This window comes from Coptis chinensis, chromosome 7, assembly GCF_015680905.1.
Source record: "Coptis chinensis isolate HL-2020 chromosome 7, ASM1568090v1, whole genome shotgun sequence".
Taxonomy (NCBI): domain Eukaryota; kingdom Viridiplantae; phylum Streptophyta; class Magnoliopsida; order Ranunculales; family Ranunculaceae; genus Coptis; species Coptis chinensis.
The window spans coordinates 28007976-28080064 of record NC_141462.1 but is presented as its reverse complement, the minus strand read 5'-3'; the positions used below and the strand labels follow the sequence as shown (position 1 = coordinate 28080064).

General features: G+C 36.6%; 4 protein-coding genes and 1 pseudogene across 12 annotated transcripts; 2 read left to right on the top strand and 3 right to left on the bottom strand.

The window, feature by feature from the left end:
* Positions 1–6967: 6967 nt before the first annotated feature.
* On the bottom strand, positions 6968–8836 carry LOC147486936 (uncharacterized). The gene is made up of 2 exons (XM_086573891.1): positions 8214–8836; positions 6968–8069 (listed from the first exon to the last, which is right to left on the bottom strand). The coding sequence occupies exons 1-2, from the start codon at positions 8834–8836 to the stop codon at positions 6968–6970; spliced, it is 1725 nt and encodes a 574-aa protein (XP_086430017.1).
* A 4257-nt stretch (positions 8837–13093) lies between these two features.
* NAT12 (nucleobase-ascorbate transporter 12) lies at positions 13094–29677 on the bottom strand. Its single transcript, XM_086570285.1, has 10 exons — positions 28634–29677; positions 28441–28538; positions 28187–28357; positions 24700–24800; positions 23796–23931; positions 23550–23600; positions 23165–23452; positions 22701–22935; positions 14359–14645; positions 13094–14027 (listed from the first exon to the last, which is right to left on the bottom strand). Exons 2-10 carry the CDS (start codon positions 28453–28455, stop codon positions 13806–13808), a joined length of 1506 nt encoding a protein of 501 aa, XP_086426411.1. The 5' UTR covers positions 28456–28538; positions 28634–29677; the 3' UTR covers positions 13094–13805.
* LOC147486935 (uncharacterized) lies at positions 15428–16567 on the top strand (annotated as a pseudogene).
* A 6902-nt stretch (positions 29678–36579) lies between the features above and the next one.
* LOC147486933 (factor of DNA methylation 4-like) lies at positions 36580–57290 on the top strand. 9 transcript variants are annotated; one of them, XR_015202513.1, is made up of 11 exons: positions 44614–44783; positions 45663–46215; positions 48376–48557; positions 49773–49994; positions 50118–50333; positions 50628–50867; positions 52814–53276; positions 53489–53650; positions 53734–53879; positions 55714–56021; positions 56220–57290. XR_015202513.1 is itself a non-coding variant. In XM_086573263.1 (7 exons), the coding sequence occupies exons 2-6, from the start codon at positions 45675–45677 to the stop codon at positions 50859–50861; spliced, it is 1395 nt and encodes a 464-aa protein (XP_086429389.1). In that variant the 5' UTR covers positions 36580–36725; positions 45663–45674; the 3' UTR covers positions 50862–50867; positions 51482–51902. The 9 variants fall into 9 exon arrangements, 7 of the variants coding, with proteins under 7 accessions (XP_086429389.1, XP_086429394.1, XP_086429392.1 ...); XR_015202514.1 differs by having other exon boundaries at positions 55858–56021; positions 56220–57286; XM_086573263.1 differs by lacking the exons at positions 44614–44783; positions 52814–53276; positions 53489–53650; ... (1 more) ...; positions 55714–56021; positions 56220–57290 and adding exons at positions 36580–36725; positions 51482–51902.
* A 9299-nt stretch (positions 57291–66589) lies between these two features.
* Positions 66590–69971, bottom strand: LOC147486932 (putative polygalacturonase). The gene is made up of 5 exons (XM_086573890.1): positions 69906–69971; positions 69214–69301; positions 68977–69113; positions 68661–68787; positions 66590–66630 (listed from the first exon to the last, which is right to left on the bottom strand). The coding sequence occupies exons 1-5, from the start codon at positions 69969–69971 to the stop codon at positions 66590–66592; spliced, it is 459 nt and encodes a 152-aa protein (XP_086430016.1).
* Positions 69972–72089: the final 2118 nt, after the last annotated feature.

Below are 72089 nucleotides of genomic sequence, written 5' to 3'. Positions count from 1 at the left end.
CTTGGCGCTTGGAAACCCGTACAAACCCTTCCCTTTCTCTCCCTCTTCAGTTTATTTCCTCATTCACACAGCCATCCTTTCAACTCCCTTCTTCCCTTGTTCTTCTTTGCGCAAGTAAAGTTTCCTCACTTCTCTCCTCCCTCACGGTGATTCTCCACTGCATTTGCACCAGGCTCGACTCTTGCTACTTCATTCGCCTGCTGCTGCCTCGTGAATAAGGTTTGTTTCCTCTTCCTTGGCTTTTTCAAATCTTTGTTATACATTGTAGCTTGGTTATCACTGGTGACTTGTGGGTTCCCCCACCTGTGCATTTTAGATCTTTTATCTTTTAACCTTTGTGATTAGTATTGTTTGTACCATGTCGGCTTCTGAGTCGACAAGTTCGTCTGCCGCCATATCCCCTATATCTAGGTCTCCCTCCTCTAAATCTAGCAGTCCCCCTTCCTGAGGGATCTGAGTCCGCGGCCACTGAGTCAGATAGTCATATCGTTGTTCCCTCCACCTCTGGCAGACCGTTCAAACTCCCTCCGCCCCCTTCTCATTACCGCCGACCTAACCTTGCCGCGGTTAAGGCGGCTTACAATATCCCTGATGATGTGGTTTTAAAGCATGTGTCCGGGGTTACTCACTTCCCTCACTTGGTCAAACCCATACTGGGAACTCTTGTAGCCACGGTAGGCTAGATAGTGGCCGGTCTGCGTTTTTCTTTGTCCTTATTAGATGTAGAAGTTTGCAACCATTTCAACATTCCGCCATGTTAGGGTATTGGCAATTTCTGGCGTGTTATGTATGTCGCTAACTTCTATAACAAAACCCACTCCCCCAAAATCCAACTCCGCGACATGATTGCCCACTACTACATAAAAAAGAGTACTAAATTCGGGAGTATAGGCTACCAATCATTCTGTAGCCGTCCGCGAAAGAAGACCTTTGTTCTCAACATCACTTCTTCTGACAAAGTATGGCACCACTATCCGATGTATGTGTCTAAGAGCTTCCTGTCTGCTGACATACCTACCGAAGTTTCTCTGAGGCATTTACATTTTCTCTCGAGCGGTAAGTGTAGTCAGACCGCATATGTTTCTTCTACACATTTTCATCGCTAACCCCATGTTACTTTCTTGGGCACAGGTTGGAGACCAAACTTGCACTCTCAGCTATATATACTCCGGTGTCATCTCTGCCATCCTCCAGCAACTCCGCGACCTTGGGAGTGATCAGTGCGATGTTCTAGGCATCGACCTGGAGAAAGGCACCCCTCTCCCTCTGGATCTGTCTCTCAAGGATTTTGGCAAGTACCAAGGCCCCTTCTACCGTCTGCCTCCTCCCAAGGAAAGGTTGCCCAAAGCTTCCCCCCCCCCCCTCCCCCAAACCCAAGAGGAGGGGTTATACCAAGAAGATTTCTCACTCCCAAGTTGCTGCTAAAAGGGTTGCGGCCGCTAAACCACCTCCCACCACCGCTGAGATTTCTCCAAGCACCACCCCTAGCGCCCCTGCCCCTTACTCTTCCCTTGCCGATTAGGAGGACGATTTTGAAGCTGCAGGTTCTCCTTCACACCCCCCAGGTATGGATGCCACCAAGTTGAAACTTTGGGACAGCGATGAGGAAGAGGGAAACACTGATGCTGCGACAAAGAGCCATCCCGCTAAGAGGTGCAAAACAATGGGAACTTCCGCAGCCCCTTCAGCCCCAGCCCCAATATTACCGCGACCCGTGTCATCTACACGTCGCCCAAGCAAGGAACCCGTCCCCGTTGGACCTGAAGTCTGGCGTCCTGACTTTCGGGCTAGGGATCGTGTGGTCACCACTCGAGACTCTGCTCTGGACAACACTGCGGTGGCTGCCACCCTATTCTTCAGTCCCCATCTTCCCCGCGACCAAGCCTACGGCAATTCTAGGACGTTTTCTGCCCACCGCGCTACCATCTACACCGGCTGGGAGAAGGTATGTTTCTGCCCCTTTTTCACTTGGTGTTTTATGTAGATAACCTGCTAAACAACTCATTTGTGTCCATCTAAGCTTGGATATAGGCTACGTCATTCGCGGTCTGACCAACACCCTAGACACCCTAGAGGTGGTAAAGCAAGAGATTAATGGGCTTGAAGGCTGGAAAGCGCGATACGCTCGTCTCAAGAAAGACCGCGATGACTCACGTCTTGCGGCTCTCAAATCCCATAAACTGCACCAGGCCGCGGAAGAAACTTTCCACCAACAAATGTCTGAGCTACAGGCCAAGATGGAGGGCGAGAGAGTAGCCCATGAGGCAGCGGCCCAAGCCCAACTTGAACAATCGCTGAAGGTTGCATCTGACCGTTTTCGCGTATTGGCTAAAAAGAAGATAGACAGAGATCTACAGCTTCAGCTTGAAGATCTTGCCACCGCTAGGAGACTTCTTCCTTTGCCCTCCTCAGCCACTATTCCCATTGTTGGTCCTTCAGCTATCTCATCGCCGCCAACTGAAGATGATCCCCATGCCTTCTCAGAGGTCGAAGACGCAGTAGTGGTTATATCTGAGGGCTCTCCTCAAAAGGAAGTAGTTAAAGATCCTAGCTCACAGGACGCGGCTGATGAGCAGTAAATTGCAGGATGCTTTCTGTGTATTTTGTTGGGCCATAGGTTGCTCTTAAATACTTTGTTTGTATATTATATGTCCCGTATTTCTGGGTGTTCCCAACGGGCTATCACTTGTGCCTTTGAATTTTAATCCACCGGTTCGCGGTAGTTTATTTTATATTGCATAACCATTTTCACCCTTCCACTGCAATTTCCCCATCTTAACCTCTTGATCAAGAGGATGCTTGTGGGTCGCTCAGTTTGCTCCCCCCCCCCCCTCATTGGTTTCTACTTGGAGCCGCTCAGTTTGGCCCCAAGTTGGATTCATACCTCTTTGTCCGCGAAGGGCTCACCCCCTTCTCTATCTCTGATGTGCTCTCGATTGAGGGCAACTCAGTTTGCCCCCAAGTTAGATTTGGACCTCGTTGTCCGCAAAGGGCACACCCCCCCCCCTGCTATCTCTTATGTGCTCTCGATTGAGGGCAACTCAGTTTGCCCCCAAGTTAGCTTTGGACCTCATTGTCCGCGAAGGCTCATCCCCACCCCCCCCCCCCGCTATCTCTGATGTGCTCTCGATTGAAGGCAACTCAGTTTTCCCCCAAGTTAGCTTTGGACCTCATTGTCCGCGAAGGGCTCACCCCCCCCTGCGATTGGGGCTGTCCATCCTTGGAGCTATTTGGGGGCATCTCATTTTGCCCCCAAGTTTGATTTGGATTTCCTGTGCCTTGGTCAATTTCTCTGCACACTTGCAATTAACAAAGTCATTCCTGGTGAACAAAGTAGTACTCTATTCATTGATAAATTACATAACACAAACATCATTTTAAACTGTCACTACATCATAAGAAGCCGCGGCTTTTGTCATTGATTCCAACATTGTCTATATTATCACTCATAGAAGCTTTTCAACATTCTGATGTTCCAAGGCCTCGCGATGTTTTCTCCCAGTGGTGTCTGCAGCCGATAAGTTCCTGTACTCCCTTTTTCTACCACGGTATAGGGCCCCTCCCAGTTAGGCCCTAACTTTTCATCTACCACCTTTCTAGTTGCCGGTGTCACTCGTCTCAGAATGCAATCCCCCACCTGAAACTGTCTCGACTTCACCCTCCTGTCGTACTGCCTTTGTAATCTCCTATGATATTCCTCCAGTCGTATGCAGGCTGTGTCTCTCCTCTCCTCCGTGAGATTCAAATCCGCGGCCAATATAATCTCATTGACCCCCTCTTCCACCGCTCTGGTTCGGGTTGTGGCCGCCACCATCTCTCATGGAATCACCGCCTCTACCCCATATGCCATGGCAAACGGTGACTCATGAGTGGAGGTTCGCAGCGTGGTTCGATATGCCCATAACACATGATTTAACTCGTCCGCCCACGCCCCCTTTTTATCCTCCAGTTTCTTCTTCAGATTGTCCATAATTGTCTTGTTGGAGGATTCTGCCTACCCATTCCCTTCTGGGTTATAAGGAGCCGCGAATCCCTATTTTCCTTTGAAAGCCTGGAGGAAATCTCGCACCTTCCCACCTGTAAATTGAGTCCCATTATCGGCAATTATGGTGTGTGGCAACCCGAACCGGCATATGATATTTTCCCACAGGAACTTCTTCACTTGTTCCTCCTTGATCTGTTGGAGCACCACGCCTTCTACCCACTTGGTAAAATAATCAATCGCTGCTAGCATATACCTTCGTTTGCCACTGGCCATTGGTAGCGGTCCTACAATATCCAGTGCCCACATTGCGAACGGCCAAGGACTACACACCTTATGCAGGGACTCGGCTGGGGCATGTATCAGTGGCGCAAATCTTTGGCATTTTTTGCATCTCTTGGCATACTCGGTTGCCTCTCTCTTCATGTGTGGCCAGAACTACCCCTGCGACAACACCCAATGCGATCGTTCTTCTTCCTGAATGGCTCCCCCACAATCCCCTCATGAACCTCTCCCAAGATCTCTTTACTGCCGCGACCTAAAAACATCTCAACAGGTCTGGCGGCGTTCCATCTGTACAAGTCTCCATCCATTAAAATATATCTTTGGGATACCTGTTCCATTCTCCTTCTTTCTTGTTTATCCTCGATCTCTATCCCCAACAAGAAATTTCTTATGGGCTCTATCCATCCTGGCTCTTCCTCCGCGGTCACCCTCACCTCTGCATTCTCGGAAGTACTTGGCTTGTTCAACACCCTGACCTCGATTGATCTGCCCTCGGACCCCAGAAGTACCGCAGCCACATACGCCAATGCATCTGCATGTCTGTTTTCGCCGCGACCTAGATGAACGAATCGGATGTTACCAAACTTATTGGCTTTTCTCTATAATACTTCCAGGTACTTCGCCATCCTGGGGCATCGAGCAACGAATTCTCCATTCATCTGACAAATCACCAAGTTGGAATCGGAATATACTGTCAGCTCTCTCACCCCAAGGTCCGCGGCTAATTCTAGCCCCACTATCACCACTTCATACTCTGACTCATTGTTAGAAGCCATAAAACCCAACTTCATCGATAATTCAAGGCGATTATTCTCTAGGGTAACTAACACCACTCCAATTTTGTTTCCTGTGTCAGTCGCGGACCCATCTGCGAATACCCTCCATCCATTCCTCATATCCCAAGGGTCAAACAAATCCTGGCTGACCTCCCCCTCCCGTTCCATAATCATATCTTCCCCCTAAGTTGGGTCTTCGGCGGGGAACTCAGCCAAAAACTTTGCCATAGCTTGTGCTTTTTCTGCTGTCCGGATTTGATACTCAATGTCATACGCGCTCAACACCACGGCCCATTTCAGCATTCTTCCTGATTTGTCCTCCTTCAACGCTTGTTTGAGAGGCAAGTTGGTGACCACGACCACAAAGTGAGCCTCGAAGTAAGACTTCAATTTCAATGCTGAAAACACCAATGCAAGCACAAACTTCTCGATCTTGCTGTATCTGGTTTCTACATCTAACATTGTTTTACTTTGGAAGTACACTAGCCTCTCTACCTTGTCCACCACCCTTATCAACATAGAACTAATTCCATATTCAGACACCCCCAAATATAAATACAACTTTTCCCCTTGCCCTGGTCGCGACAGAATCGGAGCCTTTCCTAAATACACCTTCAACTCTTGGAAAGCTAGTTCGCACGCATCGGTCCACTGAAAGTCTGTTGTTTTCCTAAAAAATAGGTACAACGACCTACACTTGTCCAATGACTTGGAAATAAACCGGTGGAGTGCCGCGATTCTTCCTGTTAACCGCTGAACCTTCTTCACGTTTTGTGGTGACTGCATTTCTACCAACGCCCTAATCTGGTCCGGGTTAGCTTCGATGCCGCGATATGTAACGATATATCCCAAAAACTTTCCAGATGTCACCCCAAACGTGCACTTCTCAGGGTTCAATCTCAGCTTGTACTTCCGCAGAATCGCGAAGGTCTCCCTCAATCCCTCCAGATGCTCCTCTTCAATCATGCTCTTCTCTACCATATCATCTATGTATATTTCCATACTCCTCTTGATTTTGCTTTCAAACATCTTCTCCCCTATCCTTTGAGAAGTTGCTCCTGCGTTCTTCAGTCCGAAAGGCATTCGGGTATAACAGTACACTCCTCCCTCTACTATGAACACGGTCTTTTCCTGATCCGGTTCGTACATTACCACCTGATTATACCCCATCGAGGCATCCATGAAGGAAAAAAACTTAAACTCGGCCGTTCGATCTACCAGTTCATCTATCTGCGGCATAGGATAACAATCCTTCGGGCACTGCCGGTTGACATCGGTGAAATCGACGCACATCCTCACCTTCCCGTTTTTCTTGGGTACGGCGACGATGTTTAAAAGCCATTCGGTAAACTGACACTCGCGGATTATTCCTGCGGCTTTCAACCTCTGCACCTCTACTCTTCTCCCTTCTGCATACTGTGGTCTTACTCCTCTCATTTTTTGCCTGACAGGTTTGGCCCCTTCTCGCATGTGCAACCTGTGACAGGCAAACTCTAGATCTAGCCCCATCAAATCCTCAATCGACCATGCAAAAACATCGCTGTTCTTTGTTAACAAAGCAACTAATAACTCCGCCTTCAAACCCTCTGGCAATTCAATCCCAACAGACACCAGTTTCTCTTCTTCCCCCTCCCCCAGATTCACGGTCTCAGTCTCATCTAGCATCTTTCCCCCCTCCGACCCGTCTTCTTTAGAAGCCGCGGACTGTAGTTGCTACGTTAGGGGACTTGCCCTCCCCTTGCACTCCCTCCTCTGGTGTGCGGACCAAATCTTTAACCACCACCTGGTGAATGTTTTGGGCGGCGACTTGGTCCCCTCTTATCTCATAGGTTCTGCCATTGGTCGGAAAGCTAACCACTTGATAGTATGTGGATGGAACTGCTTTTATTTCGTGGATCCATCTTCTTCCCAAGATCGCATTGTACTATGAGGCGGCGTCCACTACCATGAAACGAGTGAACACCGTCACCGATCCCGCAGTTACGGGTAACTGTAACTCCCCAATGGGTTCTGTCATGCTGCCATTGAACCCAAACAAATTAGTCTTTGGGGGCTGCATCTGCCTTTGTTCAATGCACATTTCCTCCATCGCGCCCCTAAACAACAAGTCCACCGAACTCCCGCAGTCTATCAAAACCCTCTTCACCATATAATTACCCACCGCTACTGTAATTACCAAAGCATCTTCATGAGGCGCGGTTACTACTTCCAGATCCTTCGGGGTGAACTCTATCCTTCCGTCCCCCACAGCGGACTCGGGTACCGGTCGCGGAATGCATGAAACCTCATTTATCTGCTGTAAATTGGCAGTCCTTCTTACTTTATCCCGGTGAGCATTCCTTCCCATCGTCTCCCCACTGAATATGACATTGATTGTACCTAATATCCCGCCCCGCGGCGGTGCTCTTTTTTCAACTGGACGCCTCTCCTTAATAAACTCCCTTAACAACCCTTTCTCTATCATTCTCTCGATCAACCATCGCAACGCGAAACACTCATTGGTAGTGTGATTTCTGATCTGGTGATAAGCGCAGAACGACTTATCTTCTAATTCCCTAAGTATGTTTCGCGGACCTTCATAATACTGCACCCCTTTAATCAATGGCAGGATTTCATCCAGTGGTTTATTCAGCGGTGTTGATTCTACGTCGCGATATGGTTTTCTTTCGTGGACCTCCCTCCTAACTTGGTCTCTGCCTCTCTCTGATTTGCGTGACTCCTCCTTATAAGATCCCCCCTCTCTTGTCGCAGCTTTACCTTTGTCTTTCCGGTCTTCCTGTTCTACATTTTGTATTGACTTATCTGCCTTCCTCGGCTCCTTGGCATTCCTCTGTAACATATCTTCATAACGGATGTACTTTTCAACCTTCTGATACAATGCGTGCAGAGTGGTGACCTCGATTTTGGATACAGATTCGTGGACTCTAGTTCCCGGCTTCAATCCATGTTGGAAAGCAATGACTGCAGTGTGCTCGTCCAGACTTTCCACTCTCAGAGTCTTCTCCTTGAATCTGCACAGGAATTCCCTGAGTGTCTCACTAGACTTCTGTTTGACATTAAACAGATCCGCAATATCCACTACCCTCTTTTTCTGGTGAATGAAATGGTCTACGAATGCCTGTTCCAATTCCTCGAACTTAGTCACACTCTACGACGCCAACCAATAGTACCAGTCCGACGCTCCACCCTTCAAGCTGGCGGGAAACATCATGCATCGGAGTCCATCATATCTGCTCTCTTGCCACAGCAGCATCTGCTGCCTAAAATGGTGCAGGTGGTCTGCCGGATCGCCCTTCCCGTCGTACCTCTTGAATCTTGGTTGCGTGAACCTCTTGGGCACCTCGGCATTCCAGACTACATCAGCCAATGGATTCTGATTGAGCCCAGCCACCACCTTCTTCACCACCCCTTGACTCTCCCTTTCTGCCACTCGATTCCTTTCTCGGTCCTTTTTAATCATCGCTTGGACCATCTCCAGCGTAATGCCTTCCCCCGGATCACCTCTTGACCGATGACGCGCTTCCTCATGCCTGCCTTCCACTTCGCTATTCTCTGGCTCTCTTATATCTTCCTCTCCCTGTGTGGATCCTCTTTCTTTTCTTAGACTATCATTCTCGTTTCTCAACCTCCCTATCTCCTCCTGCAACAGCCTGGTGGCTTCCCCTACTACCCCTTGAACTTCCTCTTCCACCTCTTCCGTTTCTTCCATCTCCACGCTCATAGTCTCGTCTCCCACTCCCTCAGTCCTCACTTTTTTGGGTCTCCCTCTTGTTTTCTTCGCTACGGTTGCCATCCTATTCCCTTTTCTTAACAATCGCTTGAACGTAAACCTTACTCGTTCGTTATCCCCATAGACGGCGCCAAATGTGTTGTCTAGAATTACAACCTCTAAGCTCGTATCTCTCTTTTTTCTTTTCCTCTCTTTTCTCCCCTCTCTCTCCTCTTCTTTATATACCTCATAACTGCCTCTACTTCTCTAACCACTCCCATCTCTTCTAACCGCTCTCCTATCACCATGATCTCCTTTCGTGTCCCACGTTCACAAATCATCCACCTGTCTCCCAAGTCATCAGGTCTTGACTATGGTGCTCCAACTCTTTCTTTCCCTATCCAGTAGCTCTCTTAGTGCTTAGACCTTCTGCTGACCCTCATGCCTTTTAGGATTCCGCGATCGTTATATGTTTCGCGGATTATCTCCTGTGCTTGTTCTTCTTCTATTATGTTGCCTCGGTCCATAACACCTGCCGCCTTAGTAGTCATAAATTAGGCCGCCAAAGAAAGAATATGTTTTGTAAGTAGCATTGTGCTTTGGATAAAGTGTTTTTATGATTCATTAGATGTATGTCACGTAACTATGCCTTCTGCAAATAACTTGGACTTATAAAATCTTCTGGGTCTTATTGGTTATTAATTTGCTATAGATGTAGATATGGACACTTCAGACAAAAACCCGCCATCAATAGCAGATCATCCGTGCACTCTCATGTAATTAGGGAAGCCAATTTGGCAGCAAATTACCTAGTATCTTTGGCTAGAGAAAATGTAATTTTGTCCCTCCATTGAGCTATTGTAGAATTGGAGAAAAAGGGAGAGTTTTATTTAAGATACTATTACAGGCAGAAGTCGGCCTTAACCTCAAAATTTATTAAAATATATATATACGGTTAGGCTAGAGTGCCATTTTTATTGTGCCACTCTTATCTCATATCTTTCCTAGTCTGTCAGATCTCATCCTGAGATCATCATATCTAATTCATTTAAAAATCGCAAAATTTTGAAATTTCAGAAACCAAAAGTGGGGATAAAAAAGTCTTTTATGCTCATCTTCTCAAAAAAAAAAACAGATCTACAAATATAAATCTTTTCCTTAACTAGATCTACAATTTACAACTCTTGATAGTGCATATAATATAGCAATGAGCCTAGCAATGTTGAGGTGCATCAGATGGTCGAAGATGTAGAGAAGTATATGCTTGCTAGTCATCTATTTTGGGGTTTGTGGGGAATAATATTGGTAAGATGGATTGTTATTGTTTTCACGATTTCCATGGACAGACGCACACGAAGCAAATTAATTTTCATTCCATTTCCACAAGACGTGTAAAAATAGTGCATAGTGGTTGAAGGTTTTAATAAAGCTTGTAATTTGTGGAGCTGAATGTAATGGTTGTTGAATGAATAAACAATTGTGATCTTCTAAATACTATAATGAGAATGTTATTGGATTCTCCACACACGACTTTGTTATGGAATTATCAAGAGGCAAACTTGTGTAAACAGATGGACGTGCGACATGTTTTACTTTCTTTACACTTACTATTTTGTTCGCCATCCTCCATCGCAGGTCAGTTTGCAATCCTATGCTTGAAAATTTTTCTCGCAGTTTTGGAATAGATTCACTCTGAAAGTCTGAAGTAGTAATGTGAGCAAGAAAAAGGTAGTACAAGAAGAATATTTCCTCGCACGTGACACTCATAGACTTCAAGTGAATCTTCAATCAAGTTTCAGTAATTTCGTTACATATATAGTGCACTTGAGAATTGAGATTGAACAAAGGGCCGACTAAAGTGAGGAGAACTTAGCAAAAAACATACCGTACAGAGAGGAGAAAGTCGTGGAACCAATTCTGATGAAGAGTTTATCCAATAAAAAAAATCTAACGAAGAAGAATTTTCTTGCAATAATAAAGCTCCTGCTTCTCTTAGTCTTTCTAGGTTCTATAAGGATATGGATCATCTTGCCTACTAATACATAAAACACATAGAAATCATGGTTTCTCTTGCTGTCGAGATGGGGGAGAGAGATCCGGATTTCTAATTTGATCTAGAAAATGACGTTTTTACCGCCCAGTTTGTTGTTTGAAATTTGGAGTGTTAGATCTGATGATCTCAGGATGAGATCTGACCGACTAGGAAGGGTGTGAGATAAGAGTGGCACTCGAGCCTAACTCTCTCTCTATATATATATGGGGAGGGATCCATATACCATGGTTTTAATACCATGGCTCACAACTTCACCCACAAGACGAACTAGAACCTAATTTTTTGTGGATATGTCCAACAAACCATTAAGATCACCTCTACAAAATTTCAGCTCATTTGATGATGTTTAACAATGTCAAAAGAAGATTGCAAAATCGAAAAATTTGACCCGTTAAAAAAAATTTTAAGTTGTCAACAATTTTTAAATAGGTTAGAGATTTTCAAAATAGCTGAATTTTTATATAAAATTTATCCATAGTTAGGAGATCATATCCACAAAATATTAAATTTTAACTCATTTTGTAAATAAACGATCCCTCCCTGTGTGTGTGTGTGTGTGTGTGTGTGTGTGTGTGTTTGTGTTTTTTTTTTTTTTGGGTAAGCGAGGTTTTTACAGAAATCCCCTATCCCTTTTTATTGAATTTGAAATGAACTAAACTTGTTACACTCTCACATATTCTTTTCCTAATGCATCATCAGTTACAATCCTCCTGAGTTCCTCAGAAAAAGAACTAGGCTCTACTTCCAACCAATTTACATTTGGAATATATAAAGCTAACAAATCCGCTAACCTATTAGCTTCTCTAAAAATATGGCATATAGTAAAATACTCCATTTGTCCCTTCATTCCTTCAATACTTCTCATAGTCTTGTTTGCTACCCATGGGTGTTTTCCTCCCCTCAGCATGAAGGATACTACATTGCTGGAGTCTGTTTGTGCTACTAGCCGTGTTACATTATATTAATGTGCCAGTTTCATGCCTACAGTTCGATCATAGCAATACTGTGATAGTGAGACTTTCCATGTGCCGCTGCTATTACTTCCCCATTGTCATCTCTTATAGCAGCAACCCATCCTCCTTCCTCCCCTTGAAGTATTCCATCAATGTTTAGAATGAACAACTCTTTTCAACTTGCATATCTTAGTTTCTCTTGTTATCACCTTAACATTTATATTCCATCTTGACACAAAGTCTTGTAGTTCTGCTCCTTGTTCCATCTTCAGGCTCAAAGAGTGAAGCTTTGTCTTTACATCTTGTTGTACTCGTTGAATGATATAGTCTGCGCTGTTGTGTTTGTTCTTAAAAAATTTTGCATTTCTCTCCAACCACACCCAATATACAAACCCATTCTGCAATAGTTTGATAGCATCTTGTTTCCCACCCTTTCTTGCACTTATCTGTACCGCCCATGCTATTTCCAGTTACCAATTGCTATGCATTTGCCTGTTATAGCCAGCGTACCTTAACAGTTTAGCCCGTATATACTGCACAAAGTTACATTCAAAGTTAAATTTCAAGAACAGGTTAAAGAAATGTCCAAATATTGGGAGTAGTGTTCTCTAACGTGTTCTTAAAAAAATCACACTAGTCTGTAATTGTCAATTAAAACATAATAAAACCGTCTATGTTGTCAAAGTTTTTGTTTGTTCAAAGGAGGCCGGCCGAGTGGTTTTGTAAAACTAGAGAGGCTAATTAAGCGTAGAATTGGCTCCCATGCCTGTGATTCAATTGGGTTTAAAATATAACACTACCGTTGAGACCAATTCACGAATCCAAGAAGCAAGAGAGAGCTCCCAAAAGCAAGCAAATGAATTAGTAGATATAGTTCAAATAAAATGCACCACGCTACCATAGTTTAGTTGAAGAGTTGAACAATCAACCTGCCTGGCATAGAGCAAATAATTGCTCTACAAAGAGTTCAGAATGTTGTTAACTGATAATATGTCTAAACTCCAAAATCATTCCAATGTAGCAAATTCAATCAAAACATTACACTTAAAATGAAGTTCCGAACAAAGTTCAGAATATAGTACGCCATCCTTTATTGAAATTTCGTAACCACAATGGCACAACCCTTACTTTTACATTTATTTAGTTCAAGCAGCACCTTTTGCTGAATTTGCTGGTATTTAGGAAAGAACAACAGTCTACAAGTATAAACAGTTTCAAGGACAGAAATCAAACAAAGACACTGCTCAGAAAATACAATCAAGACATAATATGTAAATCAAGTTAATGGCCTTGAAAACTAAATGAACATAACAACTCAGAGACCAGAACCAAGTCTGAAATAAACACCCCTTTTCTATAAGTCATTCAATTCTAAATGATCCTTAATTTAAACTCAATCAATACTACACGTGAAACTAAAATATCAAAACTAAATGCTTGAATTTCAAAATGTGACACTCATGGATCGCGTCCAGGTGATACATTTCCATATTAGCACATGCAAACTCTGCAGCTGCATAGTTATGACTATCTAAAATTTAAAGTGCGATTTCTTCTCTCTGCAGATAAACCTTCCTCCAGATAATCTGCCACATTGTAGTGTCACCTGGGCAGTATACATCTCATAATTCTTGAGGAGCCTCTTCCGATTATTGTACACAAGTTCTGTATGTTCCCAGGACTTCCCCATTCATGGACGTAAGAAATACATTACAAAACTCACACAAATGCAAGAGAAAATTCATATAGCAAGGCATTACTAACAGCTTAGACTACATAACAAGGTATAATTTAAATTACAACATGAAGATCTTCCCAGGTCCCCCGTTGAAAACAATGACTTCTACATAAGTTACCTGTGGTCTGAGGAGTGAGAAGGCCCTATCGTGCGGAGAAAATTCATTTTCAGGAGCCTAAACTCCACAACATACATTGTTCTTAAACCCATTTCTACAACAGCTGAAAGCACAGGACGTCGATGATCTTCCTTTTGGACGTCGGCAGTTCTTAATGTAAGAAATTGCTGAGGGCAAGCATAATCTCAATCCTACACTCCAACCCATTTCACCCATCTGAAAACTCGCCCAACTCTGAAAGGTAACTCATAGTCTTTGGCAACTGCAGCTTCCCTCCTGGCAGTCTCAGGTTCAGACCACACATAGACTCCACGCTCTTGCCGGCTACCAGGTACGGTATTGTCAAGGATCAGGGCTATGAGAAACGCAATCACCATGTGAAAGGAGAATATGGTGTTCAGAACATAATTCACCTACAAAATATGGGCCCAAAAGTCAGCTATGCTTCTAGACAAACACTTTCCCAAAAACGATAAACAAACAGTAACTTTTAAGCTGTCGAATATTTCAGCATTATATCAGTCCGCATCAAATCATTATTATGAACAGCAACCAGTCTGGTCGACTTGGCTGAAAGAACTATGACTCCGATAAGAACCTGAGGTCTACTGAAGACAACTCCGGGAGTTGACCTAGAATACTCTTTGTATTCAGAGAAACATTCAGTTAGGCCAAACGGGAATTCAATCACCAACAGATTAAGCATGTAATAAACTAGCTCAAGCTACTCAAAGAGATGCATACCCCGCCATATTTGCTGCGGAAAGGCCCATGAGATGCTACAGTGTATGGCTGGAAATAGTTTGGGACAGACGAGTTGGCATTGGGGGTGACACCATATTGCTGGAAGTAAGCAGGTATTGACAGGGAGAAGAATAAAGAAAGCCCAACTATGATAATGTTTCTTGAGCTTCCAGCCTCACTGTAACGTAAGTTTGACAATCCCAAAGCTGCAAGCATTGCCCACATGAAGCAAAGGAGAGCAGCAACAATAACATCTGGGATCGAAGCAATAAAACCACCTACTTTACCTGTAAGCAAGAGATTGCCATGAGCAGAATCGTCAAAAGAAATTACAGAAGAGCAGAAAATAAAGCAGCAGCAAAGCAAGTTCGAAAGATAACCATCATGGTATAGTGATGTGAACTATAATAGCTCGTACAGCTAGTCACCCTCTGCTTTAGTGTATATAGTAATTCAAGGTTCATTTGTGTTTAACACATCCAGAAAAACAAGACGGTGGGGGCTGGTGGCAATATAGTGGACAGACCATACAAAGAATATTGGGTTAACGAGTATTACCACCCCAACTAGATGAGCCAATTAGGATTCACACCACCCCCACTAGATGGGAAATTAGGGTCCCCCCCCAATACACACGGTCAACCCAATTTGATTATTTTTTAGTTAACCCAAGAATATTTCACTACTTTGGGTTGGGCTATCCACCCTGGCCTTTAGAAAAGTTAGCAAATGCAAAGTCCAACACTCTATCTGACGCCCCTAGGTAAGAGAATATCTATATGCCCCTTAGCGCTTGAGAGCTATGTGTTCAATATTTACCAACTCATCAAACATGAAACAATCTAGGGAATTTCTAGGAGTGAAACTGTAAAAGATCCTTCAGAGTTGCATCGATTCTTACCAAGGTACCATGTGTTGATGGATGGTTAAGAGAGATTCTGCTATTAAAGTTTGCTGCACAATGTTGAACATGTCTTCAGAAGAATACGTCTAAGTTAGTTGGCTTAGTTGCCTAGGCTAATGGTCAATAAAATGGGTTAGTTGCCCTAGTTTGTAGTGAAGTCGTTAGTATCTGATGCCTATATAGTTGGCATAGTTAAGTTTATTTAAAGGTAGTGGAAGTTAATAAAACTCTAAGTGTTCAGCAATCTTTTAGTTTTTCTTCACATTAGGTATCGGAGCGAGGTTATTCCTTTCAATGGCAGAGTCAAAATTTATGCAACCATCAATTCCTCGTTTCGATGGTCACTACGACCATTGGAGTATGCTCATGGAAAATTTCCTAAGATCCAAGGAGAGTTTTGGAGTCTTATTGAAACAGGGATTGAAGAACCAGCGACTGAAACAACACTAACGAACGCTCAGAAAACTAAGCTAGAGGAAAGGAGGTTGAAGGACTTGAAGACAAAGAACTATTTTTTCCAGGCGATTGATCGAGCAATTTTGGAAACGATCCTATGCAAGGATACATCCAAAGACATTTGGGATGCAATGAAAAGAAAGTACCATGGAACCGCAAAGGTGAAGTGTGCACAACTTCAAGCACTTCGCGGAGAATTCGAAACTCTAAGAATGGAAGAAGTAGAGTCTGTCTCTGATTATTTTTCGAGAACTATGACGATTGCAAACAAGATACGAATCCACGGTGAGAAAATGAATGATATTACCATTATTGAGAAGGTTCTTCAATCAATGATATCGAAGTTCGATTATGTGGTTTGTTCGATTGAAGAATCGAAAGACCTTGATGCACTCTCAATCGACGAATTGATGAGTTCGTTGTTGGTTCACGAACAAAGAATCCAACAACATGTTGCAATGGATCAAGCATTGCAAGTCTCAACCAACGATCAACCAAGAGAAGCTGGTCGAAGACGGGGACGAGGTAACTTTCGGGGAAGAGGTAGAGGACGTGTTAACAACCAAAGAGGTAATCAAGATCCAAGGCCACGGGATAAATCCAACATCCAATGCTTTGGATGTCACAAGTTTGGGCATTACCGTTCGGACTACCGAACAAATCCTTATCCAGAAGTAAATGAAGAGTTGAATTTTGCAGAAAATGAAGATTTGTAATACCAACGAAAAAACACAGCAAAATATGTGGTACTTGGACACGGGTGCCAGTAATCATGTGTGGAGACAAGTCTGTTTTTTCGCAGTTAGATGATTCTTTCCGAAAATCAGTTAAATTCGGAGATGATTCTAAAATTTCTGTAATGGGGAAGGGTGATATCAAGCTCGAAACACAAGATGATTCTCAGCAGGTTATTTCCAATGTCTTTTATGTTCCTGGCTTGAAGAGTAACTTGCTTAGTGTGGGTCAACTTCAGGAGAAAGGTTATGAGATCATCATCAAAAATGGCGTATGTCGAATCAAAGATCCGACAAAAGGTTTGCTTGTCCAGGTAAACATGACGCATCTTGGAATCAAATCGGAAGTTCTTCCCTGCTTCTCAAGTATAGTAAATGACGCATCTTGGATCTGGCATCTCCGCTACGGACACCTCAACTTCAAAGGTTTGAAGCTTCTTCGAACAAAGGGTATGGTCTCAGGACTTCCAGAAATAAATCACCATCCTCATGTGTGTGAAGATTGTGTTGTAAGTAAGTAACACCGTGTTCCATTTCCAAAAGGAGTCGCATGGAGAGCTAAGCAGTCACTACAGCTGATTCATATCGATTTATGTGCCTAATCGATCCGAAATCTAATGGGAATAAAAGGTACTTTGTAACATTTATAGATGATTACAGCCGCAAAACATGGGTGTATTTTTTGCAAGAGAAATCTCAAGTTTTTTCGGTGTTCAAAAGTTTCAAGACTCTCGTTGAAAAAGAAGTAGGAAATCCTATAAGGGTTATCCAATCAAATCGAGGTGGAGAATACAACTCCAAGGAATTCACCTTGTTTTGTGAGGATTATGGAATCAAGAAGCAATTGACAACATCCTACACCCCCCAGCAAAACAGTGTAGCGGAGAGGAAGAATCGCACAATCATGGATATGGTACGTAGCATGCTGAAAATAAAGAATATTCCCAGAAGTTTTTGGCCTGAAACAGTTTTGTGGAGCATCTATATCCTTAATCAGTGCCCTACACAGGCTGTCATGAATATGACACCGGAGGAGGCTTGGAGCGGCAAGAAACCCAATGTCGAGCACTTGAGAATTTATGAATGCATCGCATATTCTCACATTCCTGATGAAAGAAGGAAAAAACTTGACGACAAAGGTGAGAAGTGTATTTTTCTTGGTTATAGTGATTATTCAAAAGCTTACAAATTATATAATCCTATAACTAAGAAGATCCTTATTAGTCGTGATGTACACTTTGATGAAACAAATGCATGGGTTTGGAATGACAATGATCGTGGACCATCTATTCCAATGATGTTAGACAATATTGATTCAAGTTCAGTAAGTGAGGTGCCACCACTATACCCTCAAATCAGTCCTCAAAGCAGCCTTCCATCAAGTACATCTAGCTCTTAAAACAGTCCACAAATCAACCCTCAAAACAGCCTTCCACAAAGAATGTCCAGTCCACAACTCATGTCCTCAAACAATCCTTCTGTCTTGGTACGATCAAGGTCCGACCCATCCATTGCAAGACCTCGAAAAAATACTAAACAACCAATGTATCTTGAAGATTATGAGGTCAGGGGAGTTGTTCGATCAGATGATCCAGTGATATATTTTGCTTTGTATGCTGATTGTGATCTAGTTATTTTTGAAAATGCTTCACAAGAACCAAAATGGAAGGAGGCCATGAACGAGGAGATGAAAGCTATTGAAAAGAATAATACATGGGAGCTAACAGATCTTCCAAGCATGCAAACACAAATTGGTGTTAAATGGGTCTACAAAACGAAGCTGAATTCAGAAGGGAAAGTTGAGAAATATAAGGCTAGACTAGTGGCAAAGGGTTATAGTCAAAGACAATGCGTCGACTATGAAGAAGAATTTGCTCCTGTTGCTCATCATAATACCATCAGAATGATACTAGCACTGTCCGCACAAAACCCATGGCATGTTTTTCAGCTCGACGTAAAATCAGCGTTTCTAGATGGTGATCTGCAAGAGACGGTGTACATTGCTCAGCCACCTGGCTATATGAAAGAGGGTAATGAGAACAAGGTGTATCGGCTGAGAAAAGCTCTATACGGATTAAAACAGGCTCCAAGAGCCTGGTACAGTCGTATTGAGGCGTACTTCTTGAAGGAAGGGTTTGCAAAGTGTCCATATGAAGCGACACTCTTTCTGAAATATGGGCCTGGCGATAAGATACTTATCGTGTGTTTATATGTGGATGATCTTCTTTACACAGGAAATGACAAGATGATGATCAATGATGGCAGAATTTGAGATGTCCGATCTAGGAAAAATGCACTACTTCCTCTGCATTGAAGTGGTACAATCCGAAGCGGGTATCTTCATATCCCAAAAGAAATATGTCAAAGAAATCTTGGAGATTCAAGATGAAGGACTGTAATCCAGTACAGACGCCAATTGAAGTCGGGTTAAAGCTCACCAAAGAACCTAAAGGGGAGAAAGTTGATGGTTTCATATACAAGCAAATTGTCGGAAATCTCATGTACTTGACTGCTACAAGGCCAGATATTGTGCATGGTGTTAGTTTCATTAGTCGTTACATGGAGCACCCGAAGGCGATACATCTTAATGCTGCAAAAAGGATATTGCGATGCTTAAAAGGTACACTTGAGCTTGGAATTTTATACAGGAAAGGGGAGCATTCAGATTTAGTTGGTTTCACGGACAGCGATTATGCAGAAGACTCAGATGATAGGAAGAGTACTTCGGGTTATGCATTTATGTTTGGATAGGCTGCCATCTCTTGGTCATCAAAAAAGCAACCGATTGTCACCCTGTCAACCACGGAGGCAGAATATATTGCTGCAGCAGCTTGCACCTGTCAAGCGATTTGGTTACGAAATTTGCTTGGTGAAGTGGTTTTTTATCAAGTAACAAGTACTCGTATATTTTGTGACAACAGTTCAACAATCAAGCTATCCAAAAATCCAGTTTATCATGGGCAAAGCAAACACATTGATGTGCGATATCATTTCTTAAGAGACCTTGTCAAGGACGGTATAATTGATCTTCTACACTGCAAAAGCGAAGATCAAGTGGCTGACATCTTTACGAAACCTCTCAAGTTTGAAGCATTTGAGAAACTTCCTGCACTACCTTGTGTTTGTTCGTTTGAGGGAAAGAGTTGCGTGCTCCAACAACAGTGCAGGGACTTCGTAAACTGAAGTTAACATCTTTCAGCTCAAGGGAGAGTGTTAAAGTTTGTTGCACAATGTTGAACATGTCTTCAAAAGAATAAGTCTAAGTTAGTTGGCTTAGTTGCCTAGGTTAGTGGTCAATAAAATGGGTTAGTTGCCCTATTTTGTAGTGAAGTCGTTAGTATCTGATGTCTATATAGTTGACATAGTTAAGTTTATTTAAAGGTAGTGGAAGTTAATAAAACTCTGTTCAGCAATCTTTTAGTTTTTCTTCACATCTGCTTGTTATTAAAAAAAATTCAAGTCATAACTTCAGTTAGTTTCCGATTGAGTTTTACAAAAGGTGTTGGGAGACAATTCGTGTGGATTTTATGAGTATGGTGAAGGATTTTTTTTTATACAGGTTTCCTTGCACATCATTTGAACAACACTTTCATTGCGTTAATTCCTAAGGTTGTAGACGTAGAAACATTAGTGATTTGAGGCCGATTAGTTTGATAAGGAGTGCTTACAAAATCTTATCTAAGGTTCTATCTTTGAGGATGAGAAAAGTTTTGCTTAAAATTATATCACAATAGCAAGGAGCTTTCATTAGTGATAGATAAATTCTCGATGGAATTCTTATTGCTAATGAAACTATTGATGATAAGAGGAGTGATGATGCGGGTATCGTTTGCAAACTTGATCTAACGAAGGCCTATGACCATGTTAGTTGGAAGTTCCTAGACTATGTTTTAGGGAGGATGGGTTTTAGAGCAAAATGGAGAAGATGGATGTGGAAGTGTATATCATCGGTCTCCTTTTCAGTTCTAGTTAACGGGTCTCCAGCAGGTTTTTTTAAGAATTCGAGAGGTATTAGACAAGGTGATCCGCTTTCCTCGCTCTTTTTTACCTTGGTGGTGGAAGTTTAGGGAAGAATGATTTCTAGAGCTAACTCGAGGGGTGTGTTACAAGGTTTTAGAGTTGGTAGTGACATGGTCCAGATTTCTCACCTCTAGTTTGTTGATGATACTTTTAATTTTTCTTGGAGCAGAGGTGGGTCAGGTTAGATGGTTGAGGGGTATTCTTTGTTGTTTTGAGGCAGTTTCTAGACTCATAGTGAATCTTGCTAAGAGTAACATGTATGGTGTGGGGAGTGTTCCTTTTCTGAGCAGTCTTGCGTCGGTTTTAGATTGTCAAGTTGATTCATTTCCTTGTACTTACTTAGGTCTTCCTCTTGGGGCTGATGTCCGATCTAAATACATTTGGGATCCTGTTATTGAGAGATTTCAGCATAAACTAGCAGGGTGGAGGTATCTCTCGAAAGGGAGTCATTTGGTATTGATTAAGAGTATTTTATCCTCTCTACCGATAAATTTTATGTCTTTGTTTGTCACTCCCAAGAGTGTTGCTAATAGGATCGAGGGCATTATTAGAAAAAATTTATGGGATGATTATGAGGAGCAATATAGGTATCAGCTTGTGAGGTGGGAGACTCTTTGATTCACTAAAAATGTTGGTGGTTTGGGTTTACGCAGTATGGTCGCATTCAACCAAACTCTTTTAGGTAAGTGATTATGGTGTTTTGGGGAAGAGAGACGGAGTCTGTCGAGGAAGCTGATTGTCTCTCGTTTTGGAGAGAAGCATTTTGGATAGGAGAGTGGTCCGGTTTCTATACCTTATAGTTGTGGAGTGTGGAGGGCAATTTTAATGTGTTCCATTTGTTCATAAGAGGTATTAGATACCATTTTGCAACCGGAAATAAGATTTTGTTTTGGGAGGATCATTGGACAAGTGGTGGGGATTTAGCCATTGCTTTTCTTGTGTTGTTTGATCTATCTAGTCATTAAGGAACATCAATTTTGAATGTATGGTTAGATCCAAAGGAGGCTTATCTTGGAATCTTGGACTGTGCAAGGCATTAAATGATTGGGAGATCAGAGATTTAGCTTCACTAATGATAAGGCTTGATGCGGCTACCCCGAATGCACACATTGGTGATAAGTTAGCGTGGTGCCCTAGCAATAAAAGTACCTTTTCGGTCAAGTCTTTATTTTTCTATCCTTTCTTGGTTGTTTAATTCTAATAGTCCTGTTCCCATCCATGATTTTCCTGGCCCTATTATTTGAAAATCCAAACTTCTTTCCAAGATTGCTTTCTTTGCATGGTGTGCATCCTTGGAATGCATCTTCACCATAGACATTCTCAGGCGGCGTAAACATAAAATGTGTTTGGTCAATTATTGTCAGTTGTGTGGAAAGGATGGTGAGTCTGTAAATCATGTCCTTCTTTGGTGCCCTTTTACTTGGAAAATATGGTCTGTTTTTCTTCTAGAGTCTGGAGTGATTGGGTATGCTCGGGCCGGGATTGGATTTGTTTAAGGGTTGGGGTCATAGTCCATTCTCTTCTTCAAGAAATCGCATCTAGAGCTTATTACCTTTTGCGATCATGTGGAGCATTTGGTTGGAGCGAAACCGTCATCACTTTGACGACATCTCAGTTTCATTTAAGAAGACGATTCTATCGATAAAAAATTTATTATATCAGTGGTCTAAAGTCTTCAAAGAGTTTAGAAGATGTTTCTTTGAGCCTTTTGTAGCTAGGTGGGATCGTCTTATGTTCTTAGACATGGGGTGATGGTGGAGTTATTGATTTTTTCTTATGTAGTTTCTTACTTTCTTTTATTGTAAATGTTTTAGTTCTTTGTTTCTTTCTTGTAATGTAGGCCTTCTCAACCTACTTCTCCTTTATTAATGATATTTCACTTTACCGAGCAAAAAAAAAACCTTCAGTTAAGTACTTGAGTTATATTATTTCAGAAGCATATTCACCCCAAATTCTAATTACTTAATCCAAGTCTTTGCACTCTGTCATTTGGCATTCCTATTCCTGCAATGCTTTGATAATCGACACTCAGCTGAATAGAATGTTCAGTGGCAGTTGAACACCAGATGGAAGGATTGCCACAGCAAAAAACGCTTTAGCAATGATCCATTTGATCTCAGTCAACTTTACAGAAATTCAGCAAAATGTACAAACAGGGTGACAACTAACAAGAAACTTCCAGATAACATTCTATTTTGAAATGAGAAACAGGAAACCGGACCACTTACCAATAAGTGATAGAAGTATCAAAATGCAAGCGCCTAACTCAACTGATCTTCTGCTCCCCATTTTGGTCACAGCTATAGTGTGCACATTTTCAGTAAGGGTTGTAGACCCAGTACCTGTACCCCATAAACCAGCAATAATACCAGAGAGGCCTTCAAGACCAATACCTCGGCTGAGAACACCTGGAGTTGGAGGTCTGGACGCCACCAATAACGATGATGCATGATATGAACCAACCTGACCAACAGAAATTGTCAGAATAGGTATCAAGGATTGGAATCCACAATATTACATAAGTCCAGAGTCCAATATACCAATGTATAACAGCTAAAGCCTAAAACAAAGTGTACTTGATGTGTCCCAATGACAGCAGGGTGTCGATTCACAAAACTTGTATGTAACACAAAAATAATTAGCAAAAGAAAACTTCAATATGATGGAGAGATGGAGTTTAAAACAAACTCACCGAATCGACTGAAGCAATTATAGACACCACACACATAACAAGAGCCAGTTTACCGCGGAAGACAGGTGTACCCCACTGTAGTGGATAAGGAAATCTAAACCAAGGGGAAGATTTTAATGCATGAGAAGTGTCAACGCGACAGTGTTTCATCCTGGAGACGTGTTTTCGGCAGGCTTCAGATATAATATTTGAAGCAGGTACATTAATGTCGCAACCTTTGTAGGTATAAGCTCCAGCCTCCGTAAGAAGGAAAGCAACAGCCCATGTGATTGCCAGACCTAATGGTACCTGAAATTATACCAAACTTTTGTTATCAAGCCATATATCTTACCATCTAAATCACAGAACTTAGTAAACACAAAATTGGTCCATTGCAATAGCTTACCGCATAAATTAGAAATATACGATTACCAAAGACAGAAACTTTACGAAGATACTGCAAAAGAATGTGAAAGCAGATCTGTTAGATATTTGGTTCACACCCCAAGTTCCGAAGTAAAGGAAATCATAACCACTGGAAACAAGTTTTGTCAGCACCAATAACAGGTTAGTCATATGATGATGTCATAACAAAAGCGCAAACTTTAGGCCAAAGCATTATTGTAAAAGGTTCAGGGCCATTTACACTTACAAGTGAAAACATAATCACCAGCAATATCTGTATTACTCCGATCTCAAGGCATGTCCCAACTTGTGGGAAGCCGTAACTATAGAAGGAAAGTCCAACAGCAGCGACTGTTGGGGCTACAACCACTGGATTTATTAATCTGACAGGGAAAAGGAAAAAGAAATTGTTAGTGCGTACTTCAATAGTACAAAACTAAGGAACCTCTATCATGATTGATTTTCGTTAATTTTCTTTCATTGTCTTTCCTTTTGGCTCTTCAGTTAATATTGACCTCTGCCTGAAGGACCAAGATACCTCAACATGTAAAGCATAGAGAAGCAAAACAACCACAGAATACTTTCTCCAAATAGACATTTTATTTACATGACTACACTATGGTCCATCCACTATTGCCATCCAAGTTCTTTTCACTGATGAGACTATCCTAATGCTACCAAGAACTCACCAAATCCTTTGTTCCTCACAAGCATCCATGCACAAGTTGAGTATTCAGTTCAGGCGTTGCATTATTTTTATTGCATAGAAGCACTTGCTCTATTGTGTACTCAGAATATTTTTATTGCATAGAAGCACTTGCTATATTGTGTACACCAAACCAAAGTACACAATACAGTAACAAAGGGAATCTCCATGGCCATGAATCACACAAATTTACTTCGTGTAAGTCCCATTAATAGTAAAACGAAGAATACAACCAACTTTCCCAGCCAACAGTTACCCCAAATTGTTATTCATGACCTTCTTTGCAGATAAATATGTATAATACTACTGTGCAACGATGCTTCATAACATACTCAATCTAATACTATATAAGAATATAACTATCATGCAGGTGATGGAACATATAAACCAACCAAGTATAACCAACAACTCTCAAAGAAAGAAGTGAAGATGATGAGAAGCAAACCTCAAAACGAGAGACATCAATCCACTATACCCCAGTATAGCTTGAAATGCAGAAGATAAAATTATTGCCCCCTGTAGCTCCTTCATGATGTGCTTAAAATTCTGCATGAATTAGATAACTGAGGATGAGTATAGTTAAAACTTCTACAAAGAGAGAACTTGATAGATAATACCAAGTATATCACTATAGAAACATAAACAATAATACATAAGAAGCAATCCCAACAGTAATGGGGAACAAGGGTGTGGAAAGAGATAAAAGGATTCGGAGATTCTCAAAAGGGAGATGAGATTAAATAACAAGAACTGTAGAGTTTAGAGAAGAATAGGTTTTCGGGAGATTTGATATTTCGATTGATTAATAATTGGATGATTGTAAACAAACTACAATGGGCTCCTAATAAAAATAACCCCAACTTGATGAACAAGAAACAGAAGTAAAGGAAACTACTAATAAATCAAGTTCCTAATTCTATTAATATAGATCCTAAACAAAATAACTCTAATGGCACCCTTATTGTTCTACATCAAACAGACAGCAGCTTATTTATCTCCATTCTATATATCTACCAACTAATAATCAGAGTTCTCTTCACGTTACTAGGATATAACAAATATTTATATACCAGACTAAACGATCCACCCGGTTTCCAATATACATGTTTCCTTGTCACTTTTAGCTCCTCAGTTTTGTTCATTGTTGATGAGAAGGGATCTACAGTAATCTGCAAGGTTTTTTTCCTAGGAGCTGGAGAATTTTAACTGTTAAAACAAGAACAAAGGCTGCCTTTATCTAAAACGAACCCTTCCCTGATACATATCATTCTGCTCACTCTGTGGCAGTATTGAGTAATGACATTTCTCTGTTGAAGGCTTCCTATTTGTGAATTATGAATATGGAGACCAACATAGGGCTCTTTTCTAGACATTCTTGAAGAGGTTCTCTTTTATATCGATGAAGGGCTTTCTTTTAAATGCAGACTAAATGTTCTCAATATTAAAAGACAGCATTTGTAGAGTTCAGGCGTCAACAATCTGTTTCCATATTTCAATGCACTTCTAACAGATTTATCATTTATGTGAAATTGAGCAGTGTTCTGACACTTCACCCATGTTGGACACAAACAAATACAAGAGAGATTGTTATTTCTTCCTAGTCTCAACACTGCTAGGTATTTCCTAAAAACTGCAACCTAAGACATCTCTGCAACTGTAACTAATCAGGAACTTTCAATAACTTAAGGTACCTTACTCCTATCTGAAAGCTGTTAATTTACTTACAAGGCTTTTTAAAGTGAAAAAGTGTTTCCAAAATATAATCATCCAATGACCCCATTCAATCTAATACAATCCTCAATGATGCAGCTACCTCAGCAACTTTCACATTACATCTACTACCATAATGGCACTGTTGAGAAACAATAGATTTCAAGAATCTCTAACTCATTTGCTAGACCTCTTTGATTGCATTCACCAATAGTCAAAATGTCTAATGTTCCTCTCCCACTAGAGACCCCACAAGATCGCAAAAGGAATGATGTTCCATATCACAACCGTCAGAAGAATAACATAAGCTTTCTATTTTAGATAAAGATTCAATTAGTCCATAACTAAAATCCCCAAACTCCTAAAACTTGTGTAGTGTGTCTCACTTCTTAAATAAGTTTTGTGTCGATTCCCCACAGCGTCCTTGATAAATGTATTGTTTCTATCATGCAAACTTCTCATCTCCACTAACATGACCCCAAAAAATTATATCGATTAGTCATGAAACCAGAACTAGCTTTCAAAACTCCATGTAAAGCTGCACCATAATCAATCGCATCTTGCAACACAGTCTTCTCCATAAAGATGCTTCATAAAGCTCCTCATATCTAGGATGATAAATGTGATACCTCAAGGAGTTATTCTGAAAGGTCCCAAATCCGTAAAGACTGAATGCTGCACCAAGAGTTTAAAGCCACACTGCCACATTAGTTAGAAACCTTCCAGGACCTGGGTTCCAAAGTGATTGAGCAGACACTACTTATCAAGGCCTTTTTCAAAAACAAAATGCACAATTATCTGCACGAAAGTGGTTAAGTGGGAACGTCATTGATAGTTAAGTGGGTCCCACTTCATAGAGGTGTATCGGAGTCGCGGACAACTCGTCTTAAAGGAACTAGCACACTAACACGATGTGCTGGAATGGCCCCTAACCCAAATAATGAAAAGGATGCACCAGGAATTAAATCCCACATTTGCTAGGAACAGCCCAAGACGTTAGTACACAAAAGATTGATTGCACTCTGCTAACCACAAGTTCCTTTCGAGATAACCCCGCACCTCTATTAGGGATTTAGGGAGATGGTTAAGAAGGTACACTATTGGCGGGACAGTGTCTTAAGAATCAATAGCCCATGTCCCTAAACAGGGACAGTGTCTTGGCAAGAATCCCCAATAATCCCATGTCCTCCACCAGTAAAAAAAAAGTGCAATTATACAGTTTTTCTCCCTTCACCAAATCCCACAGTTGGCACGGGATAACCCCCAACCAATCCACCTGGATCCTCCACCAGTAATAAAAAAAAAAGTGCAATTATACATTAGAATCAGTTAAATTGTTGTAAGAAATGTTTGAATCTATAAGGATCTGCCCATCAAATATTTTTCAAAAGTTAAACAACTGCCGCCCCTACAAGGGTCGCCTCCCCAAACTCATATTTCTGGATCCGGCCTTGTCCTGCACTGTCTATGACTCTATGAACGTTCAAAACCCTCTTGTTTGACTCCAACCAGATGTTATAATGCTATCCAATTACCTGTCTATCCGTTGACAAGCACAATGAAACTAAGAAATTCTTTACTGGACCTGGACAAACCTCAAAGACCACCAATAAGAACATAAAGGTACTCCAAACCCACAAAGAAAGAAGAAAATGGCTGAGGGATAATTAAAGGAAACACAAATAGCAACACTCATCAAGTGATGACCAAAAGCATGACAATTTATTTTTGCTCTCTATTCAGCAACTTTATAGTAAAGCTAACATGTCCATTAATATATACTAATATACTAGCATGCTTCGTTTCCATTTTCCGTTCAGACTTCAGACCTATCCCAACACTAAACAGAAGTATGTGCATCTATCAAACAATGTATTCATACAAATGACTGCTTGACACAATACACAACACTAAAATAGAGGTAAATCTTACTTCCTTTAAACTCCAAGCACATTTCCATATAGCAATTTAACAGACTGTCGATAAATTGGAACACCGTCGTGTCTAGCTGTCCCAACTATAATTACTGTACTATGGAGGGATAACAATTCACCAGCCCATCTCAATCGAGAGTCCAAAAGAATGTCAGATATGAAAAATCCTAGGAAATCTCAAATTGAAACAGTAAAACTGTAGTTTCTGTGGGTTATACATTTCTGAGTTGTTGCACTAAGTATGCTTAGTATAATTAAAAACAATCAGATAGAGAGCAATAATCTTACATGTCCTTTCTGTCCCTGAAACTCAGGGGAGTTAATTATTGCTAAAACTGGAGCCAAAAAAACAAATGACGGACCCTGTACCAACGGCAATCTCGATCCAAAATATGAGTTCAACAATGTAGTCACTCCCGATACAAAAAGCACAGTAGACACCACCATAGAAGTATCTTCCTGAAACATAAATCCCAACTATCATCACCTCAAAATTCAAAAAAATAAATAAATAAATAAATAAAAAAATCAATAATACTCACATGACTACCACCCATTGCCGGAACAATAACCAACGGAATTAAAATCAACGAACCCAATATAGATAAATAATGCTGAATGCCATAAAACCCGATTGGCACTGTAACAATGCACACACAAAAACAAAAACCCATCAAAACCAATATCTCAAAAAAAAAAATGAACAATATAAGCTAAAAACTCGTGAAATTATACCTAGTCCAGGAGTATCTCTAAGCTCATACTTCAAATGAGAATGACGAGAAACAAACCCATCATCATCATTAACCGGTAGTCCCTCCCCACCATCCTCATCCCTACTTGCTTTCACCACAACCGGAACCGGATCAGTTCTAAGTTGTCCATTAGGTACAGGATCCGTTTCTTTTTTCTTACTGACTACACCATTCGCTGTCGCTGTCGTGTCGTTGTGTGGGTCGACCAGATTCAAGATCTAGTGGAGTAGGTTTAGGAGGTAAGATCTGACCAGAGTTAGTAACATTGGCTTCACCTGAAAACTTAGGTTTGAAACCACTTCTTTTAGCCCATGATGAAGAAGGTTGGGTTGATTCAGGTGGTGCAGGTGGCCATGGACCAGGTCGAGGACGTTTAGTTGGTTCGATATTTGACATTGTTTTTAGAAGTGCATTGGTGAAATGTGTGTAGATCTGTTTTAAAGTAGTAGTAGTAGTAGTAGTGTTTGGGAAGACAAAGTAATTAAACAAGAACGAGTACCAACAAGTAGAGCTAAACTATTCTCACTGTCACAAAAGTACTAAACTAGACCACTTCACTTCGCCTGCTGGAGTGTCAACTACTCAACTGTGGACTTTGGACTACTGTTAACTGTTTAGTCACAATTAATGAACTGCACCGTTTTTTTTTTTTTTTTTCTGTTTTTATCTTTCTTATAGAATGCCACGATATGTATGTATGTTGTCATGTCTCCCGAAACATATGATGGGAAGTTCAGCTTAGTTGTGAAACAAAATCCTGCGCGCCAAACTGCTAATCGCCTGCTACATCTTAAACTTAACAGTAAAACACAACCCAATTTGCTGAAATTTTAAAGATTGGTGGATGATTGGTCAAGGACACGATTTCAACAATTTTTTTTTTTTTGAAGATTTGGTGTTGATGATTGAATTGGTGTTTTCATTCAAGATGCCAGCTTAGTTAGTGTAAATCATCAAGTGTCATTGTACGAGATTGGTGAATAGGGCTGGAAACATTCCAATATTCCAATGTCAGAAAGGATTCATCATCATTCAAACGGAGTCTAGGAATTTCGTTTTTTTATAAAATCGAAACGAAATTGAAATAACAGTATAGGGTTGAAAAAGTGTAAATTTCAAAATTTGGTTGGAATTTATCAGAATACCAGTTGTTGGGACTCCCGGCAATTCCGAAATCCTTAACTACTTTTCCGATACAGATATTTTAGGGAACCGAAATGTCCGATATAGCATAATACATTATTATACATCATGGATACGTCTTCAAAAGAGGGTAGATCCTTTGTCTTAATTTAATCGGGGACCTCTCATTGCGAGTTGTGTATTTTGGACAGCCAATCCCACCATCCCAAGTCCCCAACTGTAAACTTGGTCTAATTAAGGTCTAATTAAGAGTTAAGACAAATGCAATGTGGGATTTGTGGCTGCTGGCGTCTTGTACTTGGCAAAAGCTACGTTTTAGACTGTTTGCAGGCACAAGCGGTTGCTAGCCATCTTATCCACTGCTCTTGACCCATCTTTTGTTTTCAAAATAAAAAGCGTCGAATCAGCATTATTGAGAAAACAGTTTATTGTTTAATCAAACTACATCCATCTGTAATAATAATGCTGTAATGGGAGCTATCATCGATCGGCTAGTTCATTTAAGCCCACGGAATGGGACATGCTAATTGAATTTATGTGTAAATCTAACACAATTCAATTATCTGAATCTGAAAGAGGTTGCCAGCCGGATATGAGTGTAGATTGAGTCATGACACCATTGTAGAAAGCAATGGATTTTGGCCGTAATAATATTGCATGTTTCATGATGACTTAGATCGATAAAGTCCAAACATAACAAAACAATTTTCTAATTAAAGAAGGCCCTGCTGCCCACAGTCCCACACGCTCCAAACTCATCTATATCCAAAACCAGTTAAGATTCTACAGAGTATATCCACATGCAATTATGTGAGATTCTATCTCTCACATTTCAGAGGTGGTATGCTTTATGCTTTATGTATGATGATTTTAGCATGTCAACCGAGGGCAGTGGCGGAGCTAGGATTATTGGTAAGGGTTAGCCACTTCAACACAACTAACAAAAAATACACACTAACACACTCAATTTGTCCTTCTTTTTAAATCTTCGAAATTACAATTAACATCTCATTTAGCTTTAGAAAATTAAAATTTTAAAAATAGAAAATATTCCGTATATATGCTTTAGCTAGGAAACCACTTCAAAACTGTACAATTTACAAAAGCAAATAATTTTTAGGTTTGTCATAAGAAAAATAGCGGAGGCAATGGAAAAAAAGAAATTGTCACCACTCAATACGGCAAAAATATTGTAAAATGGTAGAATTTAGTATATTTCTTTTTGTCTTCACTTACGCGTTTGCTTTAATTGTTTTCGTTCTATTCCAAAATTTCAATCAATGTCTTAAAGTGGATTCAAAACTAATTTCATTACAATAAACAATCAAAATTACTGTAGAAACACATTCAACACAATAAATTATCATGGATTCGATTAACCGATATAATTCATTACAACCAATATAAATATGTAAAAATATCAAGGAATAAAATGTTTAGATAACATACCAATGAAAATATACTATAAAATATTGGGACGTGAGTGTTGTTTTTTTTCTTCCTTTTTTTTCCTACCAAATAATTACAATAAATGTTTATAAAACTCGTACCAAAAGTATCATTCTGGGAATGAAAAATAAATATAAAGAACAATCCGTGAGAGTTTTTGGTATGTTATGTACGATGTAGGTGTAGGTTAGGTAACAAATCAAAATATTCATATATATATATATATATATATATAGTAGTTTTTCTTTTTCTTTTCCAAAATTTGAGGGTGAGCCAGGGTGTATCCTGGGACCCCCCTAGCTCCGCCACTGACCGAGGGTGAAACTATTGTTAGGTTGTTGGATTTCAAAGCATGTTTCTAATTCTAATTGTTGGGTTTTTAATGCTCCAGCTGTCCCAAGGATATCCTTATATGGATGAGGTTCCGTGGACCGTTGGATGTGTAATCCAATGGTCTGAAAATCAATAACAAAAAGAATGTGAGGGAAGATGAAAGGATGTTGCATTTCCAGACCGTTGGATCGTCTAATGGTTGTGGACATTCTCAGGGTAGACAACCTTGGTTTTTAAATGGTTATCTCGTTGAGAGATTATATAACAATCCCAATTTTTAAACAACATAAATTATATTATTTGAATTGAAAATAACTATTATATTATAAAGTCTAGCTTATTCTATAATTTGTTTGGCTATTGTTGATTTTTCAAAATTATTTTTACTTAAATTGTATATTAGAACTTGTGTGGGTATTTTATAATCATTTTTGGGCTTGAAAACATTGTTAAAATGTACCCATTCATATAGGTATGGACCTTGGGTGTTTTTAGACTCATTTGAGGCTCAGAAGTTAACTTAAAACATTGAATAAACAATACTTGCAAATTTTATCTGTAAAAATATTATTATTCAAAAACAAAACCCTAACCTCCATTAAAAATAATATTTTTCATTGAAAGAAATAAAAATAAGGGGAAGAAGAAGAAGAAGAAGAAAAAGGATTGGAGAAAATGAAGCATGAGTATTCTTTTGCAAATTCAATTTCAGGTGAGTAGACATATTTTTATCAAAAAAATATATAAATCATTTTTATGTGATTTTTATCTTGTTTGCTTCATAATTGTTTCATCATCATTTTATAAAAGTTTCGTCTTTAATTATGAACGTTTGATATTTGTTTTGTAATTTTAAGTGTCGTTTGGAACGGTGATATGTTTGCAAAATTCTGCACAAGTATTGACTTGTGACTTGAATTCAACTAATTAGATGATGTAACTAGTTTTTCGACATAACTAAACAATTTTAGTTCTCTGAATCATCTTACATTTCCAGTTGGCCTTGACTGATTCCAGTTGATAATATATTTGATGTGAATTTTACAAAAAAGTGTGTCAGAAAATTTAATAGCAAAATTTAAGTTGTTGGGTCTATTCCATCACATAGTTTAGGGTACATACTAAACAAATTAGTGTTTAGGAACTTTTGTATTGAAATGAATTTTATGTCTAATTTTCAGAATGGTATAATTTATTCAAAACTTTGATTATACGAATTCTCTATAATTTTTAGAATAGGCAAATGTCAAACTGTCCTAACCAATTTATCATGCATAAAACAATATACGTAACTTATTAGTGTAGGCTTTAGTTGTACAATAAAAAAAATATAATGATCATGCAATTTATATCGTATTAATATTTCAAATAAATGTATATTGATTAAAACTATACTATACTATATTAGTTATTATATATTAGTTATTGTGATAATTATATATGAACTATGTTAGTACTTAATTGTGTACGTGATTGTGGTTGCTTAAAATGTATTCACGAGACATTTAACTAATGTGTTATTCATGATTGAACCTTTTAATATCTATGATTTATATAATTGATAATGAGGTGAGTTGATTAGTTATTGTGTTTGGAATCGTTAGTAATGAATTATTATTTGAGACAATGTTTGTTTTGTAATAAAAATATTATAATAAATGAGAACTCTTGAGTGTTAAAATTTTGGTGTAAAAGTGTCTAGTGTAAATTTAATGTGTCACCCACGTCTTTAGACATCTCCACGCCTCTTTGATGAAAATAAATGAAAATAAATGTTTATGACTAATGATGTCATGTGAAAAGCCGCCTTAGAGAGGAACTAAGTCATTAGCCTTGTGAGTGGGCTGTATTCCTTGAGTGTACGGGAATGTAGGTCTGGATTCCTTGAATGTGGTGGGAATGACTTAAGGTATTCATTGAATGTGCCATGAATGACGTGTTAGTGTTATGATGGGTATTCTTTGAATGTGGCGGGAATGACCCAAGGTATTCATTGAATGTGCTATGAATGACTTAATATTTTGTTATGCCCAAAATAAGCTTTGTGTATGTGTATGGAAATCCCAGAGATGGTTGTGACTCACAAGTTACGAGTTTACATGATTAAAATATGTTTTCTGGAGGCGATATCCCCACTTGGCACATATGTCTTATAGTGGTACTCGGTGTGAGTGGGGCACACGGATATGTGTGATTTGGCAAATGTGTGAAGTACAAATCGTGGAGTATTAACTAAATATAATGTTGGATTGTGTCTTTTAATAAATGAGTCAACGAGATAATTAATAAGCAAAGTAAAAATATTGATTTTACGTATAACTGAGTTATTGCATATGAATATTTATGTATTATGATGCATATGATTTCTTTCAAAAAATATATGCGTGGTTGGTATGAGTTGATACTCACGAGGGATGAATGTACTCACTAGTTGTGATATTTTCCTCATTCTCACAAATAGACGAGTGGTTAATTAGTAAAATATTGATTTTAAGTATGATGGAGTTATTGCATATGAATATTTATGTATTATGATGTACATAATTTCTTACACAAAATATATACGTGGGTTGTGTGAGTTGATACTCGCGATGGATGAATGTACTCTCTGGTTGTGATTTCCTCGTTCTCATATAATTTCTTATGAAGGAATATACCTGAATGTGATTAGCGTGATATGATGGATAGGGTGGTGTGATATGAATGTTAATATTGGCATTATATTATGTCATATTATGTATACTCATGATGGTTGCAGTGAGAGTGAAATAAATGTAGATTTGTAAAGATTACGTTTGGGAAATCTAATTTTGTTTTGCAGGCGGGTATGACTTATTAACTTTTTATGTAGAGACGCTGTCCTACCCTAACACGTAAGCGGTTATAGGTAAGATTTTAATTAAATTAATTTACAAGATAATGAGATTGAAATATTACTTGAGAATAAACTACACGCCGTTTTGGAAAACAAAACTATCTTGTCTTCTAAGTTGAAATAGTTGGTAATGTTATATTTATTTATTTGGAAGATAGAATGTAGTAGTGTATATTTTATTTTAGTCTTACTCATACCAGCAAATTCAATTTGCTGACTCATGTTTGTTTTGTTTTGCAACGTGGGTGTGTTATTGGAAACATAGATGGTAGAATGCAGTGGATGACAACGTTTGATTTGGATTCGTTTTTAGAGCTTTACTAGTTTAAGTTTTCTGAATTGGAAAGTTTTGATTTGACACAGATGTAATATAGTTGGTTAGCATTTTTTTTTTTTTTTTTGAAATTAAGAGTTGTTTTTTTTTTTTTAATTTGATATATTTTTTTTTCTATATCGTGTTTAGTAATGGGTTATTAGGGTTTCGTTTCATCCTGGGTTTTCAGAAGATGGAATAGGGTGTGGATAATTTCCTATTTTTAATTTTCTGGAAATTTGGGGTGTGACAGATTACGTCCTAAAGACAAAGCCCAATAATAGTTTCATCCAAGTACATTCTAAATTTTAATTACGGGTTTAAGGAAAATCGGGCTGACCATCAACAATCTTTACTAATAATTTCGATTTTATGACAAATATTAATTAATCATTTCAGCTCAATAACAAATGGGGCTAACATCATCATATGACAATATAAAATTACACAGTTTATTTATTTTATCTATGTAACTTTAAATTTTATTTTCATATGAAAATGTAAATTTACATATGTACATTTGTATTTACATATGACATTGACAATGTACATTTACATAGTATTTTTCGCAATTGAAAAAGTCTGTAAAATTATATTTACATAACTGTCTTGTGCAAATTTAAATTTTCATATGTAACAATGAGAAATTATCGACCACTCTAAATATGGGTTTTCATATAGACACCATTGATTTTACCAAGGGCACCACACACTAACCACAAAACAAATAGGTCCTATAATTATGACTGGAAAAATAATATTTAAAAAAAGTTTATTAACAATCAAAACACAAATTTTTTTTTATGAAATTTATATAATATTCAAAATCAAGCAAGAAAGATTTGTAGAACTTATCTCTAATTGAAGATACTCATTGATTTATTTGTTATTATTTAAAAAAAAAATGATTGAATTATAAAATTTATTAAAGTTTGGAGGAACCCCAACATGAAGACAAATAAGTCTCGTAATAATTTACGAATCAAATCCATAATCGTTTTTCTATATTATTACAGTTGAAATCAAAACAAAACATTTAATGAAATTATTCAATCGCGCATTTGAATATGCCCATTCGTTCAATTTTATGGAAGACGATAAATTTTGTCGATATTGAAAAGACACATTGATTCAATGGAACATAAGATAAAACCAAACTAATTAAAATTAATTAATATTTTTTATAAAAAAATCTTAAGTGGTGCCTATTCAAATTTCAAGTCGTATTTCATTTGGTCTTAGGATCCGTTTGGTTTCGTTTTGGGAGTAAATGACTTAAAAATAAGTGGTGCATTTAAAATATCGACAACCATTGAAGATTTACTTTTTACTACAAACTGAGTATTTTTAATTTATTTTTTGGTATCTACGAACTAAGCTAGCAAAAACTGGTTTCAAAAGACACATCTATCTAATAAAAAAGTCGCAGACCCCATCCAATGGTTGTCATTGTTTTTCAACAAGCTGTGACATGGGGGAATATAGGTGCTTAAAGGGTGGTGCATCTAGTTTGTATCACAGTTCAACATCTAATTTACTTTCTTGATATGACCAGGGGGGTGGGGGTGGGCTACAACACACCCAAGCTTTTGTCCAAAAAAAAATAATACTAGTGTTCAAAATATAAATTGAAGGCAGAAAGCCAGCAAAGTTAGCCCAGCCCAATAGCCCATTGACTTATTGATCCCAGTCGCTTAATCAATACGTGGGGTCAAAATAGAATGGATAGATTCGAAAGTTAGAAAACGAACCGAACAGAGATAATCTCTCGATTAACTTACTCTGAAGTCTAAAGTCTAAACTCTCGCCTCTTGGGTAACTCTCGGGTGGTTGGTGACAGGCAGTATCTCACACTCTTGGTTCTTTTTTCTCGCTCTTGGCCTTTTGGGAGTATTTGCTTATTCCTTTCTTCGGTTCTTTACTTCTTCGTCTCTTGCAAACTTTTATTATTCTCCTAAGGTAAACTTTTTAATTCAACTATTCTCAATTTATTAACTTATTATGATACTTGTTTAGTTGTTTAAGTATTTGTGCATTAGACATTAGTTTAGTTAAGACACCAATTTATTTAAATTGTTTATATGAATTCGTTTATTTGTCTAGGGATTTAGTGACACCAATAGAACTATTTGTTTGAATTGGATTTTGTTTTTATGCATTAGAAATTTTGGATTGTGTGGATGAAATGATAACTCCCAGTGATAATTATTTTATCTATCTATTGTATATTGATAATTATTTAATATCTTAGGTTACAATATCGCAACATCAAGCGCCCAAAAAATCATTAACTCTTCTATCGTTCTATAAGCGAAAATATTATAAACCGAAAAGTGGCGAAACGTCAACATCTATTCTTGATACTTCAAAACTTGATGGGGATGAGCAACGTCCTACCAAAGTTCAAGTTGTCGAAATTGAAAGAGCTGAACCTTCTTCTCGAGTCCAAAGAGTCGGAGTTGAACATTCTTCCAAAGCACAAGAAGTTATACTTATGGAAGTTGATGTCACTTCTCCATTTGAACGTGATCCGGGTAAACGTATTGCTATATATGAATACCCGCTTAACAAACGCGATGAAGTCCGAGTAGCTTATCTTAGAATGAAATCTTGTCGACCGGCTCATGAGAACGAAAAAGATTATCCATTGACTATGTTTGGAAAGCAAGGACATCGGTTAAACGCTAATTGGTACAAACTATTTCCTTGGCTAGAGTATTCACTCCACAAGGATAGAGCATATTGTTTCTATTGTTTTCTATTTGAAACCAATCCTCCGAAGTATCCAGTGTTTACTATTGATGGGTTTCAAAATTGAAGGAAAGTTAACAGTGAGAAGCAATGTCCTTTTTTGAAACATGAAGGTGGTCTTTGTTCTCCACATAGGTCGGCAACATTGTATTGTGAGAATCTAATGAATCCTTATCGACATATAGATAGTGTTACCAATAGACTTTCTAATGAAGTGATTGCAAATAATCGGATCCTACTCTGAAATGTTGTTCAATGTATTCGGTTGCTTGCACTACAAGAGTTTCCTTTTAGAGGCCATGATGAGTCAAAGAAATCAAATAGTTGTGGAAGCTTCCATGCAATGTTCGAGTTTTCAAAATTGTTGAACAAGAAAATTGCTGAAATAGCAGGTAATTGTTCGGGAAATGCCATGTATACTTCACATGGTATTCAAAAGGCACTTTTGCATATATTTGCCGAAAATGTGAGAAAGAAAATACGTGAGGATGTTGGTGATACAAAGTTTTGTATCATTGTGGATGAAGCACAAGATAATTAACGGAGAGAGCAAATGACAATTATTATAAGATTTGTTAATTGTGATGGTTTTGTTAGAGAGAGGTTTTTTGCTATTGTTGGTGTTGAAGACACTTGTGCATTAACTTTGAAAAAATAGATTTTCAAAGTTCCCTAGTAAGAATTTGCTTATTGGAAATATGAGAGGCCAATGTGATGATAGTGCTAGTAATATACGTGGTTAATGGAATGGATTACAAGCACTATTTCTTAAAGAGTGTCCTTATGCATATTATGTGCATTGTTTTGCGTATCGACTACAATTTGCATTAGTTGCGACTTCTAAATATGTTTCCGATGTTTGGTTATTCTTTTCAAAGTTGGCATCCATTGTTAATCTCCATGTTCCGCCTAAGAGGAGGAAAAAGTTAGAGAAAGCTCGAAAAGAGAAAATTGGAAAACTTGTTAGCAATTGGTGAACTTAATAGTGGATAAGGTGCTAATCAAGTTTGTACATTGCAACGAGCTGGAGAAACTCGATGGAGTTCTCACTATGAATTCATTTGTAGCTTGATGGAGATGTATGATGCAATTTGTACAGTTCTTGAACTCATCATAAAGAATGGGTCTAGTAACACCATGCGTGGGGAAGCTAAGGGTTCTTATGTTGCTATGAGAGACTTTGAATTTGTCTTTATGTTTCATTTATTGCATAAGACTATGAGAATCACAAATGTACTTTGTAAAGCCTTGCAAGTTAAGTCTCAAGACATTCTAAATGCCATGGGTTTAGTCTCAAGTATGAAGGAACTTTTTCAAAAATTTAGAGAAACAAGTTGGGATAGTTTCCTTGGGGATGTGCTTTCTTTTTGCAATAAGCATGACATTTATATTCCTAATACGAGTTCTCGTCATATGACAGGTACACGTCGTTCTTGCTAACATAATGATTGTATTACAGTTGAGCACCACTACCACGTTAATATATTTAATGTTGTAATAGATTACCAGTTGGTGGAGTTGAATAGTAGATTCTCTGAGGAAGCAATGGAGTTTCTTTCTCTTAGTTCGGCTTTGGACCCGAAAGATGTTTTTAAACACTTTCATATTGATGACATTTGCAAGCTCGCCGAAAAATATTATTGTGAAGACTTCACGAAGCAGGAGATATTTATTTTGAGAAGTCAACTACAACATTATAAGCTTGATGTGACTCATCATCCTTGTTTTCATAAATTATCTACCATTTATGAGTTATGTCAAGCTTTAGTTGAAACAAGAAAGTCAACTATTTATCATTTGATTGATATATTGATTTGTCTTGTCTTGACTCTTCCTATCTCCACAACAATTGTTGAACGAGCCTTTTAAGCTATGAAACTTGTCAAAATGATAAGAGCCCAAAACTGTAGTTTTAACCCCTTAATAATACTACTTTTAGACCAATTATGCGAGTAATAAATAAGAGTTAATGCTAATTACGTGCTTTTATGTATTTTAGGCATGAAACTCAATTATGTGCAGAAATGTGCCACTTTGGCGATATAAAGGAGCAAAGAGTTGGTTGCTAAGAAGTTTTGTGATAAAGGCCAAGATTCAAGGAGACAAAGCCTTTATAAATCCCGGTCAAAAGCTGAAAAGTCAACACGGGCATAAACAGTGCACAATTCAGCAGAACTTTCGAAGACCATATCTTTGGACTTAGGCCTCGGATTTGGGCCTACCTTACGTCAAAACAACCAGCTCGAAAGAGATTTCCAATGGTCCAAGCCTTGACCCAATCAGAGGAGTAAAAGTGGACAAAAGTCTGTTGAAGTCAAAGCTAGCTGAAACGAGCTCTATTGACTGAAGAAATTGGGCTTTGGGCTCGATTTTCCGGCCCAAAACATGGCTCCTCAGCCCATACACGAAATTGTGGATCTGGTCTCATCCTTTACATAAAACAAGACTTAGCTCTTAAGAAAGGGGGAGCTAGATAGCTTAAAATAGAAAGTAGCCATTATAATAGCTTGTAGATATAGTTTTTAAATTTCAATTAGTAATTAATTAGTTTCATTTCTTGTTTTAGATTAATTATTTGAATCATTGTTCTTCATTCATTAGATAAATAAAATAGTAGTTCTTGTTAATTTCGATTGTGTCATTTAAATTTGTTTAGATCTAATTTCAATTATTGTTTGTTATTCATTTCCTAGTTATTAATTTGGATTTCAATTCTTGAGTAGTTAAATTAGTAAAGTTCAAATTTTTATATTATGTCTAGTTTTAATTCAATTGGAAATGATAGTTTGATGAATCAAGACTAAACCTCCATTAAAGGGGTTTGGTGAAAACTTGATTGTGTAGCGTAGAATCGTTGTAAGAGTCTATTCCACTCTAGAAGGAAGTTGATTCGCCATGAGAATGGGTGGACTTCTTCACATGCTAGTTATGAATTGGTAGAAATGCCACGTATAATTAGGGATTAGAACGACCACTTCTTACCGTGAGAACATAAGAATTGGATTACAACCATCTATGCTAGTCTCTTAAGTTGGATTCAATTCCCCCTTAATTCTTATTATAGATTCAAATCTTAGTATTCCGTAGCATTTCGTATTCGAGTTATTCATATCTTATTAGTTAAATTTGCATCGTAGTATAATTCGTAATTCTCTCATTGACTTTGGTAGGATTGATAGTCGTAGGAAACTTGAATGCTAAAGAACTAGGAGTGAAATGAATCTTCTATTTTATCTCGACTTCAATAAATTCGAGAGTAGAAAACAAATATCTTTGATAAGTCTAGTATAAGTTAAGTTTATAGTTTTACTTTTGTTTAGAGTTTCATCGCTTTATTCATTAGTAAAACTATCATTTTTTACGATTATCACAAAACATGACTCCGTAACAAGGTGAATGACGAGTTTCTTGCGGATTGCATGGTTATATATATTGAAAGGGAGTTTGCTAACGAAGTTGATATAGAGTTGGTAATAGATGAATTTGATAAAAAACCTCGCAAGTCACGATTTTAGTAGTGTCATGTTTTAAGTTTTGGATGTCTTTTGTTCTACTTGTCAAGATCTATTGTGAATATGTGTCTATGTGAAGACATTTGTTTTTGTTCATTTTGAATAATATAATGAAAATGATTACTTTTTGGTATGATGTTTGTCGAAAATATGAAAGCGAACATGATGCCTGTATAATTTTTGATGGGACATTGTCATAATTTTTTTTTTAAGTTTAACTTAAGTACAGTCCCCCGCTTAACATTCTTGGATCCGCCCTTGCGTGGGACAACACACTATTTAAAAAATATGTCCAATATGAATGACTATTTCTTGATGGCTATATGAATGAGTCTGACGATAAAATAAGCACTTCAAATAGAATAGAAGTCTTAAAGTAGGTAGGATTTGGGTTTAATCTCCCTCCCACAGAAACTGGTACGTTAAAACCCCCTTAAATCTTTTCTCACCACAAAACCTCCCTGCATTTAATAAAGGGTTAGATAGACTTACCCATTACTAGTTGCCAATTATTTATTAGTAAGATCCAACGGTCAGATTTCTTCATTTGAAAAAAAAAATTCATCTCGTAGCCGTTGGATCTTGCAATTGGGGGGGTATCACTAATATTTTTGAAAATTGGGAGGTAACACTAATTGCAACTATTAATGGGGGTAAGTCTAACTAACCCTTTAATAAAATAAGAAACTGCCCAAAATACCCCCACATAAATAGAATCGTGAACTTTCTATTTTCTCACCACACTTCTTTATCGCTTCTATCTCTCTGGCTAGCTTTTTAGATCTGAAGCATCTTCTACTGCAAATTCTCATAATACACGAGTAAATTATCTATTTTCTCATCAACAAAAAAAAAAAAAAAAATGAAAGCAACAAAAGAGAAAAATAAAACTCTACAATTTCAAAAAAAGCTGAAAAGCCAACAAAAAAAATCAAACCTTCAAGTTCTAGAAGAGATGAAGATGAAATTGAAAAGATGGCTGCTCCAAAAACTACGAACAAACCAAATCTTGTTAAAATAAGTTCAAGTTTTCATAGTTTTGCAATTTCAAGTTTAGATTTTTATGTTTGTGTATGTTATGCAGTTTTATATTTTCGTAGTTGTTTTTACTCTGCATTCTTAAATTTGCATAATATTTTTCATTTGCTTTTTCATGTTTGTGTAATGTGTGGTGATAATTTTACTTTACATTCTTAACTTTGCATAGTATTTATACTTTGCATAATATTTTTACTCTACATTTTTAAATTTTACTCTGCATTTTTAGATTTGCATAGTATTTGTACTTTGCATTTTTAAATTTGCACAATATTTTTTATTTGCTTTTTCATGTTTGTATAATGTGTGGTGGTAAGTTTACTCTACATTCTTAACTTTGCATAGTAGTTTTATTCTGCATTTTTAACTTTGCATAATACTTTTACTTTGCATTCTTAGATTTGCATAGTATTTGTACTCTGCATTTTTAAATTTGCATAGTAATACATTTACGCATTTGAAAGTTTTCCTAGATGATATTTATTATTAATTGGTTTTCTCTCATTATAAGAGAATGTAAACAAGAATAAGGTGTACAAGAAATTTAGAGCTTCCGTAGTAGCTCTACTGGGTCGTTTGCAAGAGTTTAAGGAAACTCTTAGAGATGACCATATTGCGAATTGAAGCTGAAAGAAACACCATTTGGAAAGTTGTTTATGGTGTTTCACGATAGTACAATCACAAAGACAATGTTAGAGAAGCGCATCTACTATACATAATCAAAGTCTTACAAGCATACTCAAAGAAAAGGCGAAAATTCAAATTCGGAAAAAATAAGTGGGTGAAATTGACTCAAAGCTAAAGATAGGTATTCCAGTCAAGAACCATCATAACTCGAGAGTGTTCGCTTATGATGTACTATTACTGTTACTATATTGGAGTTGTTTAGTATTCATATTCCGACCACAAATTTTGAAGATAAAAAACAAGTTGAAGATAATTAACAAAAGAGAATTCAATTTCTAAATCTTCTCTCATTATATATTAGGTTAAACTTTCTATTTAGGTTGTTGATAACCTATGCAAGCAGAGAAATCCATATACTAAATATTGAAGGTTAAAATTTGTTGATTGTAGAAGTTTTGCAACAAAACTTGTGTTTGGTCATTTGAGTTTGTTAGGGACCTTTCTCTTTTGGTTCTAGCTTTCACAAGGATTGGAGAGTTAAACTATGCAAATTAAAATTTTCATAGTGGTATTATGTAATTTTAAGTTTGTATAGTACTACTACTATGCATTTTTACGTTTGCATAGTACCAATCTAGCTAATGTTGTATGATTAGTTTAGTTGATTATAATGGTAATGCATGAATGGTATCCATTATTTATCTTTGTGTATGAAAATAAATGCAGTCAAATGTCGAAAAAAAAAAAAAAGAAAATAGGAAGAAAGTGTTATTGTTAATCTTCTCATCTTTTTCAGTAGCCATTTTTTAGAACAAAATATTTACATGTACATACAAATTTGCATAGTTTAAACTAGTATGAAAATATAAATTTTCATATGTAAATATAACTTTACATAGTTTAACTAGTATGCAAATATATGTTTGCATATGTAAATATAAAATTGTATATGTTAACTACTATGAAAATATAAACTTTCATATGTTATCTCAAATTTACAGACATGTTCAGTTTCAAAAACTACTATGCAAATGACAGTTTTCATACGTAAAAAAAAAAATCACGTTAACCAACTATGTATATAAATTTTCACAAGAAAATTCAGAAGTCATGTTTGTTCAGATTTAAAAATTTGGTACAGTGCCAATTGCTAGTTCAATTGCAGCTTGCATTTTTTATTTTTCTCTTGCAACACCATTGCTTTCATTCATTTTCTTGTTTCATATTTTTATTGGCTTTTTTATTCTGGTTCATATAATTATTTTTCTCTTGGGCATTTCCACAAATACGCAGTGAGCATATTCAACTTCTCCCCCACTTTAAATATATACCACTCAAATTTGTACTTATAAAATATGGTTATCCATGAACCCATTTTATATCATAAGAAATCAGTGTTATTTTTTTAGTGTAACGAAGAATCTTCGCTGCTTTATTGGAAAAGGTAGTTTGTCTTCGAAGGATCTTGGTTTAATGAAAAAGGTAGAATAGGAAACTAAAAATTTAAGGGGATAAAAATTAGATCGCAAATCACTTACAATTTCAAAAGAGAGAAGTTTATTTGGTAAGGCCTAAATAATAAAGAGGTTCTACGGATATGGTCGTGACTGAGGAGTTTACGTATAACCGGATTTGATTGAGGGGGCAGAGGCCCATTTCTTGTAAAGTAGGCGCCTAGAGTCCTGCTGCTAACGAAAGTGTAGGTGAAAACAAATTATCTTAAAAGAATAAAATAATTGGTTAGTGCCGTTTGAGCGCACAAAAAACAAATTGTCTGAAGGCGGTCAACCTAAGTTCTGGGGCGTTATTCGTTTTAACGGTCAAGATTTATTCATCTTAACACGTGGCCTGTTTCTCAACAAATAATAATAAACTGTTCATTTCACCCACCTAATTAATGAAATACTGCCACGTTCTACACAAGGTATACTGTCCATGGTTCAGGCCCTCATGCTTGCTTGTTACCTTTGATCATCCTATTTATTGCATTTCAACGTTTCTTCTTCATTTCCCCAAAGCTTAACCACCACCTTGTAGAAGTCTTGCACTTTGAAGAACACACAGAGAGAAACATACCACATTACCCCAGGTTAGACACTTGTTTTGTTTTTATAGCTTTTGGGAATATGGGTAGTGGAGATACTGCTTGTAATATTATGATGTTTGATGTTTTTTTTTTTCCGGTTGAAAAGAGTCCTGCATTATGAGTTTACTTTGTAAAATGATCATGTATATCTTAAAGTAGTTTCCTTTTTCACTAATGTTTAGGCAAAACTATGTTCTTTTTACGATTGTCTTAAACCCCAGTTGTGATATATTTCAGGGTTTTAGATTATTTTTTCAATTGTAAGCAGTTTTTTAACAACCCCAAGTGAAGATAATAGGATTTAAGAGATTGAACATGCTTGTTGTTCAAGTATACTATCTTGTGATAAAAAAAAATGGTGTTTGTAAAATAACTATATAAGACTAAAAATTGCATCACATTGTTTGAAAAATGCCTTTGATATATCTCATTACACTTATTTCTCCCTGTTGTTAGATTTGCCCAAAGCTGCTTGTCAAAAAGGTTTGATCACTCTTTTGTTGGTAAAAAAGCTAAATTCTGCATTCAAAAATGATTCTTAGAAATTTTCCAATAAAAAGACACCCCCACTCACCCTTAAGTTTTTGAATAAAATAAACTTTCAATTTCGTCACATACACAGTGAAACACCCTTGTAATGTGTTTGATAAATAAGTTTTTTTTTGTTCTTTCTTTGCAAAATTGTTTTTTTCGGAAGCTGTAGTTAATTAGTCTAGATTTCTGGCAATAGGTTTGGTGTGAAATGTGTCATTGTTATTAAAGCCTTTGTGTCATGGTGGTTGATGAGTGGATGCTAATAGATGGATGTCAATATGTATTGTCGTTGTGCATTGAAGCTATTGTATCTGATTTTCTGACTGCTTACATATGCCTTTTTTCCAGTTATAGATTACGATGGAGGAGGCATTACACAAAATGAGCAATTATATCAGTAATCTTGCAAAAGAAATCGATGCGAAAAACCAGATGTTGGACTATATGGAAAGCAGGTGTGATGAGCTTTCTACAGATCTCAGTAAAGCAACAAATGAAAATGATAAACTGCAAGAGGAAATGGAAGTCAAAAACCAGAAGTTGGAAGAGATGGAGAACAGGTTAAATGAGCTTGCTACAGCTCCCAGTAACGCAATGGACAAAAACAGTAAGCTGCGTCAGGAAATGGAAGTAAAAAACCTGAAGTTGGAAGAGATGGAGAACAGGTTCAACGAGCTTTCTGTTGCTCTGGTTAAAGCAACAGATGAGAAAGATAAGAACAAGTTCAATGAGCTTTCTACTGCTCTCAGTAACGCAACGGATGAAAACTGTAAGCTGCGTCAGGAAATGGAAGTCAAAAACCAGAAGTTGGAAAAGATGCAGAACAGGTTCAATGAGCTTTCTGTTGCTCTTGTTAAAGCAACGGATGAGAAAGATAAGCTGCATCAGTATTATTTGGAAGGTAAGCCCTTTTTTATACAGGGGAATGCCTTTTATTTCTACTTACAGAATAGTTGTCATTGCGTTTCCCTTACCCTTGAAAACCAAAATGCTTTAATTTGTTGATTTATATGGAACGTGTTGATTATCTTGCTCTTGAAAACCAAAATTGCCCTTTAGAAGAAGTGGTTTGTGCAATCAAGTCATTCTTATTTATGCGACTTTGTTTTTCCAACCTGGAAACCTAACATAGATTGGGATGGGAGAGCCAGGAAATTTCCTGGATCATGCCATTTTGATCTTTGGCCCCATGAGCTTCTAGTTCCCTTCTTTAATTTTGGTTGGTCTTTTGCCCTCTTTTTCCTTATAAGGAGGGGTGGTGTTTCTTTAGGTTGGACCTTATTTTGTTGTCTTGCTAATGTGGAATGAATGCATGTGAATTGTATTGTCGCTCTTTACATTAGTTGGTGATTGATCTTCTATCTGAGGCTTCCTGGATATGTAATCAGTAGGCTAAGTTCTACAGTTTCATCCTTTGTGGGATTGCCATGACTTCATGTCCATACCACAATTTATTATTATTATTTTTTCTCGGATAATCAATTGAATGCATGACCTAGAAGCCAAGCTTCAATTCTGATTATGCTAGCTGTTCAAGTACTTTGGTGTCTTGGTCATTTCTTTCTAACTGATTATTATCCTATAAATTTTCTTGATTGTTGATATGGCTATAGCAAGCAGGAGTTAATATTTAAATTCTATTGTCTAATTAAATCTGGAGGCTGATGGAACACTAACAATATAACTTGCACTAGTAATGCCACTGGCCGATTTACGAACCTGGAAATATTTTGGGCTGAGATAGGGCTATGGCACTTCTCAAAATCATGTAGATCTTAAGTCGAGTTCCATGTGGGTCATTAATACCTCTTGCTTGGTCACCAAGTATAGTTACTTGTTTAAGGAAAAAAATTATCAATTCAGACATAAACCTAAAAAAAGAAATGGAAAAAAACGAGTTTTATACAGAGATGGCATAAGCACTGAGTAATAACAAGGAAAAGTGAAACTATAAACTATAGTTTTTCCCTGTTTGGTAACTATCAATTATTTCCAGTTACATCTATCTATAATGAAAGTATGAAACACAACATATAAAAGTTAATATATTGACATTATTCTATGTAAGCAGTAAGCACCTTGATGAAGGCGAGTAATGGTTAAATATAAAAGCATGAAATAAGTAGATTCACCTTGCAACTGTTGTACTTGCATCTTATGCTAGATGGTGGCAACTGGCATGTCCTGTAAAACAATCCAGCGGCCAACAAGTTTTTTGGAGTTAATTTTGAACTTAAGAAATGATGAAAGACCCATGTTTTAAACTTTCTTCATAAAATTTGTTATTTAGATGTGCATTATATGACCCACCCTTACTTTTTCAAAAAGAGATAACATATAAATCAGGAATTTATCGAAGTCCCATCTATCTGGTGTTTTGAATGACATAGTCACTTGAGGAATTGAAAGACAGGAAAATCTTGCGAATTTGTGTATTGGATGCTTAAAAGAAAACAGAGTCTCTTGTAGCAACTAAAACTTTCCTACTTAAATGGTGCTTTACTGGTTTCATTTCTACTATAGATATGAGCATAATTCAAAGTATTTCAACGTATGATTACATAATTAAGGTTTTTGGTGGCAATGGTGATAGGACGATCTAGGAGATACAGTTGTGTGGCGTAATTACTCAGTGTGGGTTCTCTTTGTAGAGCGTTATTCATTCGTAATCCCCTATAATGAAGCTACTATGTGTGATGTATCATCAAGTCTCTGATTCAATTTGGTTAATCTGTATCTTGTCACATTTGCTTGGTGGCGTAAAGCAAGGACTAATGCAATTTGGTTAATCTGTGCAGTCTTTATTATTAAATTTGCTTGATTAAAAATGAAACTCCTTTTCCATGGAGCTGTTTCAGTTTTGTTAAATTGCTTATGTTGAAGTTTCGTTATATTGCTCAATCCCAATAGATAAAAGGAAATAACTCATATATTGCTCAAACTTTCTTCTCTTTCCTCTCACACAATCCAACATAATCCAACATGTAATGTCATAATATATATGAACCATGCATCTGTGATTTGATATGGGTAATTTATTATAATTACTATGTTTCTTCAGAAATGAGGAAGATGCAATCCATTGCATATGATCATTCCTTTAGGCTCTACCAAGAGAACAAAAAGTTAAAGTGTGATGTAGAATATCAGAGAAAGGAACTTGAGGAACGCGCTAGAGATCTGGAAAGGCGCGAGGCACGAATCTACCTAGAGATGCATTATGCAACTTTTGCAAAAGGACAAGTAAGTGTATGCTTATGCACTACTTTAACTTCTTTGTGCAGATTAGCAATGCAAAAAGTCTCAAATGGTTAAACTGTGAATATGTGTTATCCCATCAAACTGAGACTATAGTATATCTAGAGATTATTCTACCTTCTTAATGGTTAACTCTTGTGAGAAATTAATGGTTGGCCAATAAAGCTCAGCATACTAGTCTGGACTTTACAAAATGTACTGAACTGAGAAAGCAAGCACAATAGTCAGCTGATGTTCTTTTATTAGTGAGAGACCATAAAAGCATGGAAACGGCAAAATCGAGTCTGTCATTGGGCTTCTACTTGCATCTTATGTACAAAAATTGCGTGGCAAAGATATGACGGGTATGAACTATCAGACTCACTGACCCAAGAAATGTTGTCACTTTTTTCATATGGGTCAACAGCCATGTCCAACACAGCATTAAAGTGTGCATTGCGATTGGTCTTATATCAAAGATCTTGTCAAGTGTTTTCAAGGATTGCAAATTTTTTAAAATGTGCGTAGTCAAAATTTATGGCAGTTTGATACTTAGATGGTTAAAGAGTATTGCAGGTTGCGAGGCCCTTCACGTACTTCATTTACATGCTATTTACTATGACATTCATTGAGAAAGTGAATTTGACTGAAGAAAAAATTATCTATATTGTCCAACTTTGAACTTCAGGGCTTTGACTATTTCCTCTCAATTTTCATTTTCATTGGTAATATTTTATTTTATAGAAAAAAACTTACTGTTTTTGCTGTTTCATTATATATATTTCTGATGCAAACAATACTTCAATGGTTGAAATTTTAATAACCATCATTTTTTTTTTATATCATCATTGGTTTTGCATTATTATTATTATTATTATTATTATCATTGTCATTGTTATTGTTAGAGTTCTTAGGGGCATCTCCCGAATTTCTTAGGAAGTTTCTATTATGTACACCCTGCTATTTCCTTATATACATTAGAGTGATATGAGGAGGAAACTAACTGAGGCAGTATCATCTTTTTGTCTCTTTTCTCTCCAATCTTTCTTCTCCATTAACATTAATATAAATTTACTATTATTATTATCGTGAAACTAATTGTCACTGTTATTGTTATTATTATTATTATTATTATTATTATTATTATTATTTTGTTTCTGTTATATTATATGCAATTGCTAGCTAACTGAGCTTACCACCTACATTGCAACTTGAGTGCAGTTAAAGAGACTGCTAAACACAATGGAAGAAAGTTATTTAGGACTGAAACACAGTGAAGGTGATGCTAATTTCAAGATGCAGCGAGAGTTGGAGGATCTGACGAAAGAACTAAAAGAGAAAGCAAATGAAGTGGACTATAGGGAAGACCTGTATCGGGATCTTTTGGTTGTAGAGCGTAAGAAAAACGATGAGCTGCAGGAAGCACACAAAGCATTGATTGATGTAAGAATTTATTTGGTATTTGCAAAGCAGTCTTGGACTTTTTTGGGGGGTTGTGGGTGTGGGGGTTTCCAATTTAATTTCTTGCGAAATAAAGATGAACTAAAGTAACTTTTTAATGTGAAGGGTTTTGAACACTTCATGAGTCATAACCGCGCAACAATTGGGATTAAGCGAATGGGAGAGCTAGATGAGAAACCATTTCGAGATGTTTGTTTGCAGAAGCTGCCAAAGGGAGAGTTGGATGTCAATTCTGTTCAGTTATGCTCCTTGTGGCAGGAGCAGATAAAAAACTCAGAGTGGCATCCGTTCAAAATTAGAAGTGCTGATGGAAATCTTCATGTATGTTTTTTCTCCTCAAGTATTTTCTTTTTCACTTTTCTTGCCCATCTCTGTTACACCTTCCTTCTATGTTCTCCTATTTGATAAAAACTGATAGAAGAAACATTTTGTTGAGATTATTCTACCTTATTTCTAGGTCGTCCCCCTACTACATTCTTCCCCCGCACCTCCTCTTGATATACATAAAAGTCTGCCCTCTCTACAAATTTGAGCTTTTAGAGTAATGGTGATCTGACACTGTCCTTCTATGTAACACTCCTGGATATTTGTTTATTGAGAATATAATACTGACAGGTGCAGGAAATCAATGAAAATGATGAAAAACTATTAAATCTGAAGCATGAATGGGGCGAGAAAGTCTATGATGCTGTAACTAGGGCATTGTTGGAGGTGAATGAGTACAACGCAAGTGGGAGATATGCAGTTTCTGAGCTTTGGAACTTCAAGGAAGAAAGGAAAGCCAGCTTGAGGGAGGCTATTGAATACATCCTCAAGCAATTGAAAACTCACAAGCGCAGGAGATCATAACCTGAGGTAAGCAATCATTTCTTGCACTACAAGCCTTTTACTATCTGATGATAGCATGAGTTAGAGCAGTTCACCACTATAAAATATCTTTAAGGTTTGGTTTAGTTTGTACATCTAAAAGACAAAGATTTCAGGTTTCTCATCAGTCCTGAATAATATTTCTATTTTAAATAAACCTTCAAGTCAGCGAGCACCTTTGTTGTGCTGGTACTTTATGGAAGCCGTACCCAAGAAACACAGGCTAGCACCAAAGAGGTCCTTGCGGAGATGATTTTTTGTTTTTTTCACCTCACGGAAGTCTAGATTTAGGACAAAACTAAATCACAAGTCTTCTCTCTTTTGATGCTACCACGTCGTCTTGTTTACTACTGATAAGTGATAACACATCAATTCCAGGGCCATCCGGTTCTGGATGTGTTATTTGTGATGGATTATACAAGCATCTAAACTTTCTTAGGACGAACTACAACTACCCATGCTAAACTATGGGCCTTATTACTTTGAGGGCACCTAAATTGTTCATCAATCATGATTGAAAAATTTTCAGCTGATTTTGAAATCTTACTCTTCTGGCTATTTACTCATTTATGACTCCATGGTAGTTTTTATCTTTGGTACAGTACAGCAATGCGAAACACAAAACTGAATGCCTTCCATCCTTGCTTTTGTGACTATAAGGAAGAACCTGGAGAATGTAAATGCCGCTGATGATGGACTAGCTAATCTTGGCAGATCTGAAGCTACATCGTTTGATCTCTTGTACTCTCTTTTGTTGAAGTTCTGATTATTCGTATTCTGAACTCTGATGGGACGGGTTGTTGTTATACGAAAGTCAGTACTCAGTAGTCCTTACGCTTGTGATGAAGGGTGTTGTAGTAATCAAGAAAAAGCAGAATGATTAATTTTACGAGATAGATAATAGCAAAGTGATGAAATCCATAGAGGATAATTTAGTTGATCAAAGTTAACTACCACAATAATAAGCCCTTCTTTTATCAACTACGGTTGCTTGACAAACAAGAAATTATAAAGTTAGTAATACTTCAATGATCAATGCATTTGTTCAATGACATTGTCCAAGATATCCTTAAGAATGTTATATTGGATCCCCAATCCCAGTTCGTGTAAAACAACCAAAAACAAGAAGCCCATCATTTGACTTGTCTGGATTCAAGTTCCAACCACCGTTCACTTTCCCTCCATTTACAACCAAAGATCCAACGGTTTACCTCAATCCAGCAATGCAATGCTGCCGCATAGATGATATTCCCTTCTGAGTTCTGCCCAAAAAACAGCAAGTGGTGCAATGCGTGTGGGAGTAGTAAACTACTACTATGTTTAGTGTGTTTCTGCTTCTGCTCAATTTTGTTGCAGTGCAACCGTTCTTCTATTTAGTCTAAAAGCTGCATTTGAACACCTTTGATAATTGACAAGAGCTGCGTTAGCTCAATTCAATTTTGAAAGTTATTGTTAATTGTCCTTACTTGATTTGTGATTAGAACATGTGTTTATCTTATCTTGATGTCAGTGTTCGACATACGCTATATGCTGAAACAAAGCATATTTTGGGTAGAAAAGTTGCTTATAGACTGATGTTTACCAATTTTTGACATAAAAAGTAGAAAAATGATCGCTACATGTTTTATCCCGGAAAATGATTTCCATACACACATTGTTTTCAAGAATATAGACCCCTTGTAGTCAGTTTGATTAATAGGACAAATTTTTTTCTGTGAAAGAACTTGAACCTTTTTAAAAAGTAAAATTCAGGTAAATGATTCTAATAATCAGTCGAACACACTCTTAATTTTTTTTTAATGATGCAAAGCGCGCCATTGGTCTTGCGTTTGCAGTGATTTGTGAAATTATAATAAATCACAAATGTATCTACTTCTTCAGATCTGATCAACATTCATAATCTCTGACTATTTGTATGTATTATCTTTGTCCAGATTTCATATTACATCTGACAACATGGAGGAGGGATTACAGAGCACGAGAACTTTTAAGAGTATTGTAAGGAAATCAGGTGTGATGAGCTGTTTAGTGCATTTAGTAGAGCAGTGGACAAAAACAATGAGCTTCATCAGCAAATGGATGTCAAACACCAGATGTTTGAAGACAGGGAAAACAAATGTAATGACTTTGTTAAAGCTCTTCATAGCGAAATGGACGACAATGACAAGCTACATCACCAAATGGGTGTCAAAAATCAGTTGCTTGCAGAAGCGGAAAACAAATGTAGTGAGCTTACTACAGCTCTGAAGAAAGCTATGGACGAGAATGATAAGCTGCATCGGCAAGCTGATGTCAAAAATCAGATGTTGGGAGAAAAGGAAACCAAGTGCAAATAGGTTTCTACGGATCTTACTAAAGCAATGAAGGAGATTGATAAGCTAAATCAACATGTCTAAGGTATGCCCTGTTATTATCCAGAGGAAGGTATGTATTCTTTATGAAGTAGTTCGAAGACCATCTCCGTTTGGTATTGGTTAACATATTTGGAATTTGGAATGAGGGGCTATCTTTTTCTATTTCCTGAAAAAAAAAAAAAAAACGTACAAAAGAGGTGGTCTTCAGAATTGAGGCATTCTTATATATGCTAGCCATTATTCGTTTTTTTGCAGTAGTCTATGCAAGAATGTTCACAAAGCAAGCAAAGGTTGAATCTTGTAACTATACTGGATGAAATGAACTGATTCAACTTCCAGCTAAGTAGGTACAAAATAAAGTTGAGCAAGAGGAGGTACAAATGAGTTTACATCAGTTACATTCTCTAGTGAGGCCAAGTAATCTGCTGCTCGATTACATTCTCTGTATACATGAGTTATATCTACGGCGACACGCTTTGACATTTCAATCTTGATTGCAGCAACTAGGTTTGAGCAATCCCATGGTGCTTCCTCCTCCTCCTTTAGAATCTGTACTGCTCTTCAGTACATCTTAAAGCAATTGAAATCTCTCAAAGCTTTCAAGCGTCGCAGAGTATCATATGTTTTAAAGATGTACCGGCCTGAGGTATTTATTCTCTTTAAGGCTTTTACTATAATGAAGATAGCACATTCAAGAGAAAATATTTACACCACTCCAAGTGTATTTGAGATTTCCATAGGATCCTTCTTGATCTGGAAACACTTTTAGCCTTAGAGGAGTAGAGACTTGTTAGTTTGGATGGCTATCTCTTTAAACTAGATATGGTAATTGACTAATTGCAGCATATACGGTCTGATTATCTTGTGAATTTTTCACTGGAAGGCAGGTTTGTGTCCTATATATTCACATTAATGTTTACTAGAATAAGGATAGTTTTAAGAGCCTCGATCAATCGGTCGTATTGAAGTTTCAAAACTGTAAGGATGTTAACTACTATTTAAATCTCTTAAGCATGTTGAACAATATCTGACAATGTTATATCTCTCAATGAAATCGTGCTTTAATAAAAGGGTTAACTAGTATTACCCCCCTACTAGATGAGCCAATTAGGATTTCCCCCCACTAGATGGGAAATTAGGGTCTCCCCCCTAAATACACACAAAAAAATTTCGGTCAACCCACTTTGACTTTTTTTTTGTGTGTATTTAGGGGGGAGACCCTAATTTCCCATCTAGGGGGTAATACTAGTTAACCCTTAATAAAAAGTCCCTGAAGGATGATTTTGGATACGTACATAGTTATGCTAACCATCATTGATACTTCTCCAGGTGTTGTGATCAGTGATCCGTACATATTTTCGAGTAAATAATTTGGTTACAAGTATTAACGGATTAAACGTATTCACTGCTCAATTTTTTTTTTCTTCACTACATTTATTTACCAAACCAAAAAAACACTAACCAACTTGAGGAGCGATATCAAATAGTTTACATCAAATGACGCCGTATAGCCCACGCAGCTTTCGCAAAACCGCGCCACAAAAGCCCACTATAGAAGCCCAAGTCCATGCGGTTTTCCAGAAACTGCGCGATGTGTTGCACATAAACTTTCTTCTTTCTTCTCTTTTCAAATCTCTCGCACGGTTTTCGTAAAACCGCATAAAAGAAGCCCACACTCTAGCCCAAGCCCATGCGATGTTCAAAAAACCGGGTTTTTCCAAAATTGCGAGAGAGATTTGATACAACACCAAAGCAAGCACCAAAGCAAACACCAAATTTTGGCCGATTTGGTGTTTGCTTTGATGTTTTCATCAATATGTGTCTCTCTTGAAAATGAAAAAATACCAAATTATTGAAAATTTGGTATTTGATGCTAGGATAGTGTCTCACCTAAAGATGCTCAAGGTCGCATAATACTTGAATCTATCAATTTAAGAAAGCTATCATTTTCAAACAAGCACAACCTTGATTTCTTCAAGTTCCCCATTGAAACCCTAATCTACGAAATTTGAAAGTCTTAATTTCTAACAATTTGAGAATGAGAAGTTCGGATCAACATGTTGATGAAGATTTGGAAATATTTGAAGATGTATACATTGAAGAAAAAAATGAAAATGAATTACCATTAAAAGTAAAACCCTAGCTTTTGTGATTTGTTTTTATTTAGTTTTCTATTGTATGGAAATTTGTGAGTTGTTTAGAACAAAATAGAAGAATTTGTACTTTTGTAATCCGTAGGTTGTTGTTCAAATTTTACTTGATTTATTTACATAAAATACAATTAATTTGGGCAACGAATTTACATGCAAAGAGGTGTGTGCATCTTTTAATACACATGCATAAACCTATAAGCATATGTGTTGTATTTGCATGAAATTAGTGAATAAAGTTTTACAATTTTTTCAGGGTTACTGCATTAAAAAGTTGATTATATTTTGAGAAATTTTCAATCATTTATGGCGTATTGTTTGTTGGTGTAGAAGTTGAGGAGGAGGTTGAAACTCAAAGTTTCTAGAAAATAAAATGAAGAAGACATAGATCCAAGTCAAAGAGGTTGCTATGATAGTGAAAAACCAACTCATTATGAAAAGTTGAAGTGTGTGACGAATGATGATTTTTGTCAGGAACATAGTGCTTTTATTAATGCTAATAGAATGATGAACCCTAAGGAGCAAGAAGAAAAAGACGGTGATGGTGAATAAAGTGATGATAATCAACAACAAAATGAAGGAATTATAGTGGACAAATTGGTGATGAAGAAGAAACTAATGAACAAACTGATGGCGAGGTAACATTAAACTTATATTGTTTCCCTAATTTATATAAACTAATAAGTATGTATGCATACAAAATACATACAATGTGCATGTGTATTATATGCATGCACAATTAAATGCATTTATGTATGTGCATGTGTATCATTGTTGGAAAGTGGACTGTGCACGTCTTATTTGATTTTTGATGTTTGTTTTGGAATTTTCTACAGGCAAATCCGCAAATGCATTTAGAAAGAGTGGAAAGAGAAAACGAGCGCCAAACAAGAAAAAGAATGACAAGAATAAAGACGCGCAGGAAGGTGAAGATAAAAATGATGAACAAACTGATGACGAAGTACAATTACATTTATACTATTTGATCATTTATATTAAATCAGTATCATTATGCATTATATACATGTCTATTTGTGGCATGTTGCAAATGGATCATTATATTATTCTCCTAAACCATTTGAGTATTTCCTACATGCACTCGAACAAGAATTTGTTGTATCTAGAAGTGGAAAGAGAAGAAGAATGGTGCAAGGCAACAAAAGACAAAGGAGCAAAATAGATGAAACAGTGGCAAGAAAATACACGAAGAAAGCTCCACCCAAGAAAAGAGGAGAATAAAGTTGTTTCACATGATTTGACAAAGAGAAAACAACAGTATGTTAAAGGTGAGTAATAACAATTTCCGTGCAACTTTTTACTAGTGATGGGGTGATTGCAAAGTTGAATAATAACAAAGATTTTGAAGAGGAACATGTAGCAGCTATGGAGAAGACACATTTTTCTTCTATATTTAAAGGTTTTTATGAAGAAAAGTTTGGCAATGCTCATGTTCAGTTGTCCACAAGTACGATTCTTCAACTTTTGAAGCATTACTCAAGAGATGCGAAAGCTTTTAAGCTTGGAGACCAACTTGTACAGCTCACAGTGAAGGATGTTGTTGTTACGTTTGGGCTACCAGTGAGAGGCATTATCATACAATGTACTGCAACAATGAAAGGAATTCCTGTGGATACAAAAACAAAGTTTATTCAAGATTATTTTATTTCAGTGGAGCAAGACGTACATTGAATAAGCAGGATATTGAAAATGAAATCATGGAGTGTCTCAAAACCAAAATGAAGACCGTATTTGAAGATTTTGCGAAGCACATGGTGTTGTTCATAATGTCAACCATTTTCTTTGCAAACTCCACTTATAATCTAGCGTGACATTTTGTTAAATTTGTTGAGAACTCTAAAATGTTTTATAGAGGAGCTTGGGTAGAGGACGTACATGGTGAGCTAATGGATGAAGTGCACAAAAAATGCAATAGTTAGAAACCATTCTTTGGATGTACAATATTGTTTTTGGTAAGAGAAGTTGTTTATTTAAAGTTTTTATGTTTGCTATGTTATTTAAAGAAATTTAAATGAAGTGTTATTGATTACTTAATTATTTTACTTTGTCTACTATGCAGTTTTGGATGTGTGAGCATACAAAACTCACACAAGAACTACCAGGCACCGACAAAGCATTTATGAGGTGGAATCTACAAGATATAGCGTCAAAAGTATATCCAAAGACAATCGAAAACTTGAAGAGTGCTTGGGTAATTGCACATGCACATTGAAATTTGTTTCTTCATAGTTTTTTGCCAAGTTTCACATACATACTAGTCTATATATATCTTCATCTGCCACGTGCATATTGAAGAATGAAGATGGGCATCCAACTTAAAACTAATTGGTGACAAGTGGAGAGGCCCTATGATTTATATATTTGATTGCAAGGCTTTAGACACACAATGTGGGAACACACCCTTGATTGCAAGGCTTTAGACACATAATGTGGAAACACGCCCCCTCACATGTGGCATAATCTTGAGCCTAACACATGAACAATTTTTTAAACGGGTGACGTAAAGTAACATGTGCCATTTGGGCTAGAGAAATAACCCGCTCCCATACCATATTGAAGATGAGCATCAAACTTAAAACAATTTGGTGACACTAGTTTTCAAACCCGTCCTACAAACGGGTGCCATTATATTAAATTATCCTAAAAAATATTTGAGCTATGCATATCTATTTATGAGATATGAATATTATATTGGTCACTCATCTAAATTTCTTGCAACATGAAAACCACACTCCAGAAAAAATAAATAAATAAAAATAATAACACACTTTTATAAAACCCTTCGACTTTTTGTTATTGTTTAATAATAGAAGTTTGATAAAAGTTTTGTGAGAATGTCCAATGAGGCGAAATTCATATTGAATATACTTGAATAACAAGTCATTCCCAAACATATATTTGTCGAGACATTCCCACTACACATATTTGAGGTTAGTTCAATGCATTAGCATTTAATTTATGATTTTCCGTTAAATATTTTTTGAGATTGGTTCATTGCATTTGTATCCAATTTTCGATTTCCTGTTAATTAATCTTTGAGGTTAGTTCAATGCAGTTACATCCAGTTTCTGATTTCCCGTTTTCCAATTTCCATTAATTATTTTTGAGGTTAGTTCCATGGATTTGCATCTAGTTTTGGATTGCCCGTTAATAACTTTATGAGATTAGATCAATGCGTTTGCATCCACTTTTCCAATTTCCCATTAATTATTTTTTTGGTTAGTTCAATGCGTTTGCATCTAGTTTTCGATTTCCAGTTAATTATTCTTTGACGTTAGTTTGACGCATTCGCATCCAGTTTTTGATTACACCTTAATGATTCTTTGAGATTAGTTTCATGCATTGGCATATTGTTTTCGATTTGCTATTAATTATTCCTTGAGGTTAGTTCTATTCATTTGCATCAAGTTTCTGATTTCTTGTTAATTATTCTTTAAAGTTAGTTCCTTGCAGTTGCATCCAATTTCCGATTTATCGTTAATTATTATTTAAGGTTAGTTCAATGCAGTGTTGCATCCAATTTTCAATATCCCGTTAATTATTATTTAAGGTTAGTTTGATGCAGTTGCATCCACTTTCTGATTTTATGTTAATTTTTCCTTGGGGTTAGCTTGATGCAATTTGATGTTGTTTCCAATTACCCGTTAATTATTCTTTGAGGCTATTTGATGTATTTGTAACCAGTTTCCGAGTTCCGGTTAAATATTCTTTGAGGTTTGTTGAATGCATTTTCATCCAGTTTTCGATTGTCTGTCAATTATTATTTGAGGTTAGTTTAATGCACTTGTATCTAGTTCCTGGTTTCCCATTAATTATTCTTTGAGATTAGTTCATTGCAGTGTTACATCCAGTTTTCGATTTCCCATTAATTATTTTATGAGGTTAGTTCATTGCAGTGTTGCATCCAGTTTCGATTTACTGTTAATTAATCTTTGAGGTTAGTTCGTTACATTTGCATCCAATTTTCAATTTTCGTTCCACTAATTATTTTTTAATGTTTGTTCAATGCATTTGCATCAAGTTTCTAATTTTCGGTTAATTATTCTTTGATGTTAGTTGATACATTTGCATCCGGTTTTCAATTTCCCATTAATTATTCTTTGAGGTTAGTTAGTTAGATTTGCATCCAGTTTCCGATGTCATGATTTATTCTTTGGTTCAGTGCAGTTGCATCCAATTTCTAATTTCCTGTTAATTATTCTTTGAGGTTAGTTAAATTCATTTGGATCCAATTTCCAATTTCACGTCAATTATTCTTTGAGGATAGTTCGATGCATTTGCATCCAGTTTTTTTTATTTCCAGTTAATTATTTATTTGAAGTTAGTTTATGCAGTTGCATCTAGTTTTCGATTTTCCGTTAATTATTTTTTGAAGTTAGTTCAATGCATTTTTATTTAGTTTTTGATTTCTCGTTAACTTTTCTTTGACGTTAGTTTAATGCAGTTGCATCCAGTTTCCGATTTTCCACTAATTATTCTTTGAGGTTAGCTCGATGCATTTCCATCAAGTTTTCGATTTACAGTTAATTATTCTTTTAGGTTAGTTTAATGCAATGTTGTATCCAATTTCCGATTTTCCGTTAACTATTATTTATGGTTTGTTCAATAATTAATATTCCGATTTCCCATTAATATTCTTTGACGTTGGTTCAATACATTTGCATCCGGTTTTCCAATTTTGCATGTTGCATCTAGTCTCCGATTTACCATTAATTATATTTTTAGGTTAGTTCGATGCACTCAGAAAGAAGACTTGTAGAAAGAAAACTTTTGAAATCAACACAATACTTGTAAATTGAAGAACTCGAGTGGATAATCAACATCAGAAGTTCAAGAAAGAAGCTATAAGGAGATGAGCAATAATTAACCGGAAAATCTCTTATTATTATTTGTTTCGAAGTGTATAGATTAGGAAACATGAAACATAATTAATTGGGACTCTTAGTTCGGTAGTGACTTCACATTACAACCTAAAGAGCCTTGTAAGAGTTGCGTAAGTTTGTTGTTTATGTAGGGAATGTGAGAGTTCTTCTGAGCCAGTGCTGTGATCACATCTCCCAAACATGAGAGCGATTTATTTATATGTTGTGCTTCCTTATGCCTGTCTCTTGTAACTTTAGACTTATCCACCCTCTCACTCCCAGCAAGGTCCACCAGATGTAGGCAGCTCCTTAGTATGCTTCCAAAACTATCTTTACCATTCCCGTGCACAGTCAACATACTGCAGGTACGAATGGATAGTCCATCATTATCATCTTCAAAAATAATCTATCAAGAATCTAAGCAAACAACCAAAGGTACATACCTGTGGGATCTACTGCTTTGTATGTTCATTATAGTTGAGCTCACAAAGCGGTTCAGTTCACCTAGCTTCATTAAACTTAGAACATCTGTCGAGAATTTTACAACGTGCATCTTAGCGTCAGGAAGGCTCAAACCACCATTGCTTGTGCAGCTCCGTATCTCTAACTTGTCGATCATTAAGGACTCCAATAAACATAGTAGGGCTGAACTATCATAATTTGTATTGTGAAGAGAATGAAGAGTAAAACAAAAAAGAAAGGATATTTTGTTGTCGATGCTTCTTCTGTTAAAAGGTCTCGTACTTGCTCATTATAAATTCAACCATCTGAACTTGAATATCATAGTCGACAATATCCTTCCTGGTACACGATAACTGGAAGAGGTCATTCAAAGCTAGATGATTAACCGAATGTGTAGCTGTTAGATTAGGAAATCGTTAGCTACAAACCATTTTTGCTATTTGTTTTATAAAGGTGGTGATTGTTTTGTTAAAGCATTGGAGGTCAAAAGAGTATTTGGAGTGCTTAGGTTTAGCTAAAACATTTTCTTTTGCTTGGGATAAATATAAGTGCACCATTGCTATGATAAATGACATGTTTTCTACATCTATTTTGATTGAGCTTTCCGTGTTAAAATATTAGATTAAATTGTCAATTTGACATTATAAGCTTTATTGATTGATTTATCTGTATCATTAGGGTTTATTAGATAAGAAAGGATGTTCAACATGCTAATTGGTATATCCAGTAGCCTGTGTGAGTTTTTTCAACCACCCATGAATTAAGACACCGGTCTACTAGTTTCTCTCAACACACTTGATCTCAAATTTAGACACAAACCATGATTCTTAGTGAGCATCAGAATCTGCCAATAGGACTCTCTTTTGGCCATTGAACTACTTATGAGCTTTTCCATGACATCGAGTTGGTTAACTGCTCTTGAATTTATGAAATTATTTAGTCCGTTATGCCCTTTCCAAATGCAAAGATGCAAATATGGTGCATGACTTGCCTTTTAAGAATTTTGTTTATCAATGTATTTTTTGTTTGTTTTGGTAAAAAATAATTTTACGCGTTTTGATGCTAGCACTTTTTTCCCTATTGAAACAACAATACAAAGTTAGTTCATGGGCAAGGATGCAGGATCAAATTCACGACTACAAGGATCCTTTTATTTGTTTATTTTGTTCAGTACCATCTATCTGCAATTTCTTTTTTCTTGCTTTAGGGTCTAAAGTCGATTGGTTTGATTTGTTGTTACTGACTGCTTTTACAATGGTCCATGTTTGGTGTAGGATAGGAAGATAGCTATATGATAGCCAAGATATAGTGTTTTGTATTCCATTATTTGTAGCACATTAGATTGTGTGACTCACCTAATTCCAGTCCACGTTTGGTATAACTTAAATTATTACTTCATTTTGTTTCAATTATGTAGCCTTAGGAGCATGTTAGCCTTTTATTTGTTGAGAACAACCCATTGTTTTATATGTGGAGAACACACCCCGTGTACTCAATTGGTGTCATAGACAATGAGGTAGACTGATTGATGAATCCAATTATATATATTGCGAAGTTGTGATTAATATGAAATAAAAGGCACTACCCCTATTAGTTTTTAAACATTGTAGATGTTGGTTATTTTGGGACTATGACCTGATGATTTGTTGGATTGGAAATGGCTGCACTCTTCTTGAGATAAGAGTTGCCTACGTATCAAGTTTCTCGGGGTAAACTTGAATAAAGCCTTACGTAGTTCATCTCTCTCTATTTATAGATATGTGCTTGAACCGTTATGGATTGCAGATCCACCTTGTGTGCTATATTGGTGATTCGCCATTAATGTGCTGTTACAAAATTAATGTTTCCTTGATTGTGGCGTTGATTGAGCTCCAAGATTGTGCTAATTGATATCTTTCCATGAATGGCTGTAACTGCTGCTGGTGACGACCTGGGTGCTGGGTCGTTGGTACGATCTGATGTTGTTGGACGAGTTAAAGTAAGACGTCTTGCCATGTGGACACGTGCTCTGTAGTGTAGAATGGAGGGTACTTACAAACATTATGAGTCTCCCTTATATAATTTATTAAAGGGCTAGATTGTCAGATCATGTCAAAGGTTCCAGTTGTTATGCTGCTCAATGATTTCAAAAGTATTTCTTACAGGTAGAACTGCTTAAATCATAGAAGGGGTGATGAGGATTTGTCTTAGCAATTAGCAGTCCCCTTTCGAGCTCTCTCAGGGTGTTCACGTCAGTTTTTTACTCACGACAATTTAGGATATATATATATAACGAGAAAAGCTAAACCCCGAGTCTCCAATAAAAACCTACAGTTAAAAAAAGATGTTCCTTCTGCTTTCTCTAAACCCACAACAAAAAAAACCAAGGCTGAAAAACTGAATAATTTATTTCTATCTCTCACTAATACTATACGCAACTAGCACATCTTTTGCTATTGTCTTCCTCGATCTCCAACATGAGTTTGGCAATCAAAACAAGTTTTTCTCTCATCGTCAATCTTTTTAAAGATTTTTTGGCTAAATCATATTTCAATATTAAATTGCTAGGTTTTGTTGCGATAAACTTGAGACATATCATACCAGTTTGATTAATCTCCATATATTCCTTGCTTTGATGGTTTTTTTGTGCATCTAGGTGAGTTGCCACTACTCTTTAGTGCTTAAAACTTTGAGTTAAGACTACTCTGAAGAAGAACAACATGTTTGTTGTTTTTTGAGTTTTGTAAGCGTTGCATTTGCAAGACATGCTATATTTTCTCATATAGTTAGTAGTATTTCTCCTGCTAACTTTAATCCGCCTCCATTATTCTTAGGATTTATACTTCCGTATTTAGGTGAACTGTGAACCCCGCCAACTTCCACCACAATTACTCTCTGGAATAAGAATATACTCTCTTGAGTTATCTCATGAATCTTATGTTTATTGTTCTGATTAATTCCGTATTGCTTTGATTTTTGTTCTTTCTCATTTTTTCGGCTTTTCGGCTAGATTGCAAGTTCATAAACCATTTAATCAACTCTGGGTTCCTGGCATGAAAATTCTTTTTCTTAAGCAATCAAAACCAGTTGGGAATACCACTGTAAATCTTATATTTTTACAATATTGTAGGTGCAAGTTTTCTTTCCATTGGTGTTGTTTTTAGGGTTGTTGATGTTGCTTTCTCTGTGCTACAGGGGTTTAAACAAGAGTCTTAGCGATGATGGTGGATTTGGAGGAGGGTGTAGCAACTAGCGACTGATGCAATAGAAAAACTATGGAGTGGTTAGATATAAATTACTTACATATTTCATATTTGTTTAATCAAGCACAAAGTTAATTTTCTTAGTTTTTGTTGGGGAGACAAGGAATGAAATCTCTGATTGTTTTTTCTTATATTATGGTTTTAGTATTGGTTTGCTTGGTTTCATTTTTTGTACTGCCACCACCAAACTTAAGTTGCCCAAGGAAGACCCATCAATTAATGCTGAGTTTCACATGCCTGACGCGACAACTATAAAACATGATGGCCTTCTTATTGCTTGCTCAATCAGAGCATGTTATAGCCAATTGCAGGTACAATTTTCTTTCCATGGGTTGCTCATTTTTTATGGGGTACACAACTGAGCAAACTTGCACCCGCGATTAGTGTTTGAAGAAAGAACAATGTAGAAACAAATAGCATTTCAGTGAGGTACCTGTTTTATTAGTCGAGTTTGATCTTCTATTTTTTTTTATAGATTTAAATGGTACACTATTCTTATCAGTTCACTTTTTTCAAAAGACATTTTTATTTTGTCAGTTTTTAAGTTTTAGTGACACTGCATTTTGCAATAGCATTCCAATTACACTTATAACAACTTTTATTCTCTATCATTTTTACTATTTTAAGCCGAGGTTGGTATAGACTACCTTTCTTGGAAATAATTAGCAAAGTAATTTCACTGACACTGGGTTTCGACTCAACCGTCACTTATACGATATTTTACAATTAAGAGCTAAAGGATGTGTTGCACACGGCGGTAATTTGTCGTAAGTGTGAGCGTGTGATGCCAAATAATATTTTAATTTATGCAAGAATAAATTGGTTAATTAATGTTTTATCTTATTCACCTTAGTTATAATATTACAAAAAAGGGAAAAAGAAAAATGTAGCAAATACACACTTGCTCTTATGCAGTCTAAGATTTGTCAACTTGAATTCTCTTAATCAGTGTATGTTCTAATCCAAGTATTTTGGAAGGTTACGTAAAGTTATGAGATTAAAGGCAAATTTGTGGAGTCTTGACTCCTTTTAATATGTTTTTTCGTTGGATTTACTTTATTATTATATTTATCTTGCTTAGTTGCTCTTTTACATGCTATTTTTAAGTTTTCTTTATTCATATGACTATCAAAGTCGGTAAAACCTTTGGGTGATGATACCAGAGGTCTAGGGCTCGAACCCCGCCAGCATCAAAGAGTTACTGATCTCATTTAAAATAGGCTTACCAATAAAAAAAAAAAAATGTAAAAAAAAACAACTATATGGATTTCACCACTTAATATCTATAGTTTTATTTTGTTAGTGATTAGAAGTTTTTTTTTTTGTTTATGTGATGGTTTTAGTGGATCAGATCAGACTATTGAAATGACTCATCACATGTCATTTCAAGGTATTTTTATAAGTTTTCGATGATCCCAAATAGTTAAAATCATATATAACTACAATATTATCATTTGATAACTAATAGAAGCATTTGTAAATTTAATTTTTATTGCTATTTTTTGCAAAGACACTGCGGGAGGATCTACGTACACAGTTGGCTATTATAGAACACCTTGATTAATCAACGAGAAATTAGGAGCTTGATTAATCAACGTGAAATCAGAAGCTTGATGTTAAAGAATTAAATCAATATCAAAACACCCACAAGACGGGAAATCAGAAGTTTGATGAAAAAGAATTGGATCAATTTCAAAGAACCACGAGACGGGAAATTAGAAGCTTTTTGCAAAACACTCACAAGACGGAAAAATTGGATCAATCCCAAAGCACCCACGAGACACGAAAACATAAGCTTGATGCAAAATAATTGAATCAATCTCAAAACACCCACCAAACGGGAAATCAGAAGCTTGAATAATACTTACAATGTCTAAGGTTCGAGCTTATTCTATCCAACCAACCAAGAAAGCCCAATGCAACAAAATATCAAGTCTTTTTCGTACACATTGTTCGTATGAAGTTTTGGAGTAAACTAAACCACTAATTCATTTGTTTTCTCATGATTTTACCATGTTTCTTGAAGAACATTATTGTTTGAATTGTACACCCATGAGGTGCTAATTATAGCTAGCACAAATTCCAATTGTATCATGACTTTCTTCTAATGGCAGATCTCTCTAAAAAAATATAAAGATGGAATTTCAAATGGGATTCATTGCCAAAAGTCCGACATAGATAGTCTTACTTACTAAAGAGAACAAATAATCCAAACTCACACACTCTCCTCTCTCTTTAAAAAGTCTGAAAGTACTAATAGATAGACGATTATGACAATAAGCAGGATTAATGGGCCATAAGTATGCAAAAACTGTAAATGCGCGCTGTCGTGTGTAGCAGTTCAACTTAATCTTGAAGGATGAAAGACTTCTAATTTATATTTTAAAATAATATTATTAAATGGGTTTGTGAAGATAATGAAGATATTACTGTTGAATCAATCTTGAATCAGTAGGTGTAGCAATTACTGTTGAATCTCAAAAAAATGTATGAAAATATAATGATTCAACAGTAATTGCTAGTGGATGCCAAAATGAATAGTAAGAGAAACTTACTACGACGATGCCGAGCATCACGCGCTTTAAGGTACGTTTGCTCCATTGTAATAGATTCCAATGTCTCTCAGAGCTCACCAATCTTCACATCTATAGGGTTCAAATGTTCTGTAACATAAACCATACAAAAAGGTAAACAGAGGTTAATTATTTAACAAAAAGAAAAAGAAAAAGAAAAAGTGATTGAGGCTAACATTGGGTAGTAGGAGGTCCTTCGATTGAAGAGGCTCCAAGTGATATATCCAGAAGCAATTCCTTTTAAGGGCATATAATGACTCCATAACCGTTTGGGGTTTTGGTTAACCCTTTTGCTACTTCTTTATAATTTTGATTGGATAGGTTTTTAAAACCCCAAACAATCTATGAAAGTATGAAGATGGTTTTTTTGAAAAACTTGCTTACTTGATTGAATTGTTTAGAACGGCCTTTGGTGCCTTCTTCTTCGTTGTGATTGGGGGTTTCCTTTTTCTTTTCAGAAGAAGAAGAAAAGTTATGTTCTTTATAGTTTTGATTTGAATAGATTTCAAAACCCCACAAAAATAAAAAATCAAGAAAATACACTAAAACATGTGCTAAAACAAAAATACTAAAAGAAACTTACGAATCAATGGATTGCAAAATGTGTAAATAAAGTTCGTTGATGAGATTGCTTCCTTCTTCGTGTCAATGAGAAGTTAGAACTCGTGGGGGGCTTTGGGTGTTTTATTTTTTTGGTTAATAGTAGTGGAAGGTTTTTTGGGATTTTAGTATTCCTAGTTAAAGTTGGGGTTTTTTTTTTTAAGAATCAAATTTTGTGTTTGTATTAATGATCAGGAGGATGTTTTTTGTTTTGTGAACAAAACATCAAAAATGCAAAACTAAAACGACTTTTTCTCATAGAGTTATGGTTCATTTCCTTAGTCTTAATAGCCCAACCATTAATAGCAAGCTAGGTTAACAACAGCAAAAAATCATAATAAGAAAAACTTGTAACCAAAGAAAGTAGAAAATTTTCTTATGCACACCTTTGAGCTAATACACCATTGTCAGTGTATATGATCCTTATATAATTAAAATTGATAACAGTCGTCAATCTACAATACACACACTTTAAGATACCCGGCCATTTCAATTTATTAAGTAAAATAATAATGAAATTTACGACAAATGAACCTATATATTATACAAAAAAAAAAGTAAATTATGTGATATCCAATCGAAAATAATTGAAATAATATTATCTTACTCAATTGAAAACAGTAGCAGGCGAAATAACTAACTATATGAGAAAAGATAGTATGTCTTGCAAATGCAACACTTACAAAACTCAAAAAAGCACTAAAGAGTAGTGGTAACTCACCTGGATGCGAAAAACAACAACCAAGCAAACAATATATGTAGATCAATCAAACTCACCTTAGATTTCCTAGAATTTATGATTCCAATTGGATATTGAGGAAGAGGAGAGTAGAAAAAGATGTGTTGCACATAGTGTTAGCGAGAGTCTGAGAGATAGAAATCACTCCTAGGTAAGAGTTTCGATCAACATTCTAAAGAAGAGTTCAAATTTGAGATGTGGGAATGATTGATTTTTCAATTTTAGCTGTGGGTTTTTTGTTAGAGGTTTAGAGAAAGTAGAAATAACTTTTTCATTTTTTTTTAGCCTTTCTTTCATACCCCAAAAATAGTCTAACAAACATTCTGTAGACATGCCAATCTACGTTTCTGATGTAACCATTGTCAGGATTGTCACACATATTATCAACCAATCAAATATTTCAGAAAGGAAATCCATGTACCGGGGCAAGTGAAAAATCTATACGAAGTGATAGAAAGGAAACTGAACATTAAAAGAGAACCAAACCTGCTATAAACTGGATGAACAACCAACTGTGGAGAGTTCAACAATGTGATATTAGAAATATGTATCTGTTTAGAGTACAAAATTTCAATCAATGTCGGGCGGGTGTATTTCAACTTTTCTTGGTGGTATTTGTCCCACCATGTTTGTACCTTGGCCATCTATTGTTCCATTAGCACCTGAGAAACAGTGGCAGTCTCATTAGTTTTGTTGCATTTTGAAGCTAAGTATTTTCTCATAGGAGTTATAGGCAAGTATTACCTAGGTTCATAACCTATGGTGTATTTTGAAATGGTACCTGCTAGTATAACATCAGTGAGATTGTTCCCATGGATGAAGCTACTGTATCTTAAACTGTCACCAGGAGCATCTCTTCCTCTCCCATAAGAAGGCAAAACCGGTATTAGAGGGAAATCGTTTTCATCCTGCAGTATAAACAAATTTAATATATGTTAATATGGAGGGTTGTTGTTAGATAAGATGCATATATGTTCTTCTTTTTCTTTCTCATTTTAACTAAAGTCCTACCAAAATAACATAGGTATTATCTATACATACATGAATTACCATATAACATTTAAATTAACATTGCAAATTGTAAAAATGAATCACACCTGAGACGCAAGAATAACAACATCCTTTTGGAGATAAAGTGTGAAATGGCTGGTGAGATTGAAGCTTCCAGTAAGCCATTTTCTTGGAGGAACAATCAGTTGAGCCCCACCATCTGAACTAAACTTGCTGAGATCAGCTATTGCTTTTTTAAAGCCTCTGTATTTGAGGTCTTTCCATCCCCAACTCCTCCATATTCAGTCAATAGTGCTTTTGACAACTCATTGCTGGGTACTCACCTGAGTTTATATTAATGGTTGCACGACATTCTGCTCTACCTACACTTAGTAATCCAAATAATGGAATAACGAAAACCATCTCCATTGCCTGTGTAATGCAACAACAAAGAAGTGAGGAAAATGATTAATGCATATAGGATGAAACCTAAAATACTCATGATTTTTTTCATGCATGTTGTGTTACAAAAACAATCAATGAACTTGGAAAAGAAAAGTCATACCTTAAGACTGAAGTAGAAGAAAATTGGGGATTTGCTAGAGCATAAGAACTGTTACAGTCAGAGTGGGGAATCAATTCGCAAAGGTCTTTTGAGTTTGATGTTTTTTTTTTTCTTTTTTGAGTTTGAGAGAGAGTTTGGGGTTTTTCTTTTCTCGTAATATTTCTTTCTTTTTTTTTTGTCAAAATAGGCAGCTTTTTATCCGGATTCTGCTTGAGTAAAAAAATACACTCGTCCTGATTTCGTGTGAGTAAAGTGTGTACTTAAAATTTGCTGATGTGACAAATGGGAGTGCTATTATATATATATATATATATAGCAGTCTCTTTTCCAACACTCCGAGGCTATCCATGTCACTAGGGGGATTACGAAAAAAGATGAGAGAATTTCGTCACTTAAAAAAGCTTCTATCTAATTCTCTCTCTCTCTCTCTCTCTCTCTCTCTCTCTCTCTCTCTCTCTCTCTCTCACCCACCCTTTCTCTTCGCCATATCTCTCGAGATCGCTCTTTCTCAAGCTTCTTAAGCGTTTCTGACACCATTTAATATCTTCAACATTAAAACCCACGTCCAGTAACCATTCAATAAGTTGTTGGATGCTCAAAATTTACAATGAAGAAAAAAACAACAAAAAATATGAAAGAAACCCATTACAAAAATGAAGTGGGGTTTATAAGAGGATTTCATTAATAGAGAATCCTGATGTTGGGTCTTCTTTTGTTTTGGATCAAGTTGATAAAAAGGGGAAGAGTCTTTCAAGGTGGGAGCTTTGTCGTGATGTTAAAGAGTTAAAGAATTTTCGAAGATTCAAGCTTGCTCTTGAGGTAAATATTGTTTATTTTTGGTTTATTTAGAATGGGGTTTTGAGTTTTGTTGTTTTCATTGTGGAAATGTTTGAAATTATCTCTGTGTAGCTCAGTTCAATTTGCTACTTCAAATTTGCAAATTTCTATGCTGTCACATCCATATATATTTTTTTTCAGGCCCAAAACCAGGTTCTTCAATCATGTTAGGTGCATTCTCCACTGCCTCGGCTGTCATCTCTTCTTTTGAATTCATCAATGTCAATGTGGGTAGACTTTCTTTCTTTGCCTTGGTTTCAGAAAGTGACTCAGTAGAACTTTAACTTTAACTTGACATTCAGCTTCATTTACCCGTTCCATGTGTTCGATCTGGTGGTGTGCATCCATTATTGAGTTTAGTTTCACAAAAAACTACCTACTTCTCATCTAGGTTTATAGCTTTAGGCTTCTCTGCCGCTTCCAAGTTTTGGCAGTTCAATGAATCGAGTTTCTCCTACAGAGAAGCAAGCTCCTTTGCAACTGATTTCTTGAGGTCTCTAACACTTGGATGCAAGCCTTGCAAAAAGGAACATCAAACAATATATCATAATTTATAATAAAATATATTTTTGATTGATAGTTGCGTCTTTATTCTTATGCGTGTTTATTAATTCAATTGAATTGTTCGTGGTTAAATAGAATTTGAATTATATTCTTAAAAGATTGTTAAGTGTTAAATGTTAAATTGTTATGTTTATGTACTTTTGATTAATTTCAATTTGTTTATCTAGGTTTATTCAATCAACTAAACAAGTGCTTAGATCAATATTCCTACTCTCAAATAATAATGAAGTAATAATAAAGAGTACGGATTCGTTCACTCCTAAACTACCAAGACATAAAAGAAATTCAACTAATCTAAATCACAAAGAAACAATGGTGAGAGTAATATTATATTGAGAGATTTTTATTTTACGATTATACTACGGATTCAAATAAATCTAAATTAACTAAACTAATAAAAATAAGGTTTTGATGGAAGAGAAAGTTATGGAGAAGAGTAATCAATCCACATAATGATTAGTTTCAAACAATAATAGAATTATTCATTAAAAAGAGATCATCTTTATGTTTTCACACAATGATCCAACTTAAAGGCTCAAACTTTATCATCCCTAGCAACAACCTACATCTCTATAGTCATTATTATTAGCATGTAGGATTATTACAACCAAATCTCTCGACTTAATTATAACAATCCCTAGTTTAATTTACTATATGCTTATTTTGGAAGTCATACAATAAACTAAACTTATTAAAATACATATACAATTAAATAATTCTACTAAGCAATCTATTCCTCATTAGGCTTCATAATCACTCCCTCTAATGGGGGTGGGGGATTAGCCTAATATCACTGGATTAATTAAACTAAAATAATGAAAGGAAGATATAATATAAAGAAGAAGTAATTGAATTGAATAAACTAAAGATTTTATTAAAATGTTCTAATGGAGCCTACAAACTAAACTAATTAACTAAACCTAAACTAAGAGAGAGAGAGAGAGAGAGAGAGAGAGAGAGAGAGAGAGAGAGAGAGAGAGAGAGAGAGAGAGAGAGAGAGAGAGAGAGAGAGAGAGAGAGAGAGAGAGAGAGAGAGAGAGCTAAATTATTCTAACTAATGGGAGGGAGAGAGTTTAGGGTTTTTATTCTTTTATATAATGATACAAAATTGTGCATGAGTTTTTAGGCTAGGTTATGGACCCATAAATCAAGTCCATAACCCAATTGGTTGAATCCAATACTTCTAATTTTGGTTGTGTTACTATAGCACGAGTTTTCACTAACTTATACTACTCTTATCGAGTCAAGACTTGC

Coding starts and splice junctions, on each gene's coding strand:
- LOC147486933 (XM_086573266.1), top strand. CDS start 45,675: ATGGAGGAGGCATTACACAAAATGAGCAATTATATCAGTAATCTTGCA. Junction 46,216..48,375: donor GCATCAGTATTATTTGGAAG/GTAAGCCCTTTT, acceptor ATGTTTCTTCAG/AAATGAGGAAGATGCAATCC. Junction 48,558..49,772: donor CAACTTTTGCAAAAGGACAA/GTAAGTGTATGC, acceptor ACTTGAGTGCAG/TTAAAGAGACTGCTAAACAC.
- NAT12 (XM_086570285.1), bottom strand. Junction 23,932..24,699: donor TTGATGTCTCTCGTTTTGAG/GTTTGCTTCTCA, acceptor TTTCCCTGTCAG/ATTAATAAATCCAGTGGTTG. Junction 23,601..23,795: donor TGGTGATTATGTTTTCACTT/GTAAGTGTAAAT, acceptor ATTCTTTTGCAG/TATCTTCGTAAAGTTTCTGT.
- LOC147486932 (XM_086573890.1), bottom strand. CDS start 69,971: ATGGTGTCAGAAACGCTTAAGAAGCTTGAGAAAGAGCGATCTCGAGAG. Junction 69,114..69,213: donor AACCATTAATATAAACTCAG/GTGAGTACCCAG, acceptor AAAAAGCAATAG/CTGATCTCAGCAAGTTTAGT. Junction 66,631..68,660: donor CACTGATGTTATACTAGCAG/GTACCATTTCAA, acceptor TTTATGTTACAG/AACATTTGAACCCTATAGAT.
- LOC147486936 (XM_086573891.1), bottom strand. CDS start 8,836: ATGGCAACCGTAGCGAAGAAAACAAGAGGGAGACCCAAAAAAGTGAGG. Junction 8,070..8,213: donor AAGGGTGGAGCGTCGGACTG/GTACTATTGGTT, acceptor TGAGACACTCAG/GGAATTCCTGTGCAGATTCA.